Source organism: Eublepharis macularius, chromosome 5 (assembly GCF_028583425.1).
Source record: "Eublepharis macularius isolate TG4126 chromosome 5, MPM_Emac_v1.0, whole genome shotgun sequence".
NCBI lineage: Eukaryota > Metazoa > Chordata > Lepidosauria > Squamata > Eublepharidae > Eublepharis > Eublepharis macularius.
This window is the reverse complement of record NC_072794.1, coordinates 79,894,000-79,966,088: the sequence shown is the minus strand read 5'-3', so window position 1 is coordinate 79,966,088 and position 72,089 is coordinate 79,894,000. Positions and strand designations below refer to the sequence as shown.

The following is a 72,089-nucleotide window of genomic DNA, read 5'->3' as shown; positions in this document are numbered from 1 at the left end:
TTGCTGAAGTTCTTTTAAACAAGGTTAATTGCCATGGCGTCTCACTCATCCTGTGAAATGTTTGATAATGTAAGAATGCTAAAAAATCTTTCAAAAGGAGCCATTATATAAACACTTCCAGGTTTCCATGAGAGGCTGGGGTGGCATGGGGAAGAGATATAATAGTTAAATTAGCAAAGATTGAGGTTAAGACCATAACAAGAGATCATACAATATTTTGTTTACAGAGGGGTACAAGACAGTGAGATATATAATAGGCAGATTCTGGAAAGACCAAAGGAAAGAGGAAGAGAATGCTGTGACACTGAATTGTTTTTAAAAATATTAAGGATGCTCTTCATTCTGTGGCATTGTCTCTATATTCCTTCCCTTTATCTATGCTCAAAACTCCATATTTCCTTCAAGCTTTGGGCACATTCTTCCTTTTGTACCCCAGATCAGCTCTCTATCCATGTATATTTTAAGTAGCAAACCATTACACTGCTGGAAGAAATTCTTTTCAGCACTTGGAAACATATTGAATATAACTGTGAGACTTAAGAAACAGATGGGAAAGTGGGGCAAACAGATGGGAAAACTTCACTTCCAAAAAGAAAAAAAAAGATTGATATGTAAAACTTAAGCTACTTTGAACAAATATTTCATTGTTAAGGATCTATGGAATCCTAAAATCCGTAACAAAATTCTAAAAGCTGTGTAGGCTGTGCTTCTAAAGGATAATATGGGGTAAGTTCTATTGCCCCCCTAGTTGGAATGAGAGTCAGACACAAAGGTTTGGGTAAAATGGGCCACTTTATTAAATGAAACAGCAAACAACAATTACGGCAAGGGGCCTAACTAGCGGTACAGGTCAGGCCCTGGGGTCATTCACTGGGACCCCGCCCTGACCTGTCTGGGCGAGCACCCGCTGCCCCGGGTGCGATCCATTCGTCAAATGGCTGCGACCCGGCTTGGCCAGGCGGAGTGGTTCACCCCTGAAAAGCTCCCCCAACCGGCCGAACGGCAGCGGAGTGAGACCGGCTTATCCAGGGGTTCCCCACCCAGGGCGTCTGACCTCGCAGCTGGGCCGTACGGCAGCCTGCTGCTCCTGAAAGACCCCAGTTCCCCACCAATGGGGAGGTGCCAAGGGTGCTCACCAGCCCGCCACAAATATATCCCTAGCTAAATCCTGCACCCATGGCAGCAAATAAGGTCCACCCCTACATTACCAAACTACACCCCTTACCCAGTGCGAGGTAGGCGAAAAAACTCCCGACCCAAGGCCAATCAGGGCAGGGAGACAAAAATTCCTACCTGGTCCCATAAACTAGCGACCGGCTAGTCCCGCACTGTAGTAGGGTGAGGAGGGTGGGCCGAGCACGAGGCGAGACTGATCTGTAGGAGGGCGGAGCGGCAGCCTACTGCCCATAAGCTCCGCCCCCCTCAGTAAAGCCCCATAAGCAGGGCTGGTCAGATTCTCTGCCTCCCTCCAGCCAGGGAGGCAAATGGCTGCCACCAGCCTAAGGGGCTAAAGCCCCTGGCTGGGATGGCAGTATTGCCCCCCTAGTTGGAATGAGAGTCAGACACAAAGGTTTGGGTAAAATGGGCCACTTTATTAAATGAAACAGCAAACAACAATTACGGCAAGGGGCCTAACTAGCGGTACAGGTCAGGCCCTGGGGTCATTCACTGGGACCCCGCCCTGACCTGTCTGGGCGAGCACCCGCTGCCCCGGGTGCGATCCATTCGTCAAATGGCTGCGACCCGGCTTGGCCAGGCGGAGTGGTTCACCCCTGAAAAGCTCCCCCAACCGGCCGAACGGCAGCGGAGTGAGACCGGCTTATCCAGGGGTTCCCCACCCAGGGCGTCTGACCTCGCAGCTGGGCCGTACGGCAGCCTGCTGCTCCTGAAAGACCCCAGTTCCCCACCAATGGGGAGGTGCCAAGGGTGCTCACCGGCCCGCCACAAATATATCCCTAGCTAAATCCTGCCACCGCAGAGGCCAAGCCTCTGCTTAGGCCTCAGCGCCCCACAAATGGCATAAAGCCAACCTGAGCCCCTGCCGTAGGTCGTCCAAGAAAATGCTGTTACCCCTGTAAGAGAGGTGCACGCCATCCCCTCTGTAGAAGGAAACAGACTCGGCCCGAATCTGCGGATGGGGCAAATAAATCCCCAACCCACTAGTCAGTATCTTAAACAGGGCTCTGTTGGCCATCCGCCTAGCCCTCTCAATTGCTCTGTGGTCCAATGCTTCCCGCCACACACGGCGCGGAAGCATGGCTGACCAGAAAATCAGGACGCCGGGCCATCTCCTCCTGATTTCCAGGAAGTCGTCCCGCGCCTGCCAAGAGAGGGCTACCCCTTTCATGAGCCCCAGATCATTCCCACCAAGATGAACTACCAGAATATGAGGAGGAGGGGCGGACCTCCCCTCAAACAAGAGTGGCAGCAGCCCCGCCCAGCGTAGGCCTCTTCTGCCCTGCCACTCGATGGTAGCCCACCGGCTGAGTCCAAGTTGGGACCCGATCCAGGATCTTCTCGCTTGGTGCGCCGCCCAGAAGATCATGCTGTGGCCACAGATGAGGATCCGTACCCTCTCCTGACGACCCACAGCACCTGCAAAAAAGCGAATCAGCATGATTTACCGCGACCAAGCGGCCTGACGTATGATGCGTAAGCTCCTGACCGCCAATGGCCTACCTTCTGGATGTCAGCCCCCGAGAAACCCATGGCAGCGGCAGTGGATGCCGCCCCAATGCGGAAAGAATGGGTCCCAAATTTGACCCCTTCCAGACCTAATTTACGAAGAGCCCTACCCGTGACTGCCCAAAATTGGTACCTAGTCAACGGGGCGCCATCACTGTGGCAGAAAAGAACCCCGGACTGATCACCCCGAACCTTCAAATAGCACTGCAAGGCTGCTATGGGACACAATTCAGCAATGGAACACCGGCCAAGGGCCAGGTCCACCCCTTTTTGTTGCTGGTCTGTCTTGGACCGTCTGATCCGAAGGATCAGCTGGTCATTCACAATTTTAACATCCGCTGCCATAAGGGCACGGCCAGAGTTGTCCCGCAGGGACTGCTGGACCAGCTCACTTACCCGAAGAGCACCAAAGAACGCAAGTAAGGAGGCAGCATGAAACAGCCGCTCCTCAAAAGGAGAGCTGCAGACTTGCGGCCATACTGCCTGTAGTCCTAAAAGGATGTCAGGCGAGATGGGTTGTCTATCATCCCTGGGCGTGGCCGACTCCCTCGCCCAACCTTCCAGCATCTTCCGAATGCGGAAGTCGCCAGTGGTGTCCGAAAACCCTCTGGCCTTCGCAGCAAAAGCTAGGGCCGCAACCTGGCTGCGAATATATTTGACACTGTGCCCCTTACCTCTTTGAGTCACGCAAAATTGTGCCAAATGCTCAGCTGGAAGGGGCCAGACCCGCCGGAGGCCTGCCACCTGCCTAAAGGCATCAAAGTTCCGTACCGCCCTGTCGTACGCCCTCCCGGTGCTGGGGGCAATGGCTAACTGGATGGCCCTGGAGGCTTCCACCTGCCAATCGTCCACAGCTCCTGCGGCACCAGAGCTGGCACCAAATCGGCCTCGGGGGCAAGCTGTCGAAACCGGTCCATCTGCAGACGAGACAAGGCGTCTGCCACCTCATTGTTTACACCAGGTATGTGCCTGGCTGAAAACAATATGTTAAGGTGCAAGCACCTCAAGGTAAAGGCGCGGACCAACGTCATGACCCTGGGCGATTTAGATGAAAGGGAGTTCACCACTTGCACCACTGCCATATTATCGCACCAGAAGTGCACGGAGTGGTTGGCAAGCTCCTCCCCCCAAAGATAAACTGCCACCAAGATTGGGAAGAACTCCAGGTAGGTTAGATCCCTACACTGCCCGTCTGCCACCCAATCACCGGGCCAAGTTGCGGCACACCAGTGCCGCCTAAAATAAATCCCCAAACCTATAGACCCCGAAGCGTCCAAAGACACTTGTAGCTCCCCTTCTAAAAGGAGCTCCTGTCTCCAAAAGGAGACCCCATTGAAACCCTGCAAAAACTGCACCCAGACCCCTAGGTCCTCCTGCATGCCCCCAGACAGGCGTACCTTGTGATGAGGGAGCCGGAGGGTCCCCATGGCGTCACAGAGGCGCCGCAAAAAGGCTCTACCGGGGGCCACCGCCTTACAGGCAAAGTTGAGGTGGCCCACTACTTGCTGGAGCTCTAACAGGGAAACTTTACGCTTCCCCAGCATGCTGCGCAAGCGAGCCTTCAGGTCTAAGAGCTTCTCAGGTGGAAGCCTAGAAGTCTGTTGGACAGTGTCCAACTCGATGCCTAAGAAGGTCAGGACAGTTGATGGGCCCTCTGTTTTCTCATGTGCCAGTGGAATGCCTAGCTCCTCAGTTAGGCTGACGAAGTCAGCCAACAGGCGTGCACACTGACCCGTCCCCCGGGGCCCAACCAAGATAAAATCATCCAAATAGTGGGCGGAGTCACGGCAACGCTGCCTATGACGCAATGCCCACTCCAGAAAGGTGCTAAAGCGCTCAAATACTGCGCAGGAGATAGAGCACCCCATAGGGAGGGCCCTGTCCATATAGTATTGACCCTCAAAGGCAAACCCGAGGAGCTCAAAGTCCTCTGGATGCACTGGGAGAAGACGGAATGCAGACTTGATGTCGCATTTCGCCATCTCAGCTCCCCGGCCACAACGCCTGACCACCTTAACGGCTTGGTCAAATGATGTGTAACGCACTGAGCACAAGTGCTCAGGTATCGCGTCATTTACCGACCCACCCCTGGGGTAAGACAAGTGGTGAATTAAACGGAATTCATCAGCAGCCTTTTTAGGTACCACACCCAGGGGGGAAACCCGCAAATTAGGCACCGGAGGGGCCGGAAAAGGGCCTAAAACCCGTCCCTCCAAACATTCCCTTGCAATTTTGTCCCGCACTACCTCCTCCATGCCCGCCACAGAACGTAGGTTGGCAGACATAAAGGAAGATCGAGGTCCTTGAAACGGAATGCGGAAACCTAACAAAAAACCATCCAACAGAAACCGGGCATCAGTCCGTCTGGGGTAATCCGCCAACATGGCTTCAAGTACCCTCACCTTTATGGGGCTGGGGCCCTTTTCCAGGGCCCTGTTGCCCCCCAAATCCGCCCCCCTTTTTACTGAAGGGCTTTTGTTTCTTACACACATTAAGGGCGTGAGGCCCCCGGCAGATGGGGCACTCATGCCCGTAGCGGCAGTTCTTCCTGCTGCAGGACCCCCGCGAGGTAAACTCAAAGCAAAGCAGTCGGGGCTGAACCGACTGCCCCGCGAATGTGCGGGGGCCAGAACTAGCAGCAACGGAACCAGACAGCCCAAACCCTGATCGCTGTACTACATGGCCGCTATCCGACCGTTCCCCGGAACCAAATTTAGTCGGGGTCATGACCTGTATCCAGAGGTGATGATGCACCTGGTCCCATGGCAGTGACGGATTAAGGGCCGCCTTCATTCTAAATTCTTCGTCGTATTGCAGCCACGCTGCACCGCCGAAGTCCACATATGCCCTATACACTATGTCCATATACTGGAAAAGCGGGGCGGCTCTCCCAGGCTGGACCCTAGCAATCACGCCCGCATATATCAGGAAACCTGGTAACCAATTGGCCCAGGTCCTATCGATCTTACGGCGCTTAAGGCGCTCCTTGTCTCTGTCTTCCAGATCCTCCTTATCCCTCTTCTCCAGGTCCCTGAAGAGAAGGGTAAAGACGTCTACATATTCTCCCCGCAATATCCTCTCACGCATTGCGGGAGTAAGGTGATCGCCAATTGGCATAGCTGTGTCCCCCATAGGTAAGGCCCGGTAGGGCACTGTCCCGTAGTTGCTCCAAGGCGATCCTAAATAACTACCCCATGGGGGGACTGAACCCATGCCCCCGGCCGGCTGAACAGGTGGTGCAAGCCAGCCAGACGTCCCTGTCATCTGACCAGACCCCGGCGACTGGAAGCCTTGTGCCCAATCGTATGGCCTATGAGCGTCCTGTGTGCAACCGTGTTGTGCAGTATAGGCATTATGCTGTGGTGCCTGGGACACCTGTGGGTAAGCACTCTGCTGCGTCGTGTAAGCATTATGCTGAGGTGCCTGAGACCCCTGTGCCCAGGGCCAGGACGAAGCCTGGTGGTGCCAGGCGCACTTACCCTCTACTTCAGGAGGCTGTACAACCAGAGCCAGCTGCCCCGCCTCTGCTGGCCAGCTACCCTCTATCTCTGCTGCTGCTGCTGCAACCACATCCTCCTCTGCAACTGGCCCGGCGGCTGCTGTCTCAGGCATCGCCCCAGCCACCGCCACAGTACCATCAGATGTTCCCTCCAAGGCAGACAAACGAGAGAGAATATCAGCCATAGACGAAGATCGCGAGGCAGCTCGTACAGGCCTCTTAGTTGCCTGCCCTGCGCCCCCAAAGGAGGGCATCCTAGCGTGCACTAAGGCGGCAAGCCTAGCAAAAATCTCTCGCCGTAGTGGTCCCTCGCCCTCCTCATCAGACGATAAGGCTACCGCCGGCCGTTTGGGAGGGCGTGGCGCGGGCTGTTTGCCCTTCTTGGTGCCAGTCCCCTTCTTTGGACCCATCCTGCTTAGCGCTCACCCTGTATGGGGAAAGCGCAGCACCTAGTAAGCAGGGGAAGGGGCCACTATCCTGCTCCGGATAAATTCCCTCAGGATGACTAACGCTGGTGGGGAGGGAGGGGGGAAGAATCTGTGGCAACAACCTGCCCAGCTACAAAATGGCCGCCGCCCCCTAGCTTTCTTAAATGGTGCCTGCAGTCTAAACATGAGGCAGGCCCAACGGCAAACAGCCGCCCGTTGCCGGACGACGTGGAATAGCCAAGGCACTACCCTCTCGCATGGGCAGCAAGCGGGGGGGGCCTTCTCGCTGCCCCACACCCCGGCCGCGGCAAGCAAAGCCCGGGGCCGCGAAAACGGCAAAGCCCCAGGCGCCCAGCAGCGGGAAGCCGTCGCACAAGCGCGAGCGCCGGCGCCGCCTCGCCCGCGGGCGGGAGGAACGGCGCACTAACGGGCGTGCGCCGGTGCGGCCGCCTCACCCGCGGGCGGGAGAATTTGCAACAAACGAGCGGGCGCCGGCGCAGCCGCCTCGCCCCCAGCGAGGAAAGCCGCTCGCAAACGAGCGGGCGCAGGCGCGGCCGCCTCGCCCCCAGCAAGAAAGCCGCTCGCAAACGAGCGGGCGCCGGCGCGGCCGCCTCGCCCCCAGCGAGGAAAGCCGCTCGCAAACGAGCGGGCGCAGGCACGGCCGCCTCGCCCCCAGCGAGAAAGCCGCTCGCAAACGAGCGGGCGCCAGCGCGGCCGCCTCGCCCCCAGTGGGAAAGGCCGCGCGCAAACGAGCGGGCGCCGGCGCGGCCGCCTCACCCCCAGCGGGAAAGGCCGCGCGCAAACGGGGCAGGCGGGCGAAGCACACCGGCAGCCGCGAAACGGCCCCGATGCTCGCCCCACAAAGAGCCGCAGAAAGGCTGTGCGGAGGGCTGAAGCACAGGGCCCCCCAACCCCCAAGGGCCCTAACAAACCAAGCCTGTCACCCAACAGGCTCGAAACGGTCGTCCTGGAGGCCTCGTGCCGGTGGAGCAGACTCAACGTCCTCTCCAGCCGAGCACGAGGCGAGACTGATCTGTAGGAGGGCGGAGCGGCAGCCTACTGCCCATAAGCTCCGCCCCCCTCAGTAAAGCCCCATAAGCAGGGCTGGTCAGATTCTCTGCCTCCCTCCAGCCAGGGAGGCAAATGGCTGCCACCAGCCTAAGGGGCTAAAGCCCCTGGCTGGGATGGCAGTATTAGGTAAATAAGATGATTGTTACTTGCATGTCCTAGCTTGTATTGAAGATAACTGTCCTATACTAGCTCTACAAAGTCAGTAACACTGGAGGTGGTAACCCCTTGTGGCAGTTTTTTCTTGCAGATCTAGAATGCAACTATCACAGTAAATAGCAATTACTGCTGTTAATGATTTCCCTTTCATATACATACAAGATTGGATGAGTTGGATTAATCCTTCAAACTATCCCAGAAATGACATGGCTAATTACCTTGGCAAATCTTAAATGATAATGAAAACTATTCAAATGGAGTATCAGTTTGGAGAATATCACCATCATCTATGGTTTTATTACCCTAACTACCCCCATAGTAGTCCAAATGCCATTAGGATGCCTATAGTCATCTTAGACATTTGTCCCTCTCTGTCCAGTACTGTATGGAACAATTGCTTCATGTGTGTATTATGTGCCGTCAAGTCGCCTCCTACCTATGGCAACCATATGAATGAAAGACCTCCAAAACATCCTTTCATGAACAGACTTGCTCAGATCCTGCAAACTGGAGGACGTAGCTTCTTTTATTGAGTCAAGCTATCTCGTTTTAGGTCTTCCTCTTTTCCCACTGCCTTCTAGTTTTCCTAGCATTATTGATTTTTCCAGAGAATCTTGTCTTCTCATGATGTGATCAAAGTACAATAGCCTCAGTTTTGTCATTTTAGCTGCTAAGGAGAATTCAGGCTTGATTTGATCTAGTACCCACTTATTTGTTTTTTTGGCTGTCCATGGCATCCGCAAAACTTTCCTCCAGCACCACATTTCAAATGAATCAATTTTCTTTCTGTCAGTTTTCTTCACTGTCCAACTTTCATATCCATACATGTAAAAAAAATTTATTAGTGAGTGGTAAAACAAAGAAAATTTTGCAAATTTGACACAAATAATCCCATTTTGCCCCCTGCTCTAACCCCCACCCTTTTCCTCCCCCCTCCCTATTGACTTCCAACAGCTTTCCAACCCCTAACCCTTCTTAAATCTATTTCATTTATATTTCCCTACCAACACTAATTCAATATCTCTTATTCTAAGCACATTCTTATTCATACATAACCTCTATCAAACCTACTATCAATATAGTATATCTCAACTCAATATAACATACTAATATGATATAATATATAACAAAGATCACCCTATCTCTTACTTTAAACTTATTCTATTTCTTTTCTTTTCAACATATACTCCATCAAATACACTATCAATATAGTATATATCACAGTAATATATTATATATATGTTGTATGCTATGCCACCAATGTAGCACAGCACACATCACCACACAACACAGCCACATATCATATTATATATAGAGTCTGAACTACTAACCCGTTGTTTTATGTCATATATCATGTATAGTATACCTCATCAAGATATCTGTTTACCCCTTCTCATTATCCCATATATTCAATATAAAATCCCCTTAAACATTATATAAGCTTAGATTATAATTACATTCCCCCTAAATGGTAAGATCCCTTCTCTTTTGTCATTACAACACTATTCTTTAAAATTTTTCAAACTGCCACAGTTCTCCTTTTACATCCCATTTTTTTCCAGAAATTGTTTCAGTTTCCCCCAATCAACAATATATTGCCCTAGGTCAAGATCTTTAAGTTTCCTTGTCATTTTGTCCATTTCTGCCATGTACAGCAATTTGTAAATCCAGTCTTCTACAGTTGGTATTTCTTGCATCTTCCATTTCTGCGCATATAAAAGTCTTGCTGCTGCAGTCATGTAAAATAACAATGTTCTGTGCTGCATTGGAACTGTCTCCATTCCCAAGTTCAGTAGCAACAGTTCTGGGTTCTTATTTATTTGTATTTGTAAAATCTTATTTATTACTTCAATTATTTCTCCCCAGTACTGTTTAGCTACTTCACATGTCCACCACATGTGATATAACGATCCTTCATGTTTTTTACATTTCCAGCATTTGTCTGACATATTGGTATTTCCTAGCGCAATTTTCTTTGGCGTAAAATACCATCTGTATATCATTTTGTACACATTCTCTTTAATGTTCGTACAGGTTGAGATCTTCACTGTATTTTTCCATAGGTATTCCCATGCTTCCATTGTTATTTCTTTATGAAAATTTATTGCCCACTTCACCATCTGAACTACATATAATGGGGAATGCTATAGTTTGGATTATCTTGATCTTGGTTTCCAGAGAGACATCTTTAACTTTAAGAATCTTCTCTAGCTCCCTCACAGCTGGTCTTCCAAGTCTCAATCTTCTTCTGATTTCTTCATTGCACTCTCCCTTTTGATGATTGAGCCAAGGAATAGAAAATCTTGAACAATTTCCTCATTGTCAACTTTAAAATTTTGTAATTCCACAGTAGTCATTACTTTTGTGTTTTTGATGTTCATGTGTAATTCTGCTTTGGTGCTTTCACCTTTAACTTTCATCAGTAGTTGTTTCAAGTCTTCATTATTTTCTACCAGTAATGTAATGTCATCTGCAGATCTCAAATTGTTAATGTTCCTTCCACCAATTTTCATGCCACCTTCTTCTAGATCTAATCCAGTTTTCCTTATGATATACTCTGCATAGAGGTTGAACAGGTAGGGAGATAATATGCATCCTTGTCTGACACCTTTGCCAATTGGAAACCATTCTGTTTCCCCGTATTCTGTCCAGACAATAGCCTCTTGTCCAGAGTACAGGTTGCGCATCAAAACAATCAGATGATGTGGCACCTCCATTTCTTTTAAGACTCTACAGCTTTTCATGATCCACACACACAAAAGCTTTGCTCTAATCTATAAAACACAGGCTGATTTTCTTCTGAGATTCCCTGGTACATTCCATTAGCCATCGTAAATTTGCAATGTGATCTCTAGTACCTCTTCCTTTCTGAATCCAGCTTGAACATCTGGCATTTCTTATTCCAGAAGTTTTTGCTGTAGAATTTTGAGCATCACTTTGTTTGCATGGGAAATTAATGCGATCGTCTGATAGTTGCTGCACTCTTTGGCATTTGAATGTAGACTGAGTGTTTCCAGTCTGTGGGCCATTGTTTTGTTTTCCATATTTGTTGACAGATTCTTATTAAGATTCTGATGGACTCCATTTCTGTAGCTTGAAATAGCTCTATTGTTATTCCATCTACTCCAGGTGTTTTGTTTCACTTTCTAGGATTTCTGGTTCTTCATCAAAAGATTCTTTGTTGGAAGTATCTGTCATCTTTCCATCTCTTTTGTATAGTTCTTCAGTGTTTCCATCTTTATTTTGTCCTGATTGGATACTGTATTTCCATGTTGATCTTTCAGCATCCCAAGCTGTGGCTTGAATTTCCCTTTGATTTCTCTGATCTTTTGGAACAGATCTCTTGTTCTTCCTTTTTTGTTGTTGTCTTCTATTTCTTTGCTCTGGGTATTATAATAGATTTCTTTGTCTCTGTATGCAAGTTGCTGAAAAGCTGCATTTAGAATTTTGACCCTATTTCTGTCACCTTTTGCTTTTGCTTCTCATCTATCTTTAGCAATTTTAAGAGTTTCCTCAGTCATCCATTTAGGCTTCTCTTTTCTTTTGGCTACAGGAATAGTCTTTGCACATTCTTCCTTGATAATAGCTCTGGTTTCAGCCCATAGTTAAGAACATAAGAACATAAGCAAAGCCATGTTGGATCAGGCCAGTGGCCCATCCAGTCCAACATTCTGTCACACACAGTGGCTAGAAATCCAGTGCCATCTAAAGGACTGTCAGTGAGGCCAGGACACCAGAAGCCCTCCCACTGCCTTCCTTCCAGCACCAAGACAACAGAGCACCACCTCCCCACAAAGAGAATACCATCTATCTCCTGTGGCTAATAGCCACTGATGGACCTCTGCTCCATATATTTGTCCAGTCCCCTCTTGAAGCTGGCAATGCTTGTAGCTGCCACCACCTCCTGTGGCAACGAATTCCATGTGTTTATCACCCTTTGTGTAAAGTAGTATTTTCTTCTATCTGTTCTAACCCGACTGCTCAATAATTTCATAGAGTGCCCATGAGTTCTTGTATTGTGAGAAAGGGAGAAAAACACATCTTTCTCTACCTTCTCTAACCCGTGCATTATCTTGTAAACCTCTATCATGTCTCCCCTCAGTCGTCTTTTCTCCAGGCTAAAGAGCCCCAAGCGCCTCAATCTTTCCTCATAGGGAAAGTGTTCCAACCCTTTAATCATTTTAGTTGCCCTTCTCTGTACTTTTTCCAGTGCTATGATATCTTTTTTAAGGTGTGGCGACCAGAACTGTACACAGTACTCCAAATGAGGCCTCACCATCGATTTATACAGAGGCATTATGATACCGGCTGATTTGTTTTCAATCCCTTTCCTAATAACCCCTAGCATAGCATTAGCTTTTTTTATGGCAGTCGCACACTGTGCTGACGTTTTTAGTGAGTTATCTATCATGACTCCAAGATCTCTCTCTTGGTCAGTCTCTGCCAGTTCAGACCCCATCAACTTGTATTTATATTTTGGATTTTTGGTTCCAATGTGCATTACTTTGCACTTGGCTACATTGAACCTCATTTGCCACATGGATGCCCACTCTTCTAGCCTCGACAGATCCCTTTGGAGTGCCTCACAATCCTCTCTGGCTTTCACCACCCTGAACAATTTCGTGTCATCTGCAAATTTAGCCACTTCACTGCTTAATCCCAATTCCAAATCATTAATAAACAAGTTAAAAAGCATTGGACCCAATACCGACCCCTGTGGGTCGGCACTGCTCACCACCCTCCACTGTGAGAAGTGCCCGTTTATACTCACTCTCTGTTTCCTATTAATTAGCCAGTTTTCGATCCACAAGAGGACTTGGCCCTTTATCCCATAGCTACTGAGCTTACTTAGGAGCCTTTGATGAGGAACTTTGTCAAAAGCTTTCTGGAAGTCAAGATAAACAATATCTATCGGGTCTCCCTTGTCCACTTGTTTGTTCACTCCCTCAAAGAACTCTAACAGATTGGTGAGACAAGATCTTCCCTTACAGAACCCATGCTGAGTTTTCCTCATCAGCTTTTGGTCATCAATGTGCCCACTAATTTTATTTTTGATAATAGTTTCCACCAACTTACCCGGTATTGACGTCAGGCTGACTGGCCTGTAATTTCCCGGATCTCCCCTGGAACCTTTTTTAAAGATGGGGACAACATTAGCTACCTTCCAGTCCTCAGGAACAGATGCAGAGTTTAATGACAGATTACATATTTTTGTGAGGAGATCTACAAGTTCACACTTGAGTTCTTTCAGAACTCTTGGATGTATGCCATCTGGGCCCGGTGATTTATCAGTTTTTAAATGATCTAGCAGTCGCATAACCTCCTCTCTCGTCACCTCAATGTGACTCAGGTCTTTCAAAACCCCTCCCAAAGTCAGTGCTTCCGGAGTGGGCATGCACTTCTTATCTTCCACAGTGAAGACAGAAGCAAAGAATGCATTCAGCTTCTCGGCCATTTCCCTATCACCCTTTAGTAATCTTTTTACGCCTTGGTCATCCAAGGGCCCCACTGTCTCCCTAGCTGGTTTCCTACTTCTAATATATTTAAAGAATTGTTTATTGTTTTTCTTTATGTTCTTTGCAATATGCTCCTCATATTCCCTTTTTGCCTGTCTGATCACAGATTTGCACTTTTTTTGCCACAGCTTATGCTCCTTTTTATCAACCTCACTCCGACTAGTTTTCCACTGCCTAAAAGAATCCTTTTTACCTTTTACAGCTTCTATTACATTGCTTGTTAACCATGCTGGCCTTTTCCTAAACCTATTTGTGCCTTTCCTAACCAGCGGTATATATTTAATTTGAGCTTCCAGGATTGTAGTTTTAAATAGTCTCCAAGATTCCCCAAGTGTTTTGACCTTTTTAACTTTCCCTTTCAGTTTCTTCTTCACGTACCCCCTCATCTCAGAAAAGTTACCCCTTTTGAAGTTAAACATGGCTGTGTTGGTCTTATTTGGCAATTTCCTATTTATACATATGTTGTACTCAATAACATTATGGTCACTGTTCCCAAGTGGTGCAATCACATTTACATCTCTCACCAGGTCTTCAGCATTACTGAGGACCAAATCCAGGATCACCTCTCCCCTAGTAGGTTCTGTAACCATCTGTTCCATAGCACAGTCATTGAGACAGTCTAGAAACTCACTTTCTCTCCCCCGATTCGAACACCCATTGGCCCAGTCAATGTGTGGGTAGTTAAAATCACCCATTACAACACAGTTTTTTTGTTTAGCAGCCATCTTTAATCCTGTCATCATTTTATAATCCTCCTCTATTTTCTGATCTGGAGGGCGATAACAAACTCCCACAGTTAAGTTTCCATTTGGACCCGTAATTTCAACCCATAGCATTTCCAGAAGCGAATCTAATTCAGTTACCTTCTCAATCTTACTGGAATGTATACCTTCTCTGACATATAGAGCCACCCCACCACCAACCCTTCCCTCCCTATCCTTCCGATATAATTTATATCCAGGAATCACCGTGTCCCACTGATTTTCCTCATCCCACCAAGTTTCTGATATGCCCACAATGTTTATGGATTCGCCCAACACTAAACATTCCAGCTCCCCAATTTTACCTCGGACACTTCTAGCATTTGTATATAAACACCTGTAACTTCCCCGGCACACTTTGCCTCGAGACGTAGTTAGGTCATCTGCACTGTTTGTCTCCATCTCAGTTGACAACTCTAATCTATCTCCCTGTAGAAGTGTTATACCTAGCCCTTCATCTCTCTGAGATGAACCATCCTGAACCAGAGACACTTTATCTCTTGTCGGCTTTCCCCTAGCATTTAGTTTAAAAACTGCTCTGCCACCTTTTTGATTTTAAGTGCCAGCAGCCGGGTTCCTTCTCGGGACAAGTGGAGACCGTCTCTCTTGTACAGCTCCCGCTTGTCCCAAAAAGAATCCCAGTGCCTAACAAACTTGAACCCTTCCTCCCTACACCATCGTCTCATCCACGCATTGAGACTCCTGATCTGCGTTTGTCTCTCTGGCCCTGCGCGTGGAACAGGTAGCACTTCTGAGAAGGCTACCTTGGAGGTCCTGGCCTTGAGTCTCCTGCCTAACAGCCTAAATTTTTGTTCCAAGACCTCACGACTGCATTTCCCAACATCGTTGGTTCCAACATGGACCACGACCGCTGACTCCTCCCCAGCACTATCTACCAGCCTATCTATAACACGCGTAATGTCCGCTACCTTCGCACCAGGCAGGCAAGTCACCATACAGTCAGAACGCGGTTGTGCCACCCAGCTATCTACCAGTTCTTCTGGTTCATGATCAATTCAACTTAGTATTGCAAATCTGTTCCTTACTTGGCCTTTAAATTCTTCAGGAATATTATTTAGATTGTATTTTGGCACTATGATTCTTTTAGGGTTTCTCTTCAGCTTTATTCTAATTTTTGATATTAGAAACTCATTATCTGTATCACAATCAGCTCCTGGTCTTGTTTTAGCAGAGAGAATAGAGCTTCTCCATCTTCTGCTTCCAATTATGCAATCTACTTGGTTCCCGTATTGGTCGCCCAGTGATTTCCCCATATATAATTGTTTTTTTGATTGCCTGAAGCATGTATTAGCAATGAACAGGTTGTTGGCTTCACAAAATTCTATGAGTCGCACTCCTGCTTCATTTCATGATCCTAGTCCAAATTTTCCAACTATGTTTATTCTGCTTTGTCTCAGCTTTTGCGTTCCAGTCACATATGATTATCAGCTTATCTTGTTTAGGAGTATGATCAATTTCTTCTTGGACACTTGTGAAAAATTTTTCAATTTCTTCCCCCTCAGCATCTGCAGTTGAAGCATAAACTCCTTCATACTCTGCTGTATATGGCTGCCAGTGATGGAGGCTATTGCCCAGAACCAAGAAGTGAGGAACCAATTAACAACCAAAAAAAATATCTTCAGATATTACTTTTATTCCTGAAATTAATCTAGTCTTCTTCAGTTCATTCTCAGTAACCAAATATATACATGAACACAGTATACAAAAATATACAAGTGGAGTATCTGTAAGGTCTTGCAGAGAATCTCATTTTCCTTTCCCCCACTTCTTCCTCTTCCCTGAAAGTCCTCATAGCCTTTCCCTGCTTCCTTCTCTTCTTCACACTCACCAGCCAACTTATTTTTATCTGCCTCCTTACCTTCAGCTTTCCCTCCCCTTGGTAGCTTCTACTCAGGAAAACTGTGGCCTAGTTGCATGAGGCTGGCTGCTGGATAGGTCCAGTTGTGCAGCGGGGAATGTACAAAGACTTGTGGCAGGCATCTCTCTTTTCCCTGCATCTGCTTCCCCACATTATTTCCTCTATTTCTCCTTCTGGAAGCCTTCATATCTACACATTTCTCTGCTTCCTTCTCACATTCCTAACAACTCACTAACCTACCTTTTATCTATCCCCCATTTCAGCTGCATTTATCACTGATTAATTTATTTACTGATTGATTTCCTTCATTTATTCCATAATGGGGATCCAAAGCTTGCATCATTCTCCATTTTATCTTGATAACAAAAACCCTGTGATGTAGATTAGGCTGAGAGAGAGTGACTGGCCAAAGGTCACCCACTGAGCTTTCATGAGAGTAGGGATTTGAACTGGGGTTTCCCAGATACTATCTGAAATTCTAACCTTTAAACTCTAACCTCTGAACCACACTGGTTTAATAAGGTGGTTACTATTGAACTGTAGCAAGCAGCCAGTCCTGGGTGAGTCATGCAAGTTGTTCGATATTAAATCACCTGGTCTACTGGTTGCCACCAGGCCTAGCCCCAATGAATACTTCGTCAAAGGCCACAACAGCCCTTGAAAGGACCCTGCACCCTCCCTCTGGCTTTTACTGACAGAAACCAAGGCTTTAAGCCTGGAAATATGCTTGGGGTTATGTAGCAATGACCATTGAGGGCCTTTGTTTCTTAAAGCTACAGGTGCTACTTATATTATTTGGGGAGATGTTAACCCCCCTGACCTGGATAGTCCAGAAAAGCCTGATCTCGTCAGATCTCAGAAACTAAGCCAGGTCGACCTTGGTTAGTAATTGGATGGGAGCCCTCCAACGAAGACAGATGCAGATGCAGACAATGGCAAGCTACCTCTGTTAGTCTCTTACCATGAAAACCTCACTGGGGTCCCCATAAATCAACTATGCCTTATGGGCAGGATTTCATTTCATATATTTCATGCAAACCTGGAACATTTTTCAGTTTTGTGGAATGATCTGCCTTGTCTGTTCATAGCTTTACTCTTTGGATTTAAGTATCCACAGATTTATCCATGTTGATAAGTGCATGAAAATGAATCCTGCCTTCAAGTCATAGTTGACTTATGATGACCTCTGTTTGAATTTTCATGGCAAGAGACTAACAGAGGTAGTTTGCCATTACCTGGAAGAATTCCCTTCAGATTAGCTACAGGAGTTTGATGTGCAAAATAGAGATAGACAATCTTTGTAATAGCAGAAACACCTGAGAGTTGGAGAAAGGATTTAAAATCACAGGCTTCAATGTATCTCTTTAAGAGATGAACTAGGACTCGCATCCCATCTGAGTAGGAAGCCACATCCAGGAGAGATAGTTCTACCAATGTGGCTGCTTGGTGACCCTCTTCCTGAATTGGCTGTTTTCCCTTGTACTGTCTGTGGCCTTCATAAAAACAGCAGCAATAGCAGACAGCCAGGGAGGGTTTTTTAAATCATTTCATCCTCCCCCAGCATCTCTCTTCATCACTTGGCAGGCCAGGCAGCTTGCTCCCTCTCTCTCTCGACCCATGACCTGGAAACAGTGATCCATGCAATGGTCACCTCCAGATTGGATTATTGTAACTCACTTTACACAGGGCTTCCCTTGAGTCTGACCTGGAAATTACAGCGGGTCCAGAATGCTGCTGCCCATGTCCTGATGGGTGTGCCTTTCAAGACACATGTAACTCCAGTTCTGCAGCAGCTTCACTGGCTTCCCATGAAGTTCCGGATCAGGTTCAAGGTTTTGGTATTAACCTATAAAGCCCTAAATGGACTGGGATCAGTATACCTGAGGGACTGTCTCTTCCTACATATTCCTCGGAAGGTGCTGTGATCAGCTGGTAAGCACCTACTGGTGATCCCTGGCTCCAGGGAGTCTCGATTGGCCTCAACCAAGGCCAGGGCCATTTCAGTCCTGGCCCCTACCTGGTGGAACTCTGTCTGAGGACACCCAGGCCCACCAAGATCTTGTCTCCTTCAGGCAGGCCTGTAAGACGGAAATGTTCCACCAGGCATATGGTTGAGGCCATCAGGGATTCCATCAAATGAGCCTCTGTTCTGGTCTCCCCTATGTCTGTAGGGTGGGTATTTGACCATCTACCCCCCATATATGAGTGACCATGCATGGTTAAGTTCCAACTCCACCTCTGTCAGATGTTATATGGTTTTTTATACGGTGAGCAGGTGTTTTATTAGACGGCTGTGTTAAATGATTGTGATTTTATCTCTGTATATTTTATCTACTGTTGTGATGATGATGATGATGATGATGATGATGATGATGATGATGATACCAGAGAAGACCCAGGACCCATGCTCTATACAAAGCTTTCTTTCTAGCATTGTTTTAATGATTCTGTGCAACTCTAAGCCACTTTCAATTGATAAAAATGATATAAATCTTTCAAGTAAATAATAATTTCAAATCCAAAACTTTATTAGAAATCTCTCAGAAAATGCAATAAGGATGCATGTGCATGATAAAGAATTAACAAACAATGAAAGCTTTACAGATACTGAATCATTCAGGATGTCAATGAGTGAACAGCATAATATAAAAGACAAATACACTCATGAGTACTGTGTTACAAGTACAGGTTACAGTTCTTTTAAGTAATGCAGCAGAGGTTCCAAAGGCATGTCTTGACCCGGACGGGAATGTTGAAAGGCTTTATCAATTTTCAGTGGACTGAGGCTCAGATCATAAATTTGGTTGTAGTTATGGATCAAGCGTTTGGCTTTTTCCCTGTTCAACTTTCCTGTATATAATTACAAAAGCAAACAAGGTTTGTGAACTGGCACCTCCCCCCAATACCTAGCCCATTTGAACAAAGACATATTTAAATAATGAGCAAATGCTCCTCCAGGAACCACAAAGGCCCTTGTGAAGGTGCTTCCCCCCCCCCCCCCAAGAAGAAATATCGATTTATATTCTTGAGACACCAGTAATTGGCTGTGGCTTAACTTTTGCCTCAGTGAATCACAGATAAATGTGATGTTAGAGATACAAGCCAAAAACAAAATGCAAAATTAATCTCAAGACCTGCCCCCGCCACCAAATATTCATCCATGGGAATTCTTGCCTGTGTTTTTGACATCAGACAAATAAAGAGCTTTCTCCAGTTTTCTGAACCGGTCTATCCAGGCATCGTGTTCCTCAGAATCACTAGAATCAAGTGCACCAGACTTTTCTTGCTTCCAAGACTTAGCTGTCAGAAGGTTATGCTCTCCTTTATCCATCTGCAAATAATTAAATAAAATCTCAGATTCCAAAGTTTAGCATCACTTCACTTTCCGTTCGAGGGTGGGGGTCAGTGGGGACTGGGAGCTGGAATCACAATAGCTTCAGTGTAATCTTCAGATTGTTTTAGCCAGGGCTGACAAATGAACAGCTTACAGTCTTGCCCATGAACTTGGCCTCTATGACAGAAACTCTTGTGGTAGTTTAAACATTTGGGCTCAATTGGCAGCCTGAACGGTGCTGGACAAGTTTGCTTTCAAATCTGATTTTTTTCTTCAAAGAAAGACCAACTCCAATAATGTTTTAAGGGACAAGTCTGTATGGTTATTTTCATTACTTTTTGATTATGCATCTTGTTATTTTCATTGGCTTCAGTCTGTCTCATTTTCATCACTGTCAGTGATGAATATTTTGCTTCTTTTGTGTTGTTTAAAACATTTTATACACACACTCAATTTATACAAGCTTTATATGCACATATCTTTTTATGCAATTTATGCACAATTTCTGCAGTTCCTAGTCCTATTATGTTGCTTATTAGATGAATCATCCTATTTATTGAACCGATTTATATTGTGTAATCTACCTTGATTCTCAGTGAGAAAGGTGAACTATAAGTATTGTAAATAAATTTATATGCAAACAATGCACAAATAATATTGGGAAATATACATTTTATTATAAAAAATAGGCATAAAGAAAGAAAAAACTGGGGGGCGGGGCGGGGTGGGGCGGATTCATATCCCATAAAGGAGAAGTAAAATAGAAAACTGATATTCAGGCTGAACTAGCAATCTTGTGAAATTCAATATCATGTCTAATTATTTTACATAGTTTAGGTAGAAAAGGATGAGTGTGCTAAGCATTTTTCAGAGACAGTGATAAAAAGTTTTAATACTTAAGCTTTAAGTACAAGCTCCTAAGCAAGTAAAACCACTTGGGTAGAGTTATTTCCCCCCCTTTTGTCTGCTCCAAATGCAGTCTGTGCAGGTAGAGAAGTAAAAAAAGTGGGGAGGGGGAATAATGCCACCCAGTGCCATATCTCCTCAGGAAAGCAGCACAGAAGGGAAGGCAAGGGCCCCTCCCCCTCCACATAGCAGTTCCAGCTCAATTGGGCTCTCGTTTATTTTTAAACTGACAGTCCCCACAGCTAATCTGTGGCTGCAGGGACAGAGAGTTGAATCTGGGTTCCCTGGACTCAAGTCTTTAAAAAAAAGTGATTTCTGGTTCGGCTCTCAGATTCTCTTAATAATAGTGAATCAGTCAAAATGGGCTTTGAAAGTACCTGAAGGTCATCTTTGTTTTTTTCCTTTCTTCCTCCTAAAATAAAAAATACTTATGAGAAATTGTTTTATGCAGTTTAAAAAGGAGGATTCTCATTTGCCTGGAATAGGGTTCTCTCAGATATGTATAAGGATGTGAATTTCTGAAGAAGCAGATGATAGTGCAACTAATTCTTAATATGTTCAACCTTGATTTAATTTTCAATTTGCTTTAGCGTTTCAGCAAAATGCCACACTCCTTTGAATGGTACATAAAACCATCTTTTAGATCTGTAGAATATTCTCATACAGAAGCGGGCTTTTGTGGACATGTCCCAGACCAGAGAACTGAAGAACCATGAGCAAAATGGATGCGGTGTGCATGCATATGGCCTTAATCAGAAAACCAGGATCCTCCACAGAGGCTCAAAAACAGGCCCAATCTGCACTGAAATGGGCCTGTTTTGGGCGATGTGGAGCGCAGGAGCGCAGGGGTCTGGAATCCCTATTGCCCCCCTAGTTGGAATGAAGAGACAGACACAGGTGTTGGATCTAAGGGCCACTTTTATTAAATTAACCTCAATGACAACATTAACCATAACTGCGGCAAGGGTAAAGCGGTACAGGCCAAGCCATGGGGTCCTACTTAGACCTCCGCCTTGACCTGTCTGGGCGAGCCCCGAAACCCCCGGTGCGAGCCCTCCATGTGGATGGCTAGGAGACCCGGCAGGCCAGGCAAATGGGTTCCCCCCTTTCAAGCTCCTAAGCCTCAGCTGTACAGCAGTGAGGGAAGGACTTGCACGTGGGGTTCCCCCAGGCAGTCTGCCCACGCACGCTGGCAGCCGTCACAAGCAGTACCAGCCACTTCTAGCAGACCCCTCTTCCCTACCAATAGGGAAATGCCAAGGGTGCTCACCGGCCCGCTGCTTTTAACCAAACTCTATCCCGCCAGTGACATCACTAACAGGCACCACCGCACACCAATTTCCACCACTCAAGTCAAGGTGCAAGGTAGGCGAAAAAACCCCAATCCCATGTCCAATTGAGGATAGGGGAAAAAAATTCCTACCTGGCTCTGAATACAGCAACCGGCTAATCCTGCACCAAAACAGAGTGAGGAGGGTGGGCTGAGCATTGTTTGCAACTGCGCCTGGTGAGCGGAGCCGCCCAAAGAGGCAGTTGGCTCCACCCACCTGTGCAAAATCCCCGGATGCCCGGGAAAGCTGCGTTGCCCTTCCTCCTTCCAGGAGGGCAATGTACGGCCCCCTCCGCTAGCAGCTGAAGCTGCCTGGAGGGAAGGCCGAATTGTATACTGACATATCTGAAAATCAGGTAAATATTTATTTTTCCTTATTTCTATATCTTTCAAATGTGATGTGTGGTGTAGATTCCCCTAGAAAGCATGTTATTGTAGCAGAGATGCAGCTGGATGAATTGGTTTAGGAGAGAGTGCACAGAGAAAGCAATAATACAAACTTGTTCTTAGGAACAAGTTTCAAGGCAGGATATGCAGGATACTGTATTAAAAAGTATAAGGTCCTGGCGCTGGGCAAAGAGCAAGTATTATCTCTGATAGCAGGGGTGATTCTGGGGTAGGGTTGCCTACTCTGAGTTCCTGGAGATTTGGAGCCTGTGGAGCATGGAGTTTGGGGAGGGGAAGGACCTCAGTGGCTCGTAACACCCTAGAATCCACCCTCTAAAGCAACCATTTTCTCCAGGGGAACTGATCTCTGTAGTCTGGAGAACAGTTGTAATTCTGGGAGATTGCCATACCCCACTTGGAGGTTGGCAATTATATTTTGGTCCTCTGGGCAAAAATCAAGGAAGGGTAAACCCACATCCCCAGGGCCCAGGCCATGGAGACAGGAAATTACTTTAGAGTTGCTAGGTCCCCTTACCCTACTGGCAGGAGGGGGAGCTTGTACTAGGGTTGCCAGCCTCCAGGTAGTAGCTGGAGATCTCCTGGAATTACAACTGGTCTCCAGGCCACAGATATCAGTTCACCTGGAGAAAATGGCTACTTTGGTGGGGGAGGGGGTTGGACTCTATGGAATTATGCCATGCCAAGGTCTTTTCCCTCCCCAAATCCCACTTTCTCCAGGTTTCACCCCCCCCCCCCCGATCTCCAGGAATTAGCCAACTTGGAGCTGGCAACCCTAGCCAGTACTCAATGATTTGAAGAAATTTGGACGTGCACAAAGCATGGGTGTGTTCCCAGCAGGGTGTGATGACATCACTTCTGGCAGTGATATCGACTTGGCCATGGGAATGCTCCAAATCGGCCTCAAGCAAAGCATGGGAGCATTCCTGTGGCCAGTGCGATGATATCATTCCTGGAAGTGATATCATTGAGTCCTACTGAAAGTGAACTGGCTGTGGCCTTGCCTGGGAGGTATTTTGTCTTCCGGCCCATTGTACTCATACATTCAAGATATTTAAAGACACTAAAGCAGAATTAAATCTATCAGGACAAACAAGGCCTCAAACCTCTTAACAAGGCTTTTTTCTCCTTCTCTGTTTTGAAATGCGCAGCAGTCCCATTGTCACAGACCTCTGACTTGTTTGCTGCTACAGCAGCAGTAGCAGCTGGCACACAGTGTTAAGATGGCTGCTGTGGCTGGCAACTGGCAGGCATCACGGGGAGGTACATTGGGGGGTGCCACTAGCAAAATTGCATTATGTCACTGTGGGGAAAACCCAGAAGTGAAGTTACGTCTCTCAAACTGTCACTGAAAAGTATGGTTTTCTACAGAGGCATTATGTCACTTCTAGGTTTTCCCCAGAAGTGACTTAATGTTATCACATTGATGGTAATTTTTTAACTTAATTTTTCTTGTGCAGGCCACTGGAGCAGCTGTGAGCAATGGGAACAGGGGGTGGGGGGGGGCAAGTTCCTGGAATAGTCTGTTTGCTATGTATGGTTTGATTTAATTAAAAATGAAATGATGTTGCTTACTTCTGTAAACAAGCATGGAAGGATCTATCCCATCCTGAACTTCCTTCAGAAATTCCACAAATGTTTTCCATCTGCAAGAAGAAACTGCTCAAAATTAAATGCAGCATTTGAAAACAGACTGGGCAATTTCATGAGATTCTGCATAATTTTCCATATTACAGCTATATTTACATTAATGCAAAAAAAAAATAAACACATTAAAAGAAATGCCCCATTTCCTTGTTTTTTGTTTTGTTTTAAAAGCTAGTTATCTTCTCTTTACTTTGTTTGGTCCTTATATTCTCTTGTACTCCTTTCTCACAATTTATTTTTCCTTATTGTGTTTCTTCATGTTTTTTTATAATCAACGTAGCTTTTTCTCATGTACTTTCATCAGTCCTTCATTTACTTCTACAAGCTACCATTAGTTCTCTTAATTCAGGTTTTCATTCTACTCTTTATTATACCAATCTCATCTCTATTTTTGCTCTTATATTCCCTGCTTAATTGATTTCTGTTAATAAATCCGCTCTTTTCACAATCCCTTTAATTCTCCCATATTCTTGGTCTTTTCTTCTTACTGAAACTTGAATCCATCTTACAGTTCTTTCTTTTGGTTCCTCTTTGTTTCTCCATATTTCATGCTCTATTGGTTACAATGGTAGAGATGGTGTATTTCTTCTGTTGCTATTTCTGATATGCATTTGGACATTACCTAATCAAAACTCAAACTAAAAAAACCTTCAAATTATTAATATAATTATTTGTAAGCAACCCAAACTTAAAAATTAATAATTAATAATATTTTAAAAACTTTGAATCTAGCCTTGTTTCAGTGCCAGGTTATCTGTCTTGGAATTTTCATATATGGGAAAGCGAGACTGACTCTGCATATATGTAACTGATAGAATTATTTACTGATTAGCATTTCTGCAGATTTTGCCACTAAAAAGGATGTGCTGATAGACCTGTATTTTTCAAGTGCTCAGTTGACACCAGTCATATTATTGGCCCTCCTGTTTGGATAGGCTTTGATTCTACGAAATAGGTGATTTCTTATCAGCTGCCAGTGTCCTCTGGTGTTGAAGCTGCTAGGCACAGGAGCAAATGTTTTGTTCACATACACTAGCATACTGGCAATGCTGCAGATTGGAGACAAACATAGGCTAATGCTATTCTTTCCCACCTCTCTAAAATATGCAGCCCTGCCACTATAGTGGACAGATAATTGCTTGCTTGCACTATCAAACTGGAGAGAAATATAGAGGCAAACACTGCTCTTGCTCCCCTCTCTCTTCAATGTGAAACAGAATTTATCCTCCCAGTAATTTATGTTCAAGAAAGCAAGCAAGAAAAAAGGGGAGCTTATCATGATGAGGGCATCTATCTGTAGACCTTTTAGATATCAAGCTGACCTGTGATTCACCTTTTCGAATTCAGCCCTGGGAAAATGAGGAGAGAGCAATGATCAGTACACCAATTGCTATGATACCGCTCTGGAATGCTTGTTATAAACTAACATCCTGGAATAGATAAAGATATGGTGTTCTAGCCTTTTGGTACCATCATAAAACGAGAGGCATGAGAGGCATGACCAATGCGACAAAGGGCTAGTTAGCCATGAATTTGGGGAGAGCCTTGTTGTAAAGGAGAGAAATTCTTCCCCCTCCCAGGAAAAGAGGGCATGAGAAGGTTCTGTAGCCTTTTTTGTGTGTGGTTCACTGGGATGGAGAAGGGAAGATGCTAGGCTCTATGTTTGTCTCTATCCTCTATCCCCCTACGGGACAAACACCTATCCCTGTAGGGGATGTTTTAGGTACTATGTGGGTAACTCTCAAGGGATAGTTGGAGATTAGACTTTGTTTGCTTTTTCTTTCCTTTATTAGCTGTAAACTCTAATCACAAGAGTTGGAAGGGGCAATACAGACCTTCTACTCCGACCCCCTGCCCAATGTAGGATGAACCTAAAGAATTCCTGACAAATATTCATCCAGCCTCTTCTTGAAAACTGCCAGTGAAGGGGAGCTTACCACCTTCCTAGGCAGCTGATTCCACTTTTGAAATATTCTGACCATGAACAAGTTTATCCTAATATCCAGCCGGTACCTTTCTGCATGTAATTTAAACCCATTGCTTCGAGTCCTATCCTCTGCTGCCAACTGGAACAGCTCCTTGCTCTCCTCCAAATGACAGCCTTTCAAATATTTAAAGAGAGCAATCATGTCCCTCCTCGACCTCCTCTTCTCCAAACTAAACATTCCCAAGGCCCTCAGCCTTTCCTTGTAGGGCTCAGTCTCCACACCCCTGATCATTCTTGTTGCTCTCTTCTGCACCCTCTCAATTTTATCCACATCCTTTTTGAAGTGAGGCTGCCTCCAGAACTGCACTCAGTACTCCAGGTGCAGCCTGACCAAGGCAGTATAGAGAAAGACTATAACCTCCTACGATTTTGATGCAATGGCCCTTTTGATACAACCCAAGACTGAGTTTGCCTTTTTTACCACCACATCACACTGACTGCTCATATTTAGTTTACAGTCTACTCTTACTCCAAGATCTCTTTTGCATACACGACTACCCAGAAGTGTATCCCCCATCCTGTATTTGTGCTTCACATTTTTGTGGCCCAGATGTAATACTGTGCAGCACTTATCTATGTTGAATTGCATCCTGTTCACAACCACCCACTTCTCCAGAGTATTCAGGTCTTGCTGAATTTTCACTCTATCTTCTTGGGTGTTTGCCACTCCTCCCAATTTGGCATCATCAGCAAATTTAATGAGTAGCCCATGTACCCCTTCATCCAGATCATTGATAAAAATATTGAAAAGTATCAGGCCCAAAATTGAGCCCTGTGGCACCCCACTGGACACCTCCCTCCAATCTGATGAAACACCATTGACCACCACTTTTTGGGTGTGGTCCTCTAACCAGTTCCCTATCCACCAAACTGTCCTATAGTCCAGCTCGCAGTCTTCCAGTTTGCCCATTAGAATATCAAAAGTTTTACTGAAATCCAGGTAAATCACGTCGACAGAGTTCCCACGATCCAGTAAGCTCGTCATTCGATCAAAGAAGGAAACCAGGTTGGTCTGGCAAGATCTGTTGGGGACAAAACTATGTTGACTTCCCCGGATCACTAAGTGGTCCTTCAGATGCTTACAGATCAATCCCTTTAAAATCTGCTCTAATATCTTCCCAGCAGCAGAAGTCAGACTGACCAGCCTGTAGTTTCCCGGGTCATCCTTCCCTTTCTTAAAGATTGGGATAACATTAGCTTTTCTCCAATCTTGTGTCACATCCAGAGTCCTCCAGGAGGCCTTGAAGATGATGGACAGAGGCTCTTCAAGTGCTCTAGAAAGTTCTTTGAGCACTCTTGGTTCCACATCATCAGACCCAGGGGATTTATATTCATCCAGTAGAGCCAGATGCCTCTCCACAACCTCTCTGTCTATGTCAACTAGCCTCCCAGATGTCCTGTCATGTCTACTAGGGGTGTGCGCTTTGGGTTCCCGGTTCAGAAAAAAAAATCGAACTGGTCCTGATTAGTAAAGATTTGGTATTTCCAAATCGGGGCCAGTATGATGGCCCCGACTCAGAAATACCGAATCAAAGCTCCCTAAAGTGATTTGGGTTGCTTTGGGAAGCTTCGGGCCTTTTTAAAGGGCTCCCTCCCACCACCACCCCACTTACCTAGGACATACTGGCGGCGGTGGAAGCGGTGGCATGGGCAGCAGAGGTGCTGGCTGTGGCCTTCCCTGCCCCCTGATGGCCACTGCAGAGGACCCAGTGGTGGTGCAAGTGGCGGAGGTGTCGGCTGTGGCCTTCCCTGCCACCCCACTGGCCATCATGGAGGCCAAAGCGGCGGTGCAGGTGGAAGAGGCACCGGCTGTGGCCTTCCCTGCTGCCCTGCTTGCTGCTGCAGAGGCTGAAGTGGTGGCGCGGGTGGTGGAGGCAGTGACTGTGGCCTTTCCTGCCGCCCTGCTGGCTGCTGCGGCAGTGGAGGCACCTGCTCTGGTCTTCGGGATAGGTAAGTGGGGTGGGTGTTGGGGGAAGAGGGGCTCAAGGGGGAGGTGGGAATCTCACTTCAGTATGCTCCGATTCATTATGAAGCATACTGAAGCGATTCCAATAACCTGCACTCGAAACGGCTTGCCACTTCAGGTTTTGGGTTATTTCTAATCCTTTTCCCGTGTCGGATAAACTGGAAGCAGGAAAACTGAATATTTCCCTGGTGCACACCCCTTGTGTCTACTATCATCTCTAGATGGGCTCGAGTTCTTCAAGGAGAAAACAGAGGAAAAAAAGTCATTAAGTCTGTCTGCTTTTTCTCTATCTTCTATCAGAATTTCTCCTTCCACACCCAACAGTGGTCCAATTGCCTCTTTTACCTTGCCTTTGCTTCTCATAGAATCATAGAATCATAGAGTTGGAAGGGGCCATACAGACCATCTAGTCCAACCCCCTGCCCAGTGGGGGGGGGGGGTTGGACTAGATGGGGGTGGGGTTGGACTTCTCACATATCTGTAGAAGTTTTTCTTATTGTAGCGAGCCTCCCTGGCCGTACCCAGCCCATACTGAACTTTGGCTTCTCTGATGGCTGATCTGCAGTACCTCGTAACTCTCATATATTCCTCTTTAGAGGTCTGCCCTTCTCTCAATTTCCTGAACATTTCCTTTTTCTCCTTTAGTGTATTCTGGAGCTCTCTGTTCATCCACATCAGTTTCTTGGAGCCCTTACCATGTTTCTGTCTTGCTGGAATAGTGAGGGCTTGATCTTGCAAAAGCTCATGTTCGAGAAGAACCCACTCTTCACTCGCTCCTTTCCCTTCCAGCACATTCCCCCACGGAATGACTCTAATCAAGCCTCTGAGTTCATTGAAGTCAGCTCTACAAATATCTAACTTACGAGTCTGGCTATGAACTTCCTTGGCCCCCCCACAGCAATTGGAATTCAAGGAGGACATAGTCACTTCACCCGAAGGTCCCCACCACCTTCACCCCATCTACCAATTCTTCCCTGTTGGTTAATATTAAGTCCAGTATAGCTGAGCCCCTTGTAGCTTCCTCCACCATTTGAAAAAGGAAGTTATCAGCCAGGGAGGACAGGAAGTTGCATGAGTCTTGTCGCTTTGCTGAGCTTGTCTCCCAGCACACATTGGGGAAGTTGAAGTTGCCCATAATTATAACATTCTGATGTCTGGATACTCTACCAGTCTGTTCAAGGAGGGCTGCATCCATTTCCTCTCCCTGGTCAGGTGGTCTGTAGCAGACTCCAACAACAATACCCTTTGTCCTTCCTCCCCTTATTTCCACCCATATACCTTCCACTGGGCTATCAACCACATTCTCCAGAACTTGCTGACAATCAGGCCGTCTCCTCACATACAATGCCACTCTGCCTCCTCTTCTACCCTTCTGGTTTTTCTTGAACAACTCGTACCCATCCACTACCACATTCCAGTCATGGGAATCATCCCACCAAGTCCCCATAATTCCTACTATATCATAGCCCTCTGTTTACAAGCAAAGCTCATGCTCTTCCTTCTTATTACCCATACTTGGGGCATTGGCATATAGGCATTTGTAGCCTCTTACCTTTGTTTGATCTGTCCTACCCAGGTGGGCCCCTGCTGTTATCACTTCTTCATTGAAATCCCCATGTTGATCGTCCCCTTCCCCTTGTGGCATCCGTTTAAAGCTCTCCTGATGAAGCTCTCCAGGTTCTTTCCAAATATTTTCTTCCCTGACCTTGAGAGGTGAAGTCCATCATGTGCTAGAAGGCCTTCTCTAAGAAAACTTATCCCGTGGTCCCAGAACCCAAAGCACTTCTGCCGGTAACACCACCTCAGCCAAAGGGTCTGCTCCCTTTGCATTCCTCTTCCTTTGACAGGAAGGATAGAAGAGAATACCACCTGTGCCCCCACTGTCTTCAACTGCCTTCCAAGAGCTTCATAGTCCTCTTTAATCCTTGTGATGGTATTCTTGGCCATGTCATTCGTTCCCAAACTCCCTTGATACTGTATTTTATACTCTGTATTTTATTCTGCTATAGTACAATAAAGAGCTTTCTTTGGTTAAATGAAGCTCTGTCCTTGCCTCACTTATGAGACTTATGCTCTGCCATTTGCTAGAACTGTACACACACAGAGGCTGTTTCCGCATGTCCTTAAAGGGATGGCCCACTCACCAAACATGGGCAGCTTTTCCACTTCACTCCAGACGTATGCATTTTCAAAATGGTTGCAGGCTGTTTGGCTTCTGTTTTTTCTGTGCCTACCTTTTCTGGTACTGTGGGAAAGTGCTGTTCCAGAAAAGGTGTAAAAAACAGAATCCAAATAGCACCTGGTGTGGGCTTTCGGGGACCACAGATCTCTTTGTCAGATGCATCTGGCAGGGAGAGCTGTGGTTGTCGAAGGCTCATACTGCATTGGAATTGGATGGTCTAGCTGTTTGGCTGCTACAAACTAACAGGGAAACTCCTTTGAAGCCTACTGATCCACACACCAAAAGGAGATGTTTACATATACTAGCAAAGGAATGTTTTGGTTGCACCCTCCGCCCCTAATTGCCTCTTCTCTCTCCTCCTCTTCTCCTCCCTCCTCTTCTATATTTGACCAGTCTCTGTATCATGCATCTGACAAAGAGAACTTGATTCTCGAAAGCTTATGCTACAATAAAATTTAGTTAGTCTTAAAGGTGCTACTGGACTCTTTTTGATTCAAATAGCTGGCAACCATTTTGAAAATGTAGATGTCTGAAGTGGAAAAGCTGCCCATATTCAGTGCTTGGGCCATCCTTTTAAGGATGTGAGGAAATGGCCAGAGGCTCATGAGCTTCCTAAACAGCTGGTTTCAGTTGGTGTGGCAGCCTACCAGAGGACCAAAGGGTTGGAAGGGAATGAGAAGCCCTCACCAGTCATAAAGGGGTGTGTATCAAATTGACTAATGGTAACAATGATTTTAAAAAAAACAGTCAGAAGTATCTTATTTTGGTGTAAGGAAAATCAAAGGACATGGTATCCCTCTTCCAATTGGTTCTCCATTTATCTTTGTTCTACTCTTTCTTTGGCAGCTTAAAGAAAGGCCTTTACTTTCTGAAGTGGAATTAATCTCACTTGACTGCAATCATTCAAGGTGGTTTATTGATCTTAAGCACATTTAATCACAAAATGGCTCAGAGGAGCTAGATTCTTACTAATTACTAAGGAGTTAAATTCACAGTGGGAGTGCAGATACTTAACTATACTAATTATGTTGGCATATGTGCAGACACCTTGATTTTATTCTCTTTATATTGGATTTTTAAAAAAAACCTTTCAATCATTTAAGGATAGCTAAGCTTTGCTAAATATGGATGTTATTTGGATGGCTTTAGGGAAGTCAGCATGCATTCACAACTTTAAATTAGAATATATATATATATAATACGTTACATTATATCAATATATCTAATTCTCAGCATGGCTTCATCTGTGGATTCTTAAATCCACAGATTGGAGCTGTGGACAGACAAGACAGATCTTATTTCAAACCTGAGAAAAACCCAAGGGTTGCATTAAAACGTGGTATCTAAAAATAAGTAATCAGGAAGTCTCCCCCCCCCCCAAGGATCCTGTAGCTTTAAGAAACAAATGTCCTCAGTGGCCATTACTTGGCAACTATAGCAGTACTGCCAGGCTTCAAGCTTTGGTTTCTATCAGTAAAAGGTTGGGAGAGGTGTGCAGGGCCCTTTCCAGGGCTTTTTTGGTCTATGAAGGAAGACTGATTGCAGCCAGGCCTGCCAGCAACCACCTGGTGACTTGATACTATACAAACTGCAGATCTTATCTAAACTCAGCTTTTTGCTACTGTTCAACAGCACTAAAGCCAGTGTGATTAGAGTTTCAGACTGGGGGGCAGATAAAGGTAGGTTGGATGATGGGTAGGAAGGAGACAAGGAAACAGGAAAAGGGGAGAGGCTAATGGGTCTTTTAGGAAAGGGAAAGAGAAAGTATTGGAGAAGAGGAAAATGAGATGCCCCCATAAGTCCTTGAAGATGGCCAGCTTATAATAGATAATACAGAGCTAATTGAACATCAATGTAGTGTAATAACCAGGATTCAAAAACATCTTCTCTGGAGAGTTCTGGAATATAGATTAAGCACTTGGGAAAGGCACAGGGATAATAATTAAGTTCATCTGAGGTCATCCCTCTTCACTGCCAAGGGAAACTAATACACAGCATTATGCTGGAGGTCCATGACCCAACAGCTGAAAGGGGCAGGAAGGGGCTCACTGAATAGCAAGGAGTAGAGGGAGAGCTCAGTACCTTGTTTGGAATATTATGTGCAGTTCTGGTCACCAAAAGAACATTGCGTAGCTGGAAAAAGTAGGGGACATGATAGAAGTTTATAAAATTATGCACAGGTAGAGAGTGTGTTCAGAACTTTCTCTCTCTCTCCTCAGATACTAGAAATTGGGGCATCCAATAAAGCTGTTGAGCAGTTGATTCAGAATGATCAAAAGGAAATACCTTTTTGCTCAATAAGTGAGTAATTTAAAAAAGTGATTTTTTTTGCTTGATGAGTTGCCAAAAGATGTAGTGATGTCCATAGGTATAAATGGTTTTAAAAGGGGATTAGACAAATTCATGGAAGACACCTCTCTGAGTGTCTGCTAGCCATGGTGACTGAAGGGAACCTCCATATTTAGAGGCAGTAAATCTCCGAATACTAGTGCCTGGAGACTTCAGGGGAAGGTCTCAGCCTCCACGGCCTGTTGTTGGCCCTCCAGAGTGACTGGCCAGTAGGGTTCTTCTTAGGTTCTCATTGGTACAGGAAAGCATGAATGATCTGGGGGAAGAATCAATCAGTTGTTCTCTACTCCGCAGGCAGGATCATGCCTCTTCTTATAGTATTACAGTATAATAAGCTGTAGGGAAGGCAGTAGCCCACCTTTTCCATATCCATTAAAACTCACCGTATTCTGCCCCTTCTTCCAATGTCATAGGTGCTAACCAAAGCTTCCAGAATCCCAGGAGGCAGAGTTAGTTTATGCTTTTTGCAAATCAGCCTTGTCTGAAAATAAAATAAAATTGGCTGTTGAATGTTTGTATTAATTATTGTAATAATTATTGTAATGAATTCTTGCAAATGCTAAAGCAATCAAGGTACTTTAGAGTTTGAAATAATGACTAAAGAGATTCAATACAAAAGGAAAGGGATGAGAAGGAAAAGAAAAGCAATTCATGGGAAGCCAGGTTTATTGTGAATTAGAGAAGTGTTCATCAGTTTGACCAGCTGTATGATTGTCAGTGGGCATATGCTTCTGAAATACTAAGTACCTAACCCCCAAAGTCCGGCCATTTAGATATCTTCCAGTCAACTATGATTTGTTGCCATGCAGACATGCTGGACACATTTTTGTTAGATTAGCAAGATGCCTGTCACTAGTATAATTTTGGATATTTTTCATACAAGTTAATGGTCCATGAGGAAAATAAAAAAGCTCTAGTTGACACTCTGTCAGGTGAGAGCTAAACCCATCCATGACAACAATATGATGGGGAGTGAAAACTGGGAAGCAAGAGAAGGGCAGGCACAAGGCCCCATTCTCTTGCTCTTCAGGATTCTTGTAATTCTTTCCAACATGTTCATGCCTGTTATAGGAGAACAGTGTCAGGATGGTGCAAAAGGAACCCGACCAAACTACATGAACTGGCATTTACGTGTATGACACTCTGTTTGTCAAACTAACAAACAACCCTGACTCTGCCTGTTATGTTTCAACTATGTATCAACTGAGATTAACCCAAATATTACTTTAAGATTAATTGTTGACTCCACTTATCCCTCCTTGCCAATTTCATTTTTTAAAAAAATGTCTTGTCAAAATTATCAGCAATGCATTATATATAGCTATTTTATAGTGATTTGGCTTTTTAAACATTTAGTATCATTAAAAACACTCATACAGTTTGGTGTAGTTAAGAGCACGGGACTAATCTGGAGAACTGGGTTTGATTTCCCACTCCTCCGCTTGAAGCCAGTGGGATGACCTTGGGTCAGTCACAGCTTCTAGGAGCTCTCTCAGCCCCACTCACCTCACAGGTTTTGTTGTGGGGATAATAATAACATACTTTGTAAACCGCTCTGAGTGGACGTTAAGTTGTCCTGAAGGGCAGTATATAAATCGAATGTTGTTATTGTTGTTATTATGTTCATATCCCTAAAGATTAGCTGCCCAGAACTCATACCTTTCCTTACTCAATTATTTCTTTGGGACATACGACATGCAGTGAAAAAGGAATTTAACTGCAAAACAAATTGAAATCATCATTTTGTGTCATTACATTATTATGTTGTAAGAGAGACCTCCCCCTGAATAACAGCTATAGTGAGATGTGCATCTATTTACCTCAGACTGTGAAAAAAGACCTGAGCAACTTTCGTCTTGTTGCAGAAAACTCAGACTTAGTTTTCCTAGGTCAAGTTCTTCCTTCTGCTCCTTCAGTATTTGCTTTAAGACCTGGAATACATATTCTGGAGTCCAAGAACTAATGAAACAGTAATGTATTTGATGAAGAGGCAATTTAAAAGATCTCATTGTACTATTGTTATTATAGACATATGTTTCATTCACTACTGCATACTGCATAATAGCTACTGCCAGCACTGGTGCCCCATCCCTGAGCCATGGAAAGGAGTGAAGAATCTTTGCTGGGATGCAGAGAGAAATTACTGCCCACCCTCCCTGAGGTCAGCAATGGAGCATGGCGGTGCCTTTCCTCCTTGCTCCCTGTGGCAGAGCAGGAAGCTGCTGCCCTCCTCCTAACTCCCACTCCCAAGGCAAGGCATGGTGAGCCATGGTGGAGGGAAGGAAGAAGAGAGCTCAGCCCACACTGCCCAATGGAGGAAGGGATGGAGGGTGCTAGCTCAAGGCTATTTTAGACAAAGTAGAGCATAATGCTTGTTTTGATAAACCTGCACATGTTAACTGATTCTGCATCAATTATTTCTCTGTTTCTGGGGATGACTGGACTGGTTGGCATGACATTTAAATTAAGTAATAGTTTTTCTTACTTGGATTCAAATTCAGACCCAGCCTTTCTAGCCTCAGCTAAGGGCCAGACTAGATATGCAGGTTTTTTAAAGAGTTGGGTCCAGGTTCCCTGAACCCAATTCTGGTTCCCCACGGTTACACAGAAGCTGCAGAAAAATACTGTTTAAAGTAGAGGGGAGCCTGTTTGGGCTCAGAACACTGCCATGGTGGATGTGCAAATGTTGAAATGTTTCAATGTTTTTCCATGTTGAAACAGTACTGGAGGGAATTTCCCCCCACATTTGCTGCTCCATGTTTTTGCACATGGATCAGAGAATGATGCCCCCAGTGCTGTTTCAGAGTAGGAAAACAGCTTGGGGTAGGAAGAGGGAGGCAGCAGCCCTGTCTCTCCCCCACCCATGGCAGTCTTTGAACCTGTATTTAAAAAGAACCCCCTCCATCACTGAGTGACCTTGCATTGCTACCCTTCTGCTCCTTTCAACATGCAGGGTATGTGGCACCCTTGATATCTATAGGGCCTAGGAAGACCATGGGAAGAAAAAACATCTCTGGTGACCCAGAAGGTGGGGTTCTGTGATCCATCTGAAGATCATGAACCATGGGTTGAAAAACACTAGTAAAGACAATCAGGGCACACCTAGATTGTACCTGAAATCAAGATCACATTTTTGCTCTAAAGTGTAAACACAATCCTCCCTTTCCCTTGCTATGCAAATCACACAAGTCCTTATCCATGTGTATATTGCTGATAAAAGCATCTGTTTTACCTTCTTGCCATTCTTCTGGAGGGCTGTCTGATTATTTTATTTTTTAAAAAGCACAGCAAGGGTCCTATGCATTTGAAAATTTCTTAAGAATATACTTTGGGATGCCATTTTAACTGTGAGAGTAAAAATCAGAAAATAGATAGTATTCTTCTGTTCACAACTTCTTCCTCATCTGATAGGGATGCTCTGGTACAAGATCGGAGGAAGTGTGCATACAGATGTTTTCAGTAGTGTTTGGGCTATATATATTAAGAGAAACTCAGGCTCTAGGGATGCCAAATCAACACATATTATGCAAAAAAAATGAAGTGAATGCATATATCATCTTGCCAGTATTGCTTTGCCAAGGTTAATTAGAGGAAGTCTGCAATAATCTGTACTGATGCATCCTTACAATATGCAGTGTAGGTGTTCACAGACTCAAAACATGTTTCATTAGTAGGGAGTTAGGGTGGCTGCAAGAGAAAATGTGTTCTTAAGTGCTGTGTAAAATGGTTGGTAACGTCATAAATGAGCCAGTTTTTCATTTGGAACTCATCAAAGCGGCTTATAATGACAGAACCTATTAGATCTTAACCAGATGGAAGCTAAAGGGAGAGGATTTTGTTTCCAGAAACATTGCTCATTTATTGATTATAATGAGTATATTGAACATTAAAATAGAACCTTTCGCTGTGATTCTTTGAATTTTGACTCTTCTCTGCAAGGACTTGTGAATGTTGCATTTTACTTGCTGCCACTAGTGTTAAACAATGGACCAGTTTTTCGTAATTCACCTAAAAGACAGACAAAGAGGTTTAAATTCAAGAGGTAATTTAAAGTAGGGTTCTAATACTTTTTTAAAAAAATGTGAAATGTTGAGTAAATAGTGGTATTATTTGAATTCATTGAAACTACTTGTGAGAAATTTGTTAATAAACAGAAAATACTGTATTGTCTATTCTTTGCCAGCCTTTAAACCAAAGAATCTGGAATATGTCAATTTATAAAGGAGATATCAGCTGAACAAATTTAAACTGATTTAATAGTTATTCCCTCATACAATTGGGGAACTACAGTTGTATGAGGGAAGGTACTATAGATTGCTACAAACAACTTCTATGTACTCACAGCAAATTAGAATGTCCACAATTCCTAAAGGTGAAGCCAGGGCAGTTAAACTGGAAAAACAAATACAAGTCTGTAGTGTGTGTTTGTGTGTGTGTAGATGAGAATTTGAGATAGATTTTTCAGTGTTGCTGCTGCATTTCCCTAACAACTAAAACAAGTCAGTAACGTTTATACTTGTATAGTTGATTAGCAGTGCAATCTTAAGCAGCGTTACTCCAGTCTAAGCCCATTGATTTAAATGGGCTTAGACTGGAGTAACTCTGCTTAACATTACTCAGTAAATCTTTTTCCAAGATTTGGACAAAAAGGCCTGCCTTATTCTGAAAGTTAAGAGTCCCATTCTCCCACAATATTAGCTATCAGGCCAAAGACAAGTCTTAACAATAACTATTTCCCTTATAATTGTGTTTGTCCATTGGGTTAAAATTAATGGTTGCCTCCAGTTTGAAATGTTGTATTAACATACCAGTTCTTGTTCATTTGCAGTGGCAAATGTCTTGAAAAGGAGTTTGACTGTTGGTAATTGCAGAGGGATTTCATGCTTTAGAAGAAGGTGACTCAGCTGTGTCTGAGGAAGCAGCCCTGAAACTCTGGGATCCAAAACCTTACAGGCTTCCTGTAGTTCTTCTAGTGTAGTCAGCCTCAAAGAATATGGTCCCAGTTCCTTTCTGAGGAATGTCAGAAGAGAATCATTTTCTTCATATGTCTCAATTGGTTTGTGAATGGCGTCCTAAGGAAGACAATTTTTTGAAATATATAAGGAAAAGTTGTGATTTAGGCATTTGGATTAATATGAACTGCTTTTTGTGGCAAATTTATGAAGAAAATAGAAAAGCAGTGCAGAACAATTAAATTTCAAGGTACATAGAGCCTGGGGAGATTACTGATAGAGGAATAACACACAAACTCATAACATTTTTCTGTAGTCAATAGGTAATTAAGTGCCATCCCCTGTTTCTATACTCACAATCATTAGTTGAGACTTGAATCCTCACTTCCCTCATAAAATACATCAATATGGCTGGAAAACCATTTTTTTTACCCACCCTGATTGTATGAAAGCAGTGCTACCATCAAGACTGGACTTTGGGGAGGATATCTCACAGGCATGACAGGGGGAGGGGAGGAAGTGTCCATCACAAGCTATAGATTCACATTTAAAGTTTATATTACAATGTAAACGGGACCCCGATAAGATCAATAAGTTCAGAGTCTAAAATGACTTAATGACACTACTATATGAAAGGCTGTTTAAAGTGGATGAAGGGGTTACTCTTTACCCTTGATGAATAAACATGCCTAGACATTACTAAACTAAGTCACGTTTGTTTGGATGTAAATCTCCTGCATTTTAACAGAAAATTTTCTCATAAATGTCTTCTTGGAGCAATATCTTTAACATTTTGTGAATGGTTTTAGCCTGGTTTTCCTTTCAGTATATAATTGCCAACTACAAGTTTGGAAATTCCTGGAGAATTAGGGATGGAGCTTGGGGTAGATGGAGTTTGAGGAGGAGAGGGAACTCAGCAGGGATGTGATGCCATAGAGTCCACCCTCCAAAGCTGCCATTTTCTCCAGGGAACTGATCTTTGTAGTTTAGAGATCAGTTATAATTTCAGGAGATCTCCGGGCCCCACTTCAAACTGGCAACCCTAATTCATAAAACATTCCAGTATTGAAGAAAAAATCTAATGAGCACACCCAAACAATGTAGATTGCAAACCACTTCAAGTGTGGATTTTAATAATCCCAATGCCTTACCTGTTGGCTTTCATGTTGCCTTAAAGTCTGGTCTCCAATAGATGGCCTTTGAAGGGTGTGCATGTAGGACGAAGACTTATCCCCACAGGGAACAGAGACACAATGTGTATTTGGAAGCTTTAAGCCCTTTGTTAACAAACACAAAATGAGAAGGAATGCAATCAAAGAAAAACAAACTCTCCTACTCTAAAATAAATACTGGCACTAAAAAGTTTGAATAAGACTAAACAAAAATACAGAAAATGTATCAAATGGAAAATATTATGAGTTGGATCCTACTAGCATTTCAACTGGTGCAAGATAGAGGAGGTGATCTCACACAATTCCTCCTCTCGCTGTACCCTCCATCCTGTGTGGCTTTTCATCTATGACATTATAGAATCACTGGCATGGCTATTTGGGGGTTTGGAATAGCTCTCTCTTCCCTTTTCTGCCAGAGAAAAAGTTGGTAAGATCCAGCCTCACATTCTTTACAAGGAAATAGGCACTACGCTTAAACTAGGAAGGCTTTGAGTCAAACTATTCTTAAGCCATGAAGATCACCTCAAGGAGATCTTAGATAACCTACCTCACTGTCTCTTTAACTGATCTCACAAGTATTGTGAGGATAAAAATGGGAACACTCACACATACTATTTGAAGTCACTTTGGGGAAGATATGTAACAAATACATAGGATGATGATTTACTTCAGTGACTTACCTTTTTATATCTGCATGTGACCTCCCAATGTAAGGTTCTTCTAACATACTGTCTTATACTAAGTAAAATGCCAATAAAGTCCAATACATTTGAGTTGCTTTCTCTCTTCTTCTTATAGGTGCTCCATGGAGGAACTCTCATGTGCCCGTCCACAAACAAAGGTTTGTAGCAAGTTTTTAAACAATAGAATTTATGATAATGATGATGTCTCTTCTCTTCCAGATAGGTAGGATCAAACTGTCAGGGGGCATAAGGACACCCCCATAAGAGAGTGGGTAATCCCTATACCTCCTGGTGTGGCTTTCCCTCCATTTGATTAACACATTACGTCCTGGGGGCGCCTCTCTTTTGTTTCTTTGGGCTTCTCTAGCAGCTCCAGCCAAGCCCAGGTTTCTCATTGTTTTCTAAGGCAATTCCAAAGCTACTATTACCCTAATGAGTGTGCTATGCTTAGGATTGCAACTAGCTCCTGATACACATTTTCTTGGAGATAATCTCCATTGAAGTCAATGGTGTTTACTCACGTAAATCATCAGTACTGCCTTAATGGGGGGAAGGGAAGAAGTGTTCTTTATTCCTGGTGACATGCATGCATTAGAAATTAAAGTAAGCAGAAACCTTCTTCCCATCTTCACTTGTCTACATGGTCTGTAACTCTGATGGGTGGAGGTTTTAAAAGGCAAAGTTTCAGCCCGTCAGAAACTGGAGACTGTCTGGCAACAGCATCTACAGATGTTTTTCCGCAGACGTGGGGGAAAGGATTCCCATGAATATATATCTATATCATCTATATCTATATCTATATCTATAGTGAATTAAAGAGGGAACATTCCAGGGGCTCTGTTGAAACTAAGGTTGGTAGTTCTGTATAATTAAAATATGAACACTATCAATCTCTGTGTTCTTGCAAACAGATGACTTCAGAGGAATAAGGTTGACTTTTCTCCATAATAAAATGACTCTTCAAAGCTGAGCCACAACCGGCTATTGCTAGAAAAGTCTACATAGGAAAGAATCTAAATAGCATAGATTCAGTGTAGGAAAAGAGTCTATATAGCATAGATTCAGGAAATGAATTCCTCTGTCTCCTACTTCAAGCAAAAGTACATGTCCTGGCAGGCAGCCCAAGCAACAGATTTGAACCTGGGAATTTTGTCTAGTCAGGTAGGTGATTTTGAGTCTGGCAGGGACTTGTGTAGCAGTGAGGGGAATTCATGGCTCTTATGTTGGATAAATTGTACATTTCCCAAATGCTGTGTCCTAATTTCAATGTTATTTTGTCTTAAAGCAGCCACAAGGTAGGGAAGGGCCATATGTAGACATGGGCATGAACCGCATTACGAACCAAAAAAACCCATGAACTGCTTGATCGTCTGTTCGTGAACCGGCGGTTTGTGAGGGTCCATGGCCAACGAACCAGCATTTGTTGGAAGCCCGGTTCATTGCATTCGCCCGCGGTTCATGAAGCCAGACAGTCAGGCACCATCAATCAATTCCCTTGGAAACGGAGCTGGAGGAATGCCTGAACTCTGTCTGCACTCCTTCTGTCACCCTGGAAACCTGAATTGAAGCCCAGCTTACCTTGATCTGCAGGTCTTCCTTCCAACCATGGAGCTGCAAATTGGTTACAATTAGTTACATGGGAGAAGACACCCGGGGGGAGGGAGGGGGAAGGGGGGTGTTCTGTAACCATGGGCAATCCAATCTCATCCCTGCAAACCCAGATAGGCAGTTCTGACGGCCAACCCCTTGTACACTGGGCCAACGTCAACTGGTGGATCTAATTGTATCAAATGGGAGTTTCCTGGGGGCCTCGGATTGGAGAGGGTATAACTCCAAGATCCCTATTGCAATCTTGACCAAACTTGGATGCTGGCTGGAGGAGAGCCTGCTAAACACTCCCTGTGAATATGGGCTCTCTAAGTCCAATGGGGGCTGTTCTGAGCCCCACAAACCATGAACCTTGAATCGGTTCGTCAGCAGGAAAAGTTCATTTCGGTTCCTTAGTTCGGGTTCGGCGGTGGCACCGAACCACGAACCACTGGTTCGTTAAATTTTTTTGGTTCGTGCCCATGTCTAGCCATATGGATTGTGAATCCTGCAAACAAGCACACAATTATAGAGAAAAATATAAACAGTAGAATTAAGAGTTTAAGAAATGCTCTGTGACTGTGTCTATGTTAAACTTGAAAGTGAGATTTCATGCTAAGTAGTAAGTAATCCCCCTTTTCATGATATAGATGATGGAAAAGTGACTTTAACAAACACCAAGTAAAAAAGCTAAATTTTGTGAAAAGAGGTTCATAAAGACAATGCTATTTTTTCCCTACCATATATACAGTACTTAAAAAAAACCCTCTTGTGTATAATCTCTGTAATGGGGAGTCATGTTACATTACGGTTGTTTTCCTTTCAGTTAAATATGATAACACGGTACATGTTAACAGGAAATATTGCTGTGAGGAACTGAAAAGGTATGAAAATCAAGAAAAAAGAATTTTCTATCCTCCTAAATAATTTGTTATCTGCAAACTTTGCTGCCTTACTGGTTCACCTGATACCAGACCATTTACAAAAAAAGAATTTTTTTGCAATCAATTAATTGTATACCCTTAAAGGCTTTAGTGGAATTAAAAAAAATTCAGCCAAACAGTTGTAGCAACTTACTTTGGTATCCATAAATTGGCCATTGTGTGTTTTTGCTTGTTGAGACTTGTGTTCTTCCTTTTCACCTTTGTGCTTTTGTTCGTCATTTAGCCCTTGACAGGGAGGCTTATTGAGACCTGGAGGGTTTCCATGTTTCTGTCTTGTATGATCTGGTGATAATGTTCTGAACACGGATTGAGTTTCAGCTTTAATACCATCTTTTGCTTTGCTGTCAGAAACAAGTGTGCATTGTAATGATTGATATCTAGACAATAGAGCTATCCCGGACTTTTTTTCTGGGTAAAGAGGTGGTGGAACTCAGTGGTAGAACTCAGGACCATGCAATGACATCACTTTGGGTCAGCTGGAACAAGGGGAAGGAATTTTTTAAAATTTAAATCGCCCTCAGTGAAAATGGTCACATAACTGGTGGCCCCATCCCCTGATCTCCAGACAGAGGGGAGTTTAGATGGCCCTCTGCGCTGTGGTGCGGAAGGCAATCTAAACTCCCCTCTGTCCGGAGATCAGGGGGTGGGGCCACCGGCCACGTGACCATTTTCAAGAGGTACCAGAACTCCGTTCCACCACGTTCCTGCTGAAAAAAAGCCCTGGATCTATCACATCCATTTACATTACAGAGCAACGCAGAAAACACTTGCTTAGAAGTTTCTTCACTGGGAAGAAATGCAGTAGTTTTATCCCTGATGTATTATGAAGGAACAATTGGGATTATATGTGCAGTCACTTTTGTGGAACTCACTTTTTGTGGAAAATAATAATCTAAAACACATTCTTGCATAGGTCAATTTTGCCTGTTCAGTTCTCATATTGTTGCATTTTTTCATGACCATCTGCACCCTATTTGCTGCCATGAGTAGTCACTCCAGCTATTATGTGGCTTTTCCATGGCTTTCCTGGGAGCACTTACACCGCCCCCCCCCCTGCTTTTTAAAATCTGTTTTCCAGTCGGCTGTTTCCCCATGCACACTCTTTATTTCATCTTTTAGTATTCCATCTTCTTTCATCCCCCCACCCTCTGCCAGCCCACTTCATTGTGATTGCCACTGTTGTCTATCCAGCTACTCCCTCTCCCTCCTTTTCTTCCCTCTCCCTCCCCTCTTTCCTCTTTAACTCGTTTTTTAAAATTTAAAATTTTAAATCCAGCATTGGATCAATATATCAATGGTTTGAAAGTGAGCTGGAGGAGAGCAATTCCTCATTGCTTTTTTATTGCAGCTGTTACTGATGCTGTTATTTGTGCTGATGTTTGAGGAAGCTGCCTGAGGCACTTTGCAAGCTGCATGGAGGAATTTTTAAAAAGAGCCTGGCTTGTCCACCCCCTCCCCCTTGCAACCTTGAAGGGTCCATACTTTGAGAGCAATTTCTGCTCATCTATAATGTTTGTGTTTAAAACCATTGATGGATCAATTTCATGTTTTAAAAAATGAATGATGCTAAAGCTTGTCTGTGGGCAAGGAGAGGCTGTGGGGGGGGGGGGCTCTAGAAATTCTGGCTTTGGTCCCTTCTCCTCTTTTCAATGATTCTCCTCCCCCCATGCCTATTAGGATCAACAAAGGGAGGTGTGGAGAGGGAGAAACCCAGGCAATTGGTTGATCCAGCATTCCAGCAATGCATCAATTCACTGCATGTGCAAAAAAAAAAAAAAGATGACACATTTTGACACTGTGCAGACTAAAAGACCGATCAAACACGAGAAGTACAAAACAGCCCAGACAAGCTAATCCCATGCCTTTCGGCTTGACTTCCAGGATAGTGAGAAATTGTCTCTGGTGCAGAAGTGGCTTAAGAATGATAACAGAAAGTGTTTTTACATCCAAAACAAGTGCAGAATTCTTTTGAAAATTCAGTCAATAGCCTGGGCAAAAACCAATTGTCTTCACCTAGTACCCAAAACAGGATAGATGTCAGGTGAATATGTGCAGGTGAGACAATGTTGTATAGTGGTTAGAGTGCCAGACTAGGATTTGGTATTCTAAATCCCCACTTTTCCATGGAAAATTGACTGCTGGGTGACCTTGGGCCAGTTACACATTCTCAGCCTAACCTACCTCACAGGGCTGTTGAGACAATAAAATGGAAAATGGGAGAACGGTAAAAGAGTTTTTGAACCCCATCTGGGGAGAAAGGCAGAGAATAAATGAAGTAAAAGAAAAGTAATAAACAGGGCACCACCACAGAAAAGGTCTGGCATTGTTTGGAGTAGTACTTTCTTATAAAATAATCCTATTAATGGGAGGTAAAGGATATTCTTCCATATATCATACTTACCTATCAGGTTTTTCTACAAGATATCTAACATATTTGCTCCCAATGATCTTTATGACAGTCTCATAATTTGCATTCATTCCATAAGGGATGTTTTTGATTGAAGCCATTGGCCTTTCTACAGAGGGTCACTTTCCTGTAATTTCAAAAGGCATGCATTTAGATATTCCTTAGAAAGGAATTTCTGTCTCTTTCTTTTGAAAAACAGAACTGAAAATAGGCAATGGTTCTAAGATATTTTAGGACAGGAATCTGATGCATGTTGTTAGGTCCTTAGTTTAAATTAAGTGCCCAACAACATGCACTGTAAAGAAGGAAGCTCATGTTAATAAGGAGCAAATATGAAAAATGCAGTCACATATACTCAGCTTAATTTAGGCTGGAGATGAAGATTTTTGTCCTTTTTTAGTATCCATGTGTTGTTGAAAGCCACACCTATTTTGGTCCACCTAAAGGGCCACCTAACAGTAAGGTTCATATGGATCTCATCTGGGGAACAAATCATTCCGTTTCAGAGGTAAGAGCCAGTTGTATCTGTTATTATTTGGGATCAGTTCAAGTTCAAAAGACATAGCAAATGTTCTGTTTCTGCATCCTCATCTGCTACTAAGGAATTCATTTTAGAGATCTGAATTAGATGTTCTGAGCAGCTACACTGCACTAAAATATAGGAAAGATTATTCATACCTGTTGCTTAGGTATAAGTACTGTAGGCTTAAATTTTCACACTAGTTTCTATCAAGTACTTCTTTAATGTTTTTTTTTTTTTTTACAGATAGAAAATCTAATGCCTCTTTACTACATTCTCTGGAACAGCAATGCCTGAAACTCATAATGTACAATTTTTAAGTAATTTGGGCCAAATGGAGTCTTTGTTGGGGAAATCATCAAAGATACAAATGCCCAAATGAGAATTGCCTTGCAGGCCTTGCACCAACTGGACTCTGCTGAAAAACTAAGAAGCCAAGCTATTAGCTATAGAACCCTCAGTCTGATTCTGAAACACTGTTAAAAATCCAGGGGAAAAATAGATTCTTCAGGATTGCTTTTGGATCAGTGCAAGAAGTATGATATGCAGCTACTGGTCCTGTTGGATAGTTCTCTAGGCTGGCGAAGGACCATTGCTGGCTAAGTACTTCTACAGTGAGATCATCATTTTGCATTACTCAATGTGCCTTCCTTGAACCATCTGAAACTTGTTAAAAATTGTTACAGTACTCAAGAACACAGTCAGCAAAAATATCATTTAAAACCATTATTTTCTACATTCTTATAAAGGACTGGGAGCACCCACCTCTCTTGAGTACTTTGTGCTGATTTGCCTTTCTCTAAATGTAGAGGCAAAAGGTATCCAGCTATAATTGCAGGCACATCAGGACGAGCGAACAGCTTTTCATACTCCACTGGGATAACAAATCTTCTGTTACTAAGGACGCGGTGCTGTTGCTAAGCTGGGCAGAGCTTGTCACTCCACAGTTGAAGCCAGCAGGAGGCATGTGTTAGCTTCAAAATGATCAGGCAGGAAGACTGTTTGCCTGGTATATGTGATTCCAAATACTCAGTGATAGTGTGGATTTGTCTAGTCCACCAAGCTGGAGACAACTTTCAGATGTTTCAGTACAACTACGAGACTGGACATTTAGAACATACAAAAGAATATACAGTTTAATTTTCCAGATATATATATATAGACAGAGGTAAACTAATCAAATATGTCAACTAGCAAAAAAAAAAAGATTTCTGTAGAAAATGACAAAATCGACTTCAGGGTCTAAGCCTACTATTTCAAACCACAAATTTCAGGCCATTAACAAAGCACGATAATGACAAAGAGTTGGGTCACAGAATGGAATCTGTCATAAGGGAACATCATTTACTACTTGAAGATCTATAATGATGGCTTAATGAAATTGAATTTAACAAGGACAGAAGCCTTTATACTGAAGGACAGAATTGTAGCACTGGGTTTATAAGATAAATAGAAGTGCAGGACCTAAATGCAGGGGGTACAAGAGAAACAGGGAAAGATCTTCATTATAAATTGGATTATGTACGAGTCCAGCTAGGAAATAATAGAACAGTGACATTTTAAACTCAGGAATGTTACAGGAGTGCATGTTTAGGTATGATAGGTGTTGGAACATAATCACTGGTTTCTTTGCATACCTTCAAATAATTTGAGGTCTAAGTAGAACACAAATTTCCTAAATAGTCAGCAGCATGTTAATATTAGTATTTGGGTGTGACCTTCCTGCTACAGGTCCTTGGAATTGCTAGGCTAGATCATTTTATGTGGGTAGCCATGTTGGTCTGCTCTGCAGTAGAACAGCAGGATTTGAGTCCTCCTGAGTCAGAGGCTTCTTCAGACACAAATGTCCTGCTTCCAGAGGTTGCCGAGTCTTAAGAGTGCTGCTGACAGGTAACGAGGTCCAGCTGGCAAGGCGAGGAATGTGCAAAGTCCGTAAATCAAGGGAGTAGTCGAGGACAGGCCGGGTCGGAGGTCAGAGAGACAGTTCCAAGGAGCAAACACAGGCAGTACAGGAGCAGCTTAGAGAACTCGTTGAAGCCACGCTGAAGGGAGCCCTCCCTCTGGCTTTTATAATCTAAGGGCATTCGGTCAGCTCGCACAGCTGCTTCAAGTCTCCTCCTCTGAAGCCCCTCCTTCCTCTGAGAAGGCTGGCCTGTTCAGAGCCCGGAGGCGTGCAGATTGACGTCGGGTCTGTAAGTCTCTTCTGTCCCTGCTACGCCAACGTTGCTCTCGGTAGTCTGGAGATGTTGGAGGGGATAAGGAAGCTGGCTGCATCTGGGCCGTTGGCTCTGGGTGGGGAAGGGGAGCTTCTGGCTGGGATTCAGCCTCTGACTGTTCAGCTGTGGTCGGCTGCTGGGAGACAGGCTGCTCCTCCCCAGGAGGAGCAAGGCTGTCAGCAAGCGTCAGCTGTTCCAGTTCCTCCTCCTCAGAGGACTCGTCAAGCTCAGGCTGTACTATGACAACAAATGACTTGTGACTCGTGTCTGACTCTCAAAAGTTTACTCTGAAAATCTTGTTGGTCTCTAAGTTGCCACTGGACTCAAATCCTGAGGGCATGCTGGATCAGTACTTTACCTTCCAGGACTTGATCCATTTCATTGCAACAATAACCATAGTACAGTTTTAGTATGCAGAACTTTCTGATATGAGGCAATTGGTCCAGATCAGTGCCTCTCTAAGAAACCAGAACGAAGCACTGTGTCTTCTACCATTTCACACTGAGATATAAACTGAAAGACTCCCTTATTACTTTGCTAAGACACAGTTGATATCAGACAGAGGCCTGTTTTACTTCATCCCAGGTGCCATCCCTTTTTTAATAGAACTAAGGTAGAGATCTGGAACCCCTTTGCTGCTTTGTTCCCTGATATCCTTGCTATTTGCATTGTTATTAACAGCCAAGCTCCATTTTTAGGAAATTTGGCATCACTGCCAGGTTGAATGTCAAGGAGAATCAGAACTTTCATATCAACACCGCATGGATTTTCCTTCTTCCAAACTCCTGTGCAATCTGTAATTTTTAACCTCACAAGTTTAATATTGTACCTTAACATTTGTGTGAAACAGATGGCTCCTGCAATCTGCCAACCTGTTGTTAAAAATTGTCTTCCAAGAATTGTTTTCTACTGGTAGTTGCTTAGCATAATTAACCTTTCACGTGATTTAATAAACAGGAACAAACATTTGCCACATCATAGTAATAAAAAGAGTCACTTAAGGATGCACAGGGTTTTTTTTCTCTCCAGAGAAAGATACAGTCCTTTTATATTTCTTCTTGTGGCTTTAGAAGCCTTTCTAGACACAGGCCTTCTAATTAATGGTGTGTGTAGCTCTAACGCTGATGCATTCAGGAGCATGATATAAAATATTATTTCATTCAAAAAACCTGAAAAGTCTCAAGGCAATGGTAGAAATTAGGGTGGCTTAATTGACAAGGTTCTTGGCTTCTATTCTGGAACCATGCCCACATTTGGGGTGGGGGTGGGGGTGGATACCACATAGTTAATTATTTTATTTGTTTTTCTTTTGATTGATTTGTTTGTTTCACCACATATTATTCTCCTTTGTTAATATGGACTATTTTAACACTGCATAGATTTGTCTTATTCTATATCATTATAATTCAGTTAAAATATGAAGTCTTATTCAATTTTTTTAAAGGAACAAAAATGCAGGCATGCCAATGACAATGGTGGGACTGTCGGGGGAGCAAATTACATTTTTTGCCTTTCTCACCATTACAATTTTTTTTATGCCTCATGTATTTCTAAGTGATGGTAAGAAAGTCTCATAGTGCTTTGACCTTTTCAATATTCAGAAACTTTACTGACTGGTCATTTCTGGGTGGAAAGAAATTTAACATATATCAAGGTGATGGGCACTGCTGACAGATGTTAAGTGCAAGGTATTATTATTTTATGATTTCACTAATGAAAGGAAGGAAAGGGGAACCAAGAGAATGCTCCCATTCAGGGACTGGCTAAAAAGAAAATGACAAAAGCAGATGAAATGTAGCAAAGGGAGATTAAAATGTAACAGGCTAAATCTGTTGGGTAGAGCTTTTGCTTAGGGCTATGATGTCAAACTCATTCTGACAAATTGAATACATGAATACATGGTTTATGTGACTGTCAGTCAAAAATGTATCTCCCTGCTAAGTCCCATTCTTTATTTAATAATGCATGTTTCTTAAGAATCTCATCCGTTACTATGATTATGCATATTGGATATTTATGGTTCATTTGTAATGCTGATGGGATTTGTAATCCATTTTTCTGGTGTGTACCAACTCTGCTGCATGGTGGCTTTTGGGAGTAAGCAAAGGGCCTCCCCAAAGACAACTTGGCCTTGTAGCCATGATTTCTTTTTCAAATTGTAGAACCTGATGTACTTGGTTCTTAAAACCGCCAAAGGCTTTGGAAAAGGATGAGACAAATTCAAAAGAATTGGGACTGCTGTTAGCCATGATGGCTAAATGGAAGTTCCAAGTTGGAAGACAGCACGTCTCTGAATATCAGATTTTGGGACACATAAAAAGGAAGAGTTGTTGCTTCCATGCAATGCTTGAAGCATCTGGCTGGCCACATTTGTAAATGGGAAGTTCAATAGATGGTCTTTTGGTCTCTCCAGCTGTGCTCTTCATATGTTCAGAAGGCATCAGTGGCTTCCTTATGAATCTGCCCAGCAATTGTGATCTTCCTGTGGAAGACATCATTGCAAATGTAGAAGCTGCCATTCGGCATCTACCTGAAGAGGAAGCTGAGGAAATAAGAGGAGAGACAGCCAGGATTCTACGAAAGGCAAAGCTTCCCACCAGCATTATAACACGCAAGGAGAGAAATGCCATCAAGACCCTCAATGCAGATCCAGACATCATCATTCTACCAGCTGATAAAGGCAATGCTACAGTGATCATGAAAACAGAGGAATACAAAAAGAAGATTAAGGAACTCCTGGACCCCTCCACCTACAAAAAACTAAAACGAGATCCCACTTGCAAAATCACCAGGCTAACAAATGCGCTGATCAAGAATTCCTCACTACATCCTGACACGCACAGAAAACTATGCAAGACTGAAGCACAGCCACCTAGACTATATGGACTCCCCAAAATACATAAGGATTCAGTCCCACTCCGACCCATTGTGAGTGCCATTGGTTCACCGACATATGAATTAGCTAGACATCTGGCAGATCTCCTGCAGGACCACATCGGGAAAACCTCGTCTTACATCAAAGATTCAGCAGATTTCATCAACAAAATCAGTTCTCTGAAACTCAATCCACAAGACATACTTGTCAGTTTTGATGTTGTATCCCTGTTTACCAAGGTTCCAGTAAAAGACACTATTGCACTTATTAATCAGATTTTCCCAGAGGATGTAACAGCCTTATTCCACCATTGTCTGACAACCAGTTACTTCCAATGGGACAACGAATTCTATGAACAGATGGATGGGGTGGCCATGGGGAGCCCACTCAGCCCAGTTATAGCAAACTTCTACATGGAACATTTTGAAAAAACAGCTCTAGAATCAGCACCCCACAAACCTAGTGTATTGTTCCGGTTTGTGGATGATACATTTATCATTTGGAGCCATGGGGAGGAAGAATTGATGGGGTTTTTGAATCATCTCAACAACATCCACCTGAACATACAATTCACAATGGAGAAAGAAATCGAGGGAAAACTCCCATTCCTGGATACCTTGGTCATCCGCAAAGCAAACTTTCAGTTAGGTCACAAGGTCTACAGGAAACCAACTCACACTGATCGGTACTTACACAAAAACTCCAATCATCACCCCCGACAGAAAAGAGGCATAATGAAAACATTAGTGGATCGTGCAAGACGGATATGTGAGCCGCACTTTCTCAATGAGGAAATTAATCATCTAAACCATGCACTTCAGGCAAATGGCTACTCCAGAAATGAAATCCGAAGAGCAACCAACCCCAGGATGAATCAAACAACCAAGGAAAAACAGTCTCCTACAGGAAAAGTGTTTTTGCCATATATCAAAGGAATTACTGATCAGATGGGAAAGCTTATGAAAAAGCATAACCTTCAAGCAGTATTCAGACCCACCCGAAAAATACAACAGATGCTACGATCAGCAAAAGACAGTAGAGACCCCCTCACCTCTGCAGGAGTATACCGTATAGCCTGCAGCTGTGGACAAGTGTACATCGGGACCACAAAGCGTAGCATCCAGACAAGAATAAAAGAACATGAAAGACACTGCAGACTTGGACAACCTGAAAAATCAGCAGTGGCTGAACATAGCCTAACTCAAACAGGGCACAGTATCTTATTCCAGGACACCAAAATACTGGACAACACTTCCAACTACTTTGTCAGACTGCACAGGGAAGCCATTGAAATTCACAAGCATAAGCAAAACTTCAACAGGAAAGAAGAAACCTTAAGAATGAACAGAGTATGGTTTCCAGTTCTGAAAAACACCAGGCTAACAAAACATTCTATCCCCGACAATAGCCCTGCAGAGAAGATTAGCACATCAAGTACCAATCCATATGCAAAAGAACCTCCTCAGGATACAGTGAAGCCTCCCGCCATTAGCATTCCACACCCTGGGAAACTCTTACAGGATGACTCAGCTCAGCCCCACCCCTCCTGAGTAGATACAAATGACCTACATCTTTTCCACACTGTGACACTGAGAGATCTCTGTCTTTTGGTGCTACACCTCTGAAGATGCCAGCCACAGCTGCTGGCGAAATGTCAGGAACTACAATGCCAAGACCATGGCAATACAGCCCGGAAAACCCACAACAACCAATTGTGATCTTCTTCAGAGACCCTGTTGTGTATGCCTCCTACATATGAGTAAAGTGAGTGCCCTTCTTTGTCCATAGTACCACCTTGGTTGGGGGAAATTCCATCCTAAAAGCTATCTTACTGCCACTGTCCCATCTGCCTGTAGAAATTTGGACACCAGTTTAAAATGTTGCTGTTGTTGCTACCCATATCATCTCAATTTTGTATTATGTGCAGGAGCTGTATAGTTACTACCGGGATGGGTGAGGAAGGCTCTCCCCCTTGAGACAATAACATCTGATGGCTGAACACAAGCTCCATGGTCATTTCTGGGGGTGGGGCGGGTGGGGAGGCACTTCCCACTGGCACCAGTCACTACTTGTCCCTTTGCAGTCACCCCTTTGAGGTTTGCCCAAGGGCAAGGAATAATACTTCTCCATGTAATTATGATATTTGCCATCAGTGTGTGGAAAAATTTAGTCAGTTTACCAAGCCCTAATCATAAGAAGTGCAGGCTAAAATGTACTGAAGAGTTGTTATTCATCTTTTCCATTGCATTAGATTGATTTTGGCCTGTTTTTTGTTAGCTGAGTGCAAAACAGAGCAGTGAAGTTACGCTGTGCTGATTAAAGAGGCAAAAAGTTTATTTGAGGAAATACATACTTGATAGTGAAGAGAAGAGAGAGAAAGATAGGTTCCTTGCTATCTGACTACATCTTGGAGAGAGAGTGAAGTGAAGCAGGAGAGAGAAGAAGCAGGATATTGCCCTGTTTAGCCCAATGGGAGACAAGACAAGGAAATGACCCCCAGGAAACAAGAGAGATGCTGCTCTCACTGTCCTAACTAAGCGATCCTTGTTTCCTAGGCATAGAAGGCTCTTCTTCCTTCTTGCTGCAGCAGTACACCAGACATTGCTATTTCCAACATTTTTGACTACCCGTTTGCATTTACAAGGGTGAAGATTTGGGCTGAGTCCAACCACACACAGCCCAGAGTCCATTTGAGAGTCTATTCCATGTAGTCGAAAGCAGCAAAGAAAATATGCTTCTGTGGCCAAACAGTGCCATCTGATGATACAGTTACAGGGTTGTAACTTAAGCAGCCTTTGTTAACTTGGGCCCCAGGGCAAAGAGCAAAACTTCTTTTCATGATCAGTTGGCTAATCATTGTGTGGATAAAGCTGTCTGGCTCCATCTAATGACTGCTTATTTTATTTTTATTTATTTAGAGGTGTGCACAGGAAAGAAATTCAGTAAATTCAGATTCAGTAACACCAAACTAGGAAAAAAATTCAGTATTCACTGAATACTGAATTCATTCTCCAGTTCAGTCCAGTAATACAAAGCAAATTCTGTAAAATTTAGTCATTGTTTCCTATAGGAAACTCGATTCGGGTATATCTTGTGCCCTGGGTGCATGTGTCATTTTTTCATTGGATTTCACCAAATTTGAAGGGGACCTACTACTACTTCTCCTCTAGTAACCCCCAAATTTCAAAAAGATTGGATCCTGGAGGCTGTTTTATGCCCCCTCCCAAAGACGGTGCCCCTTACTACCTTCAATCTCCATTATTCCTTATGGGGAAAACTATGGGGGCTATCCAGGGGGCTGGGGGAGCATTTTAAAAGCAAAATCCGCCAAATTTGCAGGAGACCTACTCCTAACTAGCCTCTAAAGACTTCCTAATTTTCATGGTTATCAGATCCTGTGTTCCAATTCTTTGGGCCCCTGAACAAGGTGCCCCCAGTCTCTCCATTTGTTCCTATTGTGGGAAGAACTCCAAGCTGACTCCCATTGCAGAAACACATGGACCAAGGCTGCCATGGCCAGAGGCACACTCACAAATACAAGCTCCATACCAGACATTCCAACAGAACTAAACTGACAGCACCTCAAACCCAGCGCCTCCTGACCAGGCTGACTAGCCACTCTCTGTTGTTTCCTAAGATGAGAACTTTAACAAGTTCTTTTCCAGGGGCACAGGTGAGGTGTGCTCCCAAATGCAAGTTCATCCCTGGAGAAGCCCAACAGAACCAAACTGACCCTCCGCAAAAAACCCAATTCCCCCTGAGCAGACTGAGTAGCCACTCTCCATTGTTCCCTATGAGGACCAACATCACAACAGAAAAATCATCCAAACCAAAATGAAGCAAGGGACAGTCTTGAAACTGGAAGCAAACTGAAGCAAGGGAATGGACCCTCCCCTCCTGAACCATAGTGAAGCAAGGGGACCAACACACTAGAGAATCACATCAATTTCACCCAAACCAAACTGAAACAAGGGACACTCTTGCAACTTAGCCCAACAGAACCAGAACCATTCACAACAACCAGGCGCTGGGTTCAGCCAGTGAGGGAACATCACAGAACAGAACCAAGCACAGTAAACGAGAGGTATATATGCTGCAACTGAGGGCTGGTCCAGATAACTGACGTGATGTGCACTGTTCTCCCAGTGTTGTGAGAGAACTGTGCCTTCATGTGCTCCTTGGCAGCCCTGTAAAGGGAGGGCACAATGTGGTGCTCACCGTGGTGCAAGATGTGTGTGTGTGTGTGTATGTACCAAGGACAGACTAGCTGGAGCTACTCTTGAAAGCCAAAGTACTATAAAGAAAGGCTGCCCATCTACAGTAATCATCTCCACAATCTTCCAAGCGATGAGCCTAGATGCCCTCTGGATCTCCCCTTGATACACTAGTGACATGAGTATCAAACATCTCTGGCAGAGAAACCTGGGTGGAGGGAAGCATGCCAGAGGTGATTGCTGGAAAAAACCCTGCCAGCTGTGTGGTGCTAGTCACTCTCTTCCCCCAAAGAATCACAGTGCATACCAGGGGTCCTCTTTCTTCTGGAACTGCTCCCAGACATTGGAGGACAAGGGATGCCTACTCTGCCCTGCAACAGCAAACACCCCAGGAGATGCCTCCTGTGTGGCACAGGCCAGACGCACTGTGTCTTCCTCCACCATGCTCTCCTCCTGTCTCACCATGAAAGTCCTGCTGCTGACCTCAGAGGAAACTGGGGAAGGCTCACTGATAGTAGACCCCTCTGCCACTTCCTCTAATATCATCTGGGTCCCTAGGTTGAGCACAAGGGATGGAAGACTTATGTTCCTCAAGCCCACCCCAAAAGACTCCTCAAGCTGCTCCTCCTGCTGCTGCTAGGTTTCAAGAGCTGGAAAATAAGGAGCCTCAGCAGTAGGCCCTGGCCCTTGCTCAGTACCAGCTCCTACCTCAGGTGGGGGTGGTGCTTCTGCAGTTGCCTCAGGAAAGAGAGCCTTGCGAACACTCTTGCTGTCACCAGAAGACAAGCTGGTGAATGGTAGTTGTCCTACAGAATTTGAGTAGAGCCTGAACTCCTCTTAATTCCTACACAGGCTTATTAAATGGGAAAACCCTCTCTTTGGTCCCTAAGCACCCCTACAAACACAACTCCTGAAGAAGAACAACCAACCATTAAAAGTCTACAGCGAACACCAAGCCAAACCTCTATGCCAACAGAAAACAGAATCACCAACCAAACTACTATAAAAAAGAGCAGCCCCAACAACAAGGGAAACTAGCACCCCCCCCCCCGAGAACTAGCAAAAATTTACAACAACAAAACTCAACAGGAGAAAACATAGAACTTCTCCCCAATAAGAAAGTACTATAAACCAGCAAACAAGTACCCCGACAACCAGGGGTCATTTCGCAGAAAAAGAGCTGGAGGAACTCATTAGCATATGCCATGCCCCTTGACATCACCAGAAGTGTTTCATTAGCATAGCTGATTTGCATATGCCACACCCCCTGACATCACCTATCCTGGCTGTTTTGGACCCAATCCTGACCATTCAGGGCCGAAATTGGGCCCAAAATGGCAAAAAGGGGTTGAAAATGGCTGGAAAGGGGCCTAAAATGGTCAGGATCAGGCTGCTGCTAAGTGGAAGAGTGATCCACCACCTGTCAGAGGCCCAATCCGGGCCATTTTGGCCCCAATCCAGGCCAAAATGGGCCCAAAATGGCCAAGAGTCAGGTGGGCAGGGCCACCTGACATGTGACTTCTTTGGGGAACTGCCGGAACTGCATTCCTGCATGTTCCCCCTCAAAATGAGCCCTGCCAACAACAGAACAAAACAGAAGAAACCACCACAGAATAACAGCAAAATAAATACTAACTATAAGTAAAAGCCAAACCAAATCACCCCCTCCCAGTAAAAAAAAATTAAAAATTCAAAGTAAAAAAACCTTTTCCCTTCCCCCTAACCTTATCTCTCCCAGGCCAACCCTCTTCCCCTAAAGAGAGAAAAAAAAAAACAGTGAGTCTAACAACTCTCAAATGAGGCAGTAGCTGAAGTTCTACAGAGATCCTCCAGGTGCAGCAGTGGAAGTTCTCCTTCAGATGCAGCAGGTCTCAGCAGGCAGCAGCAGGAATCAACTCACTGGGCAGCAGGACCCAGTCCCAGTTCAAAACAGACCAGACCGGAGAGAAAGAGCCAACAGTCAGAAACAGCAAGCAGGCAGTTTTTCTCAATCTCCACACCAGACCAATATGAAAGGTGTTCTGAGGCAAGCCTGCATATTTAACTTCTTCCAGGGCAGTTTGAAAAAGGCACTCTCTCTGAGAATTCCACTAGCCTGAGAAGGAAAGCTCCTACAAGAATTGACCACTCACTCCTCCTCCCTTCCCCTTCCCCTTTGCCCCTGTCTCACTCCTCCCTCCCTTCTTCCCACTACCACCTGGTTAAAAAAGGCTGGAAACAGTGTTTCTTTGCTGTTCCTTAGCAAAGGAACAGCAAAGGAACAGCCCAGCCATGATTTCCAATGTACTAAATTAATTTGGTAAATTTGAGATTGGTATTACCTGATTCAGTAATCCCTTCATGTTTGGTAATACTGAATTTTACCGAGTCAGGTAAGATTTGGCATTTTTAACCAAATGCCAAAACTGAATTGCACATCTCTAGTGGCCATGCCACTTCTCCAGGCAATTTAGAAAAAACATAAAAAGATGTAACATTAAAATTTATAAATTAAAACCTGGTGTTAAAAATTCTGTTCAGGGAAATCAAAAACAGTTCCACTGAATATTCCTGAGATTTCTGCTTGTCAGTTTCAAGTAGATAACTTTCATTCAATTTAGCCTGAGAATATGGAGATGATACTTGGCAAAAGCCGAACAAATGTATTGACGGGAGGTGCTAGGCAGTAGATTTGGGGGGGTGTAATGATCTGTTAACATGGTTGTTGGCGTAATTTGGAAGCAGATGGCTTTGAACGCTATTCTACATTCATGAAAAGTTACATTAGAAAGGTAAAAGGCTCTGTTGCAATCCAAACTATTGGGACAATTTTGAGCTGGATATGACACGTCTATAAAAGGCAGCATCAAGACTGAAAACCCAGTCACAAAGTTTGGAATTGCACTGGGTAACACCCTGGGAATTGGATGGTAACGAATAATGATGAAAAAATTGGCTGTAGCCAGCCACACAAGTAAGATGTCTCTGCAGTAGAGTAAGGCATTGCCTTGAGAGTTGGCCAATTGAAATACTCCTCTGCTTATTCAGTTAATTAAGGCAACATGCACACAGGTCACAACTGAAGAGAGACCAGTTTCAGCCTGCAGCAGAGCCACTGGAATGCCCTGGGGCAAAGCTAGAATCCTCCTTCAAAAGGGAATTTTGATCGTCTCCATGCTCATGATGAGGTCCATCATTCCAGTCCCAGATTTCAGCTTTATATAAGAGTTGTGCCATGGCCTTGCTCTGGAACAATTTCAGAATGGGGTCGATCAAGAAGTCTCCCCTTTATGGTAAAAAATTTAAATCATTCCAATTGTTCTCCCAGCAAGAGACTTTGCAAGTGTCAAATGTGCCTTCCAGGGGAAGGTTTCAGTCAATGTAACCCTTAGATTCTTAAGATTGCTGCAACTGGAATGCCATCAACACACCACTGAAATTTACAAGTTATTTCCCCCAAATCCATCACCTTAGTCTTAGTATAATTAATACTTTAAGCAGTATTTTTGCAGAAATTGGTAAGTCTGGGCAATATTTTCCTATATCCAGTGTAGTTAAGAGAGAGCAAAGACGTGTCATCTGCATATAAGAGGATGGATGTTTTCTGTCAGTGTAGTGAAGGGGGGGGGGGAACCCTGGTCCTAATAACATCTCAACTATGTTATTAAGGTACAAAGAAACTGAAAAACAAAGGGTTCAGAATCAGAACACATCCCTGTTTCACCCCGGGTTGGCTGGACACTGCTAGACTAGTCAGTTGAGGGGAGGCCTGGGGCTGCTGGGCCTAGGGGGCATGGAAATTCCTTGGGACAGCCCTGATCTGATACTATCAAGCATATTATTCTTCTGGATTGTCTGACTAGGAAGGGTTGGAGGGGGTTATTATTAAGTTGCTTTCACTCCATCCTTAATGTCAGGTTCCAGATAGTGGGATCAGACTTTGAGTTTTTAAAAAGTATTTATATAAGAAGAAAAAGTCAATGATGATGGGTGGTAGTGGATTTTAACTCTTATGTAAAGTTCCATCGGGAGGGGGGGGTTACACATGTGGGAGCATTATCACTATGTTAGGTAGTTAACTGCACATCTGTTAGCAAGTATAAAATTGACACCACATCTGTCCACTGGTATGTGTAAAACATATTGGATGGAACATTTGGTAAGAAAGGATAAAATTAAGGCCTGAGCTAAATTAATTTTCTTCACATTCCCTAACTGTGAAGTTACATTTAAAATTTACATTACATTGGGCAACTGTAACTATGAGTTCAGTATAGATTTTCAAACTTAAAAAAAAATTGGTCGTCAGTAGACAAAGTAGTCAGTATTTCTTATTAAATCTGACTTTATCGTCACTTTCCCTAGCTCTTATGCTACACTTTCAGCCACCTACTTCATCTTAAGCAATAGGTAGAAATGTTATATTGACTTGAATGGTTCATATGCCAAATTTTGCAGATGGGCAACAGAGACTGAACCTACATTTATGGCTGTCTTTATATCTGAAGGTTCAATCTCTGTTGCCCACCTGCAAAATAGTACTAAGAATGATTTGGCATGAATGAACCATTCAAGTCAATATAATTCAGCCTTCAATCCAATTCTTTGATCTGGCCAACACTCAGGCCATGCCCCAGGATTCCTCTGTAATTAGTAAAATGCCCACCATCATGTCAGCGACTATATTTCTGGGACTCCTGGAGAGGTCGCAACAGGTCACCCATCCAGGATCAGAGACAGCTGTAAGTTTTATCTCAACAGTAGTGCTGTTCCCAATTCTTTGCACTTTCCCATAGAATTAATGGTAACCATTTACTTATATAGCAAGAATTAAAAGAACATTCTTCTTTGGGGATGCCATGGGAGCTGTGTTAAAACCTTTAGCCTGTTCCTGTCAATCCAAGTGTCTGTCCCAGGTTGCAGGCTTGTCCCTATGACTTTATCTTAGGCTAAGGCTGGTGCCAAGATGGAGCACTATGATGGTCACTATGATAGCTATCAGTCCCCTCGTTCCCCTACCACCACCAAATGTTCCTTGGTTCCAAACTCACCAGCTATATGAATACAAGTGAACCCCTGAACATAAGCAAAGTACTGGCAAATGGCTGAGCATAGGTGGGGTGTGTGAAGACCCCTCTTGGCACAGTATGTTCTTAACCAAATAAAATTCTTTATTATACTACAATAGAATATAAAATACGAAGAGCACACAATATGGAGAAAGATATAGCACACTAGGCAAGGAGCTAAATAAGAAAAGATACTAACATCTAACTGCAGCACTTGAGAGTTACAAAAAATAACTCAGCTATTGCTTCAAGATGGGTGCACACAGAGTTGGAGACTCGAAGAGTAGAGACAAACTTCCTCTACCTCCCTCTTTTCTCCATCGTAGATGAGCCACACAACACAAAAGATTGCAGAGTCTTTTAAACAATCTCCTGGGGAAGGGGGTAATCACCCCCCCCCCTTCCCCAGGAGTTAGGACCTATCCTGCATGGCTTTGCTAAACCTTGGCACATCTCACACGGACCTGTTTTTTTTGATGGGCCAAAAGGCTCAGGAAAACATCCATTTTTCCATCACAGGATGACAGTGATAACAAACATCGCAAGGTGACGGTGCAAATGGCCATGCCTTGCTAGCTCTATGGCACCCTTCTTCCCGAGAAGAGTTTAGGGGTGTGCATAAGAGGAAAAAAAGAGCTGAAATTACACAAAGAAATTGCTGGTTTGGCTTGTTAAAGCAGCTTCTGGAATGCTGAACCAAATCAGGGCAACTTAATTGTAACAAGTCCTTCCCCACCCAAAAGTGTGTGTGTTTTGTTTTGTTTCATACATTCCAGCAGCAGGTAGGCACTGGGCTAGCCTCATAGGGCAGCAACTTGTTTTCCTGAACAGCATTCACCAATTAAATCCCAAGGGGTGAAAGATCTTACGTTATTAATTAACTCTGTTGGCAGAAAGGGGGAATGAGAACAATGTGCACAAGTGCACCCCCCTCACCTTTTTGCTAACCAGAAATGGCATTCTTTCCCTGCCAACTGAGTCTTTGCAAGGGGAGATGCCTCCCCTCCCCTCCTATCACCTTCGGAAACATTTGGAAGGGAAACTGATCATGGTTGCAATTCAAAAGTTACTTCTCTGGGGAAAACCACTATTGAATAACATGGGACTTTCATCTAAGTAAATCTGTTTATGGTTGCTTCCATATTTTTTCAGGGCTCTCTCTTTTTCTGAGTCAAATGGCCAATGTGTACCTACTCTGTCCTTTCAAAAACAATGAAACACAAAGATTTAAACTGGGAGGGCGACTGATGGTTGATGTGGGTTTTGGATAAGCATAAAAACAGCTGCCTCAGCCTTGTTTTCCCACCATCCCCTTGAAAAGAACAGTGTATATTTGCACATGAGTACCCAATGCACATACAATGGGTTGAAACTCATGAAAATGGGTGGGGGGAGGGACCCAAATCTGTTCTGAGCTGGCACTGGCTCACTCAGAACAAACTAGTTACAGAGCAGAATTATTCTGGAACTCCCAGAACCAAAAATAAAATGAATTTTTTTTTTGGTGCGCACCCCTAGAAGAGATCAGCTTTTCCAGGGCTTGGTTGGAAAGGTGGATTAAAGGATAGCTTGATGTCTAAAGGCCTGTTTGATAACTCCTTGGCACAATCACATTGACATAAATTATCACCAAGTAAAAAAGCTACAGAAGCAAAATGTTGTCAATCTGATTTACTGCCCTACTAAGCAGATGAGTGCAGATCCCTGGTCTCAGGGATTTCTTTCCTTCCTGCTTCACCTTGGCTTGCTATCTTCCCCTCTCTATCTTGTCACCATGGATTCTTGTCCCTGTGACTTTATCTTAGGCTAGGGTTGGTGCCAGGAGGGAGCACTGTAGTGTGAGCTGCTGAGCTCTCAGACAATGCAAAAGCCACCGTACCTTGACAGCAGAGAGTGCTGCCTGCTCCCCCTCTCTGATATGAAGTCTATACAGAAGTTTATGTTCTTTACCACACTGAATTAAATGGAAACTTCTGAGTAGACATGGGCACGAACAGAAAAAAACCCGAACATGGTGTTCATTGTTCATTGCCATCCACGAACAACGAACACTGATGAACACTGATGAACATGATCCTGTCACGAATATGTTCATTGTTCGTTGTTCGTGGGTGCCAGCAGGCTCTCCTCCAGCCATCAAGATCCCTACTGCACCATTCCCAGAAACCCTACCTGAGCAGGCAGCAGGAAATGTACCAATAATAAATAACAACTTGGCCCCAGAGCCTGGCAGCAGCCCTGGAACTTGAAGGGGTAGATCCCTACCACTCCACTCCCAGAAACCCTACCTGAGCAGGCAGCAGGAAAGGTACCAATAATAAATAATAGCTTGGACCCAGAGCCTGGCAGCAGCTCTGGAACCTGAAGGGGTAGATACCTATCCCACCACACACAAAGAAAATTCAAGCTTCAATGCACTCACCCAGTCTCTCTAACAGCAGCTGTCTCTCCCTGAAAGCCAGAGCTGGGAGCCCCCCTCCCCCCTGGTCTTTTCCTCTTGTAACAAATTTGGAGCTCCAGTCCACACTTGGAAGGAAGACCTGCCTATCAAGCTAAACTGGGCTTAGATTGGGGTTTCCAGGGCAACAGCAAGAGTTCAGACAGAGTTCAGACAATCCCTGCCTGAGTTGCCATGGGAATTGATTGCAGGTGCCAGACTGTCTGGCTTGATGAACAGCAACGAACAAGGCTTACAACGACCACCTGTTCGTTTAGAATGGGGCCTCATGAACAGCTTTTACACGAACAGCCGAATAGGCTGTCCATGGGCTTTTTTGCGTTCGTAATGCTGTTTATGCCCATCTCTACTTCTGAGACCCCAAGAAAAACTTTACCTTCATGTCTTCAACTTATCAACATGCTCTGACCTGGGTTTTATTTATCAGTCACCCATGCTTGCTGCCTCTTCTTTTGTAAATTCAGCTGACCTGGCCATGTAAATCAATGCTTTTGTAACCTTGCAGTTGGGTTACTGCAATGAACTCTGTATTGGGCTATCCTTGAGGACAACCTAGATTATGCAATTGGTTTAGCAGCATTCAACAGCCTGATTACTGTCAAAGGCTAGGCCAACAAGAATCTCTCACCTATTTTTAGAACAGCTACATTGGCTGCCAGCTTGCTTCCAAGTTCAATTCAAGATACTGGTTATGACAAAACCCTTCACAGCCTAGGACTATTTCTTCCCATATGTCCTGGTGTGCCAACGAAGGAGCTCAGATTGCCATCAACTGGCTGCCCCCCCATATAAGGTAGCCCACCTGGCCTCAATTAGAGACTGTACTTTTTCTATCATAGTTCCTATTATGTGGAATAGGCTCTTTGAAAAAGTAAGGGAGGGTGACATCTTTTGAAGATTTTATGAGGCACTGCAATGCCATTTTATTTACTATGACTTTAAACGGGGGGTAAACTACAAGCATTTTTGAGGGGGAAGGAGATTATTTTAAGGTTTATTGTATTAAAGCAAAACTTATTTACAAGCATATACAAGTGTGTAGACATGATGTGAAAGAGTAGGAAGGGTTTGTGCAACTAGTAGCTGGCTGAGGTGCTAAATCATAGAGGGCAGAAGCACAAAAGAAGGTGACAGACATGTGGCTGTTGTCGTTTCTCAAGTTTGTGCCAAGGCCACCTAGGCCTGTAGCCTGCCTTGAACCTAGCAGGGTGGCATGGGACAAGATGCCTGATTCCTACCCACCCCCATCTGTGCCACTGCCATGCAGATCCATGCAAAGGCATTTCCTCTAGAAAACACTTCGTTTAGCTGGGTGGCAGGAGAGGAAGGTGATTGTGATGGCAAAATGCACTGAGCTGCTGCTGCTGCTGCCGCCGCCACCACCTCAGTCCTGGCCTTCAGCTCAAAGCTGAACCTTGAAATTTTCGAGGTTTGCATTTCTATGTATCAAGAGTCCATAGTTGATTATTTTAAATTGTAGGAGTTTGAGGAGGTAAAATTCCAGATTTCACATTCCTTTATGCAAGAATACCACATGACATATAGGTGATTATTCCAGCCATTCAAACAAACTGTGAATCATGGCTGTTGTAGGTTTTCCGGGCTGTATTGCCGTGGTCTTGGCATTGTAGTTCCTGACGTTTCGCCAGCAGCTGTGGCTGGCATCTTCAGAGGTGTAGCACCAAAAGACAGAGATCTCTCAGTGTCACAGTGTGGAAAAGATGTAGGTCATTTGTATCTACTCAGGAGGGGTGGGGTTGAGCTGAGTCATCCTGTAAGAGTTTCCCAGGGTGTGGAATGCTAATTGCGGGAGGCTTCACTGTATCCTGAGGAGGTTCTTTTGCATATGGATTGGTACTTGATGTGCTAATCAATCCATATGCAAAAGAACCTCCTCAGGATACAGTGAAGCCTCCCGCCATTAGCATTCCACACCCTGGGAAACTCTTACAGGATGACTCAGCTCAACCCCACCCCTCCTGAGTAGATACAAATGACCTACATCTTTTCCACACTGTGACACTGAGAGATCTCTGTCTTTTGGTGCTACACCTCTGAAGATGCCAGCCACAGCTGCTGGCGAAACGTCAGGAACTACAATGCCAAGACCACGGCAATACAGCCCGGAAAACCTACAACAGCCATCGTTCTCCGGCCGTGAAAGCCTTCGACAATACATAAAACTGTGAATCATCTGAAATCCTCAGTAGCTGCCCAGCAGGGGGTGGAGATGTTAATTTGTTTATTTTTCAAATAGTCAAATGGTCATGTCTACAATTTCATTTTCAACAAAGTTTAACTTGTGTTTTTTGCTCCTGAGACCTCTGAGTTGTCCTTGAATTTTATTTGATGCAATCGAGTGGTGCACTGCAAATCCTGATAATTGGTTTAGGATTAAAATGCAGAGCCTCAGCATTTTTTTGATTAACCAGAAGCCATACAAATCCCTCTCCCTTCCTAATGATTACCTCCAAAGAAAAAGAAAACTGTACAAAGCAACCTTGGTTTCTTGCAATGATTCATAGAGTGTACAGTTTTTACTAAAAGATATGGCAGCACCAAGAGTTATTCTCATCCTAGATTTTTACTGTGAATGTCACAAAAGAACAAAAACAGAAGATGGTGGCTTCAGCAGAAAGCATCCTGAGGAAGACTTTTGTGTCTTCAGTTATACAAATAACACACACACAAACATCCATACGGACAAACAAAAACATACATTAAAAACATGACACATTTTCAAGTAATAACACATGTATATAATATTTAATTAATACAGAAAATGAATTTGATCCAGTATGTAAGTATTCAATGTCAGCATGTACACAGAGGATGAAATTAAAAGTCACTTGTGACCAGGGCTTTTTTTCGGGGAAAAGAGGTGGTGGAACTCAGTGGGTTGCCCTCGTAGAAAATGGTCACATGGCTGGTGGCCCCGCCCCCTGATCTCCAGACAGAGGGGAGTTTAGATTGCCCTCTGCGCCATGGCGTGGAGGGAAATCTAAACTCCCCTCTGTCTGGAGATCAGGGGATGGGGCTACTGGTTCTGGAACTCTGTTCCACCGCGCTCCAGCTGAAAAAAGCCCTGCTTGTGACAAAAATTACATCTTTCTTTAAACCCATGCCTCTTAGTCAATCGCCCATCTTTCTTTAAACCCATGCCTCTTAGTCAATCGCCTATCATTTTGCAGAAATGTTTCTGAGGGCCGGAGATCCATGATTGGAGCCCCCAGTGATTTCTTTGATATTAAAAGCAACTCAGCTGCACTGGGCTGTTGTAACAGGGATGTTTTATTAACACTTCCCTCATCTGGCACTGTTTCTCCAATAGAAATTGACTTCTAGAGCAGCTATTATGGAAAAAAATACATAAAATCCCTGTGGTTTTTTCCTACTATTTCTAATACAGGTCATGGGAAAAGGACATGATAAAGGGTTAAAAAAATTGACTCTCATTCAAATTGGAACCTTCTGTACTTGTATTTGGATGTTGAAGAAAACAGGATATTTGATTACGGTTCTTCCGCATAAAATGAGGTTTGTCCCTGCAGCTCATGCTTGTGAGAAGTTTAGAAGCAGAAGACCCTCCTGCCATAACCTACCCTGTGTTCCACTGAAAACATGGAGTTTCATATGCAGAAGAATTAACTTCAGTGTCTCAGGGAGCCCTTTATAGATGCATCCTTGTGTGCACAAAACATTTCCCATCAATTGAATGATGACACAATCTTATCAAATACACGTTTCATAAGAAAGGAAGCACAAAACAGTTTAAGCAATGGCTTCTGTTCTTAATTTCTACACAGGCCCTCCAGGAACATAGGAAATTTAATTGGGGCTGTAGTGTAGTTCCTTACTAACATAATGCCTAGTCTACTGCATTAGACCTTCTAAAATTTATCTACTATTAGCTAAGTACTGTTTTGAGCAGAAATTAATAATTTGTAAATAACAAATCAAAGAGACACAACAGATTTGGAAGAATTTCACAATATAAAAAATCGGTACAAATGACTCCCTTTCCCCAAACTGTGCCATATTATTGAACTGCAGCTCCCATGCATTATATCAAATATTATGTATAAATCAAAATATACAATATATATATATTTTCATTGTCTTCCAACTTTTAATTTTGAATAGAACTATTTAATATACTTCTACTTTGCCTCATTTTTATGCCATTGAAATAACAGTACCGGCACAACTCTCACTTTCTGTAGGATGTATAAAAATTAACATAAGCAGGACTATTACTAGACCTCTTGCGCCGGCCCATTTCCCCTGCCTGGAAGGTAAAAACAAGCAGGTCCGCAAAGCTGTGAAACTGATATTGCTGTTCTCTAGAAAAACTTCCAGTTGTGCTCATCTTAAAGACTTTCGTAATCTTTCATGAGTAAATCTCTGAATCTACAAAATGTTAAAAGACGTCAGTCAAACCATCTGACCTCAACCAGTTACTAAAGTTAAATCACATAGATAAAATGGCTAAAATAAGAGCAGAATTAAGTGACTGGAATAAAAAACAATTATCATGGTATGATAGATACCATCTAATTAAATCATTTGCACTTCCCAAGTTAATTTTTCTCTTTCGAACAATTCCAATATTAATCCCACCAAAACTTTTAAAACAATGGCAAACCTTCTTCAATAAATTTTTGTGGCAAGATAAACATCCAAGAATTGCATTTACAACACTAAGATTAAAAAACACACAAGGAGGCTTTAATTTCCCAGATATTGATCTCTATCAAAAAGCTGCACGATTAAAAGATGTAATTTCTATAATACAGAAGGAAGATCATATGGATTGGATCAACCTTTTACAAAACACACAACAAAATGAATCCATTCAGGATCTTCTATGGAATAAACAACACGTCCGCCCAACAAACTCTAAACAAAACATCTTTTTTACAGCTATCCTAAAAGTATGGGATGCTTATAGAAATAAAATCACCCCCAAATATTCCAGGTTCTCTTCTTTTCTTTTTCAGGATTGGTTTCCACCGGGTCTCTCACCCGCATTCACTAAAAAATGGAGCCAAAACAACATAACAAGGCTAACTGATATTGCCTCCCGAGAAGGCTTACTAGATAAACCAGAATTGGAGCAAAAAATTAATAGTAATATATCATGGTTTGTTTATTTTCAATTAAAGAATCTAGCCTCTTCTATAAACTTAAAGGACATTATGAAACAACCAAAGACTGCATTTGAACAAATTATAGATAGGAAAGGCCTTTCAAATAAAGGAGTAATCTCCAAAATTTATAATATTTTGCTACAAAACCTTAAACTTAAAACCTTAACATATCAGTCAAAATGGCACCAAGACTGTGACAAAATATTATCAAAAGAACAATGGGAAATATTATGGTCCTCTAAAATATTTAATTCATCAACAATTAGTATTAAACTACAGTCCTATAAGATATTAACAAGATGGTATCTTACACCCAAAAAATTAGCAGCTATTTATTCTCACAGTTCATCTTTATGTTGGAAAGGATGTGGGGATACAGGATCATATATACATTGCTGGTGGAAATGTCATTACATAGAAGAATTCTGGAATACAATCTTGCACCAAATCTTTTTGTTAACTGGCTACAAAATACCAAAGAAACCTGAGCTGATATTTCTGAATCAATGGGATGATATAGAGATCCCACCAATTCGACGAGACCTCATCAATGTCTTCTTAATGGCAGCAAAAAATTTAATTGCTTTAAAATGGAAATCACATACTGTACCAACAATTACCAGTTGGTATTCTAAAATATGGGACCATTTTTTATTTGAAAAAATCAATGATGGAATCTATCAAGCTGAAAATTTCCCCCAAACAACAAATTTTATGGAAAAATGGTTCCCTTTTTTTGAATACATTTCTAAAGAAAATCTATATCCTCCCAATAAAATATACCAAACAATCCTGAATCTATAATCCAAAATATATCAGTTCAACTTGAATTTGTCTTTCCATGTTTTACCCTTCTCTGTTATGTAGTTTTTAACAATTTACCCATGTTGTATTTCATATTGTAAACAGTTTTGTTAATAATTGAAATAAAAATATATATATTAAAAAAAAAAAAAAAAAAAAAAGACGTCAGTCAAGTAGAATTTTTGATTCCAAATGTAGATCTATTAAGCATGTTTCTTCTTCAAACTATTTTAAAGTCTTTTTTCAACTCATAGCTTGGATGACCACAACAACCCTTTGTGCATTTCTAGTGACTTTGTTTTTCTCAGTAATATTTTGTACAATTATATTATTTTTGTATTTTTAGGGTAGTGTCAGGTACTGAAGGGACAGAACAAATATATCTTCCTTTTTGCTCTTATCTACATTATAGATGGGCATGAACTGAAATACAAACCAAAGTTCATCACAAACTGGGCCAATTCATGGTTTGTGAACCAGCAGTTTGTCGGTGCACATTTTTGACAAACCGTGACAAACTGCTATGATTTTTAGGTCGGTTTGTTTGTTTTGTTTTTTGGTCTGTCTCTGCGGACAGCTTGGAGCTAATCAATCTATTCCCTAGGCAATGGGAGGATGGACTTTTGCAGACCTTCTGCAGACCTGGGAACACCAATGGCAGCCCTCCAAAGCTTAATAGGCAGCTCTGGCTGCCAACCAGAGAGCTCCCATTCTGGTCTATGAGAGCAGGAGGAGTATAACCCCCAGCTCTCAGGCGAGTGGTTTCAGTTTCCAGCAGGCAGACAGGGATGAACTGCTGTTGGATTTTCAGTCACAGAGGGAGCTATTTGAAGCTTGTGCTTGAGATTCTGGTGCACCTGCTTCTGTTCCACAGCCAGGCTCAGGGGCAAAGCCTAGTAGGTTACTCATCTGAGAAGTCTTTTATTATTTTTTTGAGCACCTCTCCCATAGGGTTGCCAACTCCAGATTGGACAATTCTTGGAGATGTGGTGGTGGTGGTGGTGAGCCTGGGGAGTGTGGGGTTTCGGGAGGAGAGAGACTTCAGCAAGGTATAATGTCATAGAGTTAAGGCTAGGAAATTCCTGAAGATTTGAGGGGTGGAGCATGGGGAGGACAGGATTTGGGGAAGGGAGAGACCACATCAGGATATAATGCCATGGACTCCACCCTCCAAAGCAGCCATTTTCTCCAGGGGAACGGATCTCTATGGCCTGGAGATGAGTTGTAATTCTGGGAGATCTCCAGACACCACCTGGAGACTGGCAACCCCACCTTCCCCCCAGGATTGACCTTCCCTCATGGATTGCCTCTGTCCTTTCCTATACAAGAATATTCCTGTCTCCCCAAAGAACATCTACTCCTTCCCCACAAGATTAAGCTCATCTCATAGATTGTCTCTGTCCTCCTGTCCTTTAAAAGAATATTCTTGTCTTCCCAAGAACATCTCCTTGACTGTTGCCTCAAAGAATACTTCTGTCCCCATTCCAGCCCCAGAGCAGTTTTTCTGCTCCCAGGAACCATAATTCCACTCTGGGGGCTGTCATTCCGTTCTCAGAGGAAGATTCTCTAACTCCATCCCATGTTTTCATTGCAACTTTTTGGTGCTGCAAGGTATTTCAATGGAGCCAATGCAAGTCAATTGGCATTCATGGCTCCTATTATATCTAATGGAACCTTCCTAGGGGCACCCACTTTGGGGGTCTATAACTTGGATATCCAAAATTCAATGTTTGCCAAACCTGGAGGGTTGCTGGAGAAGAGCCTGCTGAAGACTTCTGTGAGTTTGGCATCTCTGACTGTCTAGGGGGCCATTCTATGGCCTTTGGAAGTGACATGACGAACCAAATGAACCAGTTCGTGAACTGGGCAAGTTAGTGTAGGTTCATGGTTCGTGAAATGCGATGAACCACAAACCGCCATGAACCACAATTTCCCCCATTTGTGCCTATCTCTAGTCTGCATTGTCATGCAACCCATTCTTCTGCATTTGTACAAAAGCACAATTCTGTTCTGTGGCTCTACTGAGTGTTGCTTTTCTTCCTTTAAAAATTTGGAAAGTCACTGGTTGGCCATTACCCACACTCAGCTGTCCTTTTTACCTTCTTCTTTTAGCCCTGAAATGGGGAGACACTGCAGCTATAAATTTAACTGCCTATCTAGCTATGCTTCAATGTGCTGACAGAAATTAAATTACACTTCTTATAGTCTTAAATGCAATCATTCCTAAAACAATTTTCAAATGTTTAAGGGCAGATGCACATGATCACCCTGTTTGTAGCAGATCCATGCTTGCATTGAAACAAACAGGGAAAGGGAAATGGAAGAGGTCAGCTCAGTGGAAAAGCAGATGTTCTGCCAGATACAGAGTTTGGCATCTCTAGTTAAAAAGAATGGAAGGCAATAGGGCAAAGACCTCTGGCTGACCCTTTGGAGAGTCACTATTGGGTAGAGAAGACATGCTGGTCTGTATGGATAGTTGGTTAGACTAAGTATAAGTCTGTCCTGTGTCCTAATGGGAACAGAGGATTGTTAGGCCCTTTCCTAAGGGGATTGGAGCACAAAGACTGGGCTAAAGGTTTTGGGTGGCCTAGTCAATCAAACTATGAGGAACTAGGAGCAGTCATTCCAACCATTACTGCCCCCCATGCACAGGCCTTTGGATGCAGCTGCTGTCCTACCTTCCTATCCTGTAATGGATAAATGTGGAATTAGTGGATTACCATTGGACGTGAGTGGGACTTTATGGGATTTACTTCAGATTCATTTAGAAGGGGCTTTTTATTTTACTCTTGCTCTACACAGTTTCATAGGGTTAGCTGTTATAAAAATTAACTGTGGACCATCAGGATTGTTTTGTCCTCTAAGGATGGGAGAAATTATGCACATTGCTTGTGTGTAGTTATATATAAGCAAACACCCAAAAGGCATCTAAGAATGAAGGGAGGTTTCTCATCAGTTGCTCATTGGTTGTATGACTGGGAATTAGGTTACAGTGTAGAGCAGCAGCTCCCGAACCCTTAACAGCTATAAGGTATGGGGAGGAGGCTAAACACCACTTGGTACAGGTTTCTATGCAAGCTAGGACAGACAAGACTGACAATGACGCTGCCTGAATTTGGAGCCAGGGACTTTGGGAGCCAGGGAATTTGGAGCCACAGACTTTAGACATCCAGCAGAGATTTTTGTGACATGTTTAATGGGACAAGTGAAGGACGTGTTTAATTTATATGCCGTAGCACACTGAATAAGTTTTACTTACCAAGGGCTGCTTATTGGCAAACTTTCACAGCTATGTAATTTCTTTTGCAGAATGCACACTGGCTAGATGACCTTTGGACCTGTATGTCAGTCAAAAAAACATTAAAATGACACAGTCTCCTGTTAATTTTATCAGTGTTCTATAGATATGTGAGTCATGGTCTTACCTTTTATACCACATATGTTATCAACCTAGCACCTGAGGCATAACTCAGGAAACTCTTGACTATCACTGGTGACAATAACTTTTAACCAGAAATCAAAGCATAAGCTACAGGTTACAGCAGTGTTCCAAAGCCCAACTAGACACTGTGCATGACACTAGTTGGTACACATGTGCTGTCACATGTAACAACTCATATGAAGTGAGTTTACTCACTTTAAATGTGTGTTGTTCTGTTGGACTTTGGAAAACTGTGAGTGGGTAGGAAATGCTTCTGATTTCCCTCCCTAACCATTTTTGCTGATCTAGAAAGACACATGGAGTAAGTGAAAGGGAAAATAGCTCCTCCCAGGTGGTTTCTGCAAGGAAAAATGGCACAGGAGGGAAGCTGGAAGCCCAAGGGGAGAAATGGAGAGTTTTTAGTAAACCTCTTCATCTGAGTTACATGTGACAGCCAGTTGGGCTGGGCATCCATGTCCCTGATTTGTGTCACACATAACATCTAGTTTGGCTCTTAGTCTCCAAACTCTTTGCTCATCCATCATTGTGGAGACATTCTTTAAAGTTTTTTTCTCATTTTCTTTCAAAGCTACAGCATATCGAAGCAGTTACTTTTTAAAAAGTAGAATTTACCTTGCAACTTACCTTGACTTTACCTCTCTAGTCCTTAATATACCAGAGATACAGGTAAGTCACTGTCACTTATGTAATATGCCAGATCATTCCCAGATTTCCCTTAGTTTGTCAGCAAGTGTTCAGCTGTTGGCTTTCCTTTCATTTCCTAAACTTATTATTTTTAATGGATGTGCTCCAGAGTATCTCACACATTCACTGGCATTTCTTTTAGAATCTCCTGTAAAAGACCTATGTAGGATTGCCGTTTTTCTGATAGTGCTTCTGTGTGTTTCAGTGGTACCAAAAAAACAGAAATCCAGCATGCAAAGCTCTAGCTGCTGAATTTCTTTTTCTCAGTGCAACCACTAATGCATAAGGGCTTTGTCAGAAGATATGGGTTAATTACTGTTACTAAATGCTCCAGAGAGAGTTATTTTTATTGCAGTGTCACAGGGAAGAGTGGGGAAAATGCACCTTAGCTCCTCTCTTACTTGATGTGCTGGCCTGCCCTTAGATATCAGTAGGCATCTATGTATTGCTGTATTGTCCATGTGGTTAAATGCACCATTTGGGCATCAAGCCTAAGAATACTTTCCTGGGAGTAAGCCCCATTGAAAAAAAAAGGTACTTTACTTCCAAAAAGAGTCACTTAGAATTTCTCCTGTAATCTTGGATTTCAACAATGCACATGGATGCAGGGATGGCATCAGATGAGAGACTGAAGCACTGAGTGGGTGGGTAGGATACATAGTCCCTCTCTTTCTACGTATTACCTCTCACACTGAGCTACATGGCCTCTGGAATTAATGGTTTAACATCTTACAAAAAAGAAAATAATAGGATGTTCAGGCTCTGTTTTACTGTATTCCATGAATGCTATTGTCTTTTGTGGCTCTCGTTTGATGTTATCATGCTGTACCAA

The 72,089-nt window shown here is 43.5% G+C and overlaps 1 protein-coding gene across 2 annotated transcripts; it reads right to left on the bottom strand.

The window, feature by feature from the left end:
- Window positions 1-18,502: 18,502 nt before the first annotated feature.
- C5H1orf87 (chromosome 5 C1orf87 homolog) lies at window positions 18,503-45,314 on the bottom strand. Of its 2 annotated transcripts, none has more exons than XM_054981812.1 (12): window positions 45,132-45,314; window positions 43,841-43,973; window positions 41,573-41,735; window positions 38,205-38,330; window positions 36,910-37,173; window positions 36,000-36,109; window positions 33,922-34,060; window positions 32,485-32,582; window positions 23,546-23,616; window positions 20,613-20,647; window positions 19,170-19,326; window positions 18,503-18,845 (listed from the first exon to the last, which is right to left on the bottom strand). In XM_054981812.1, exons 2-12 carry the CDS (start codon window positions 43,945-43,947, stop codon window positions 18,685-18,687), a joined length of 1,431 nt encoding a protein of 476 aa, XP_054837787.1. In that variant the 5' UTR covers window positions 43,948-43,973; window positions 45,132-45,314; the 3' UTR covers window positions 18,503-18,684. The 2 variants fall into 2 exon arrangements, with proteins under 2 accessions (XP_054837787.1, XP_054837786.1); XM_054981811.1 differs by having other exon boundaries at window positions 41,573-41,780; window positions 45,132-45,313.
- Between the last annotated feature and the right edge of the window lie 26,775 nt (window positions 45,315-72,089).

Excerpts from the sequence above, each read along its gene's own strand:
- C5H1orf87 (XM_054981811.1), bottom strand. The coding sequence starts at position 43,947 with ATGGCTTCAATCAAAAACATCCCTTATGGAATGAATGCAAATTATGAG. Across the intron at positions 34,061-35,999 it reads TCAAAGAATCACAGCGAAAG|TTCTTGGACTCCAGAATATG; the intron begins GTTCTATTTTAA and ends CTGTTTCATTAG. Across the intron at positions 20,648-23,545 it reads TTCCATGCTTGTTTACAGAA|GAGGAAGAAAGGAAAAAAAC; the intron begins GTAAGCAACATC and ends TTTTTATTTTAG.